This window comes from Anthonomus grandis, chromosome 4 (genome assembly GCF_022605725.1).
Source record: "Anthonomus grandis grandis chromosome 4, icAntGran1.3, whole genome shotgun sequence".
Lineage (NCBI taxonomy): Eukaryota > Metazoa > Arthropoda > Insecta > Coleoptera > Curculionidae > Anthonomus > Anthonomus grandis.
This window is the reverse complement of record NC_065549.1, coordinates 35,235,910-35,307,998: the sequence shown is the minus strand read 5'-3', so window position 1 is coordinate 35,307,998 and position 72,089 is coordinate 35,235,910. Positions and strand designations below refer to the sequence as shown.

General features: G+C 31.7%; 1 protein-coding gene across 1 annotated transcript; it reads right to left on the bottom strand.

Moving 5' to 3' along the window:
* Positions 1 to 30,893: 30,893 nt before the first annotated feature.
* LOC126735093 (L-dopachrome tautomerase yellow-f2-like) lies at positions 30,894 to 56,417 on the bottom strand. The gene is made up of 6 exons (XM_050438995.1): positions 56,193 to 56,417; positions 41,045 to 41,241; positions 37,764 to 38,036; positions 37,302 to 37,475; positions 32,334 to 32,623; positions 30,894 to 31,373 (listed from the first exon to the last, which is right to left on the bottom strand). The coding sequence occupies exons 1-6, from the start codon at positions 56,342 to 56,344 to the stop codon at positions 31,041 to 31,043; spliced, it is 1,419 nt and encodes a 472-aa protein (XP_050294952.1). The 5' UTR covers positions 56,345 to 56,417; the 3' UTR covers positions 30,894 to 31,040.
* Positions 56,418 to 72,089: the final 15,672 nt, after the last annotated feature.

Sequence of the window (72,089 nt, the reverse complement as noted above, 5' to 3'; positions counted from 1 at the left end):
TACATAAACATATAGACATTAGCTGAATTTTTATTAAAAATATTTAACTAATTAATTTATATAACTTCCGGTTTTGCCTAAAAAAACTCAGCGTAATTATTAAAAAATACCAATTCTAAACACAGCCATTAGACAGTTTAAAATATTCACATGTTGACCTCATGTTTACCACATGTCGTGCCAGAAAAAGAGGAAATGTACAAATCGCTTTTTAAAAGGGCAACAAAAAGATTAATTTATCTTTCACTTAACGACGCGTATAAATATGTTGGGTTGTGCCCTAATTTTACGGTTATTTTACCCCTTTTACCATGTTTAAGGCTTTTTGTTTCAACTTATGCGTGTTTATACGGCGTATATTTTGTTTTGTAGATTAGGTATGTTACCATTGAGTGATTCACGAACTTTTAGTGTTTTATGTTTTATTATTAATAATTTGACGTGAAAAATAGTACCTATAATTAAGGGTTTCCAAGGTCTGTTCAAGAAGCAAAAAATATTGGTAATTATGATTATAAGGAAAGAAAAAATTCTAGAGTAGATAATCGTCAAGTATGTCATTTAATTTTTAGTTTCGAAAGTTTTAGTATATAATAAGTTATTTATAAGCCAACAAGGATAACAAACATCTGCAATTCTATAATTGATTTTACTTTTATAACGTTGATACCATTAAAATGTAAATATATTTAACTTAGTCATTTCTGACCATTTTAGAATTTTTTGTGATTTTCAAAAAACTACTTCCTATAAAAACCTCCTTTAGTATGTTATAGGCCTTTAAAACTTATAGATTTTCCCGTTCTAAGGCAATAATACAATCTTCTATAATTGTAAAGATATTTGAGTTAATGAATTTAATAAATTTGACTTAACACTCTTAATAATTTAGTTTAAATAATAATTAGGGATACCACCAATAATATTTAGGATCATCAATAACAAAACTGTGTTACCAAAATGCAAGCATTGCAAGATATATATTAGCAATAAAAATATTAACAATAAGAATGTGGCTAAGTTGATAAAAGAAAATTTAAAGAAACTCGATCTGTGTCTAATATTTATCATAATCCCCATGAAGAAAAGCGACCAGCTTAAAATGAAGCCGAAGAAATAGCAGTTTTGGGAAACGTAGCACTTGGCAACATTCAAAGAACTTGCAGACAGGCTATTTCTCCAGGATTTATAGGCTTAACAGTACAGAGAATTTTGAAAAACAATAAATTTCACCTGTATAAGATAAAACTTATCTATGACCTTCATGAAGACGATTTTTTTGAAAGGTTGGACTTTTGCGAGCTAATATCTCCATGTATAATCAATAACGCAAATCTGTTATTTGATATCTGTTTCTTGGATGAGTGTACATTCTATTTACGTCATGCTGTCAATAGACATAAATTTGATTGATTTGATATAAAAATAGTCGTCCATTTTCTCAAAGAGACCTAGATTCAATAATCTAAAGAGAACTATACAAAGTCTCGGTCTCAAAAGTATTTATTAATTCTAACAGTTGGTTACACGTGTTTCGCTCATATTAAGATTATCATCAGACCTGAAAATTAATACACGTGTAACCTACTGTTAGAATTAAAAAATAATAATAATAATAAATCATTTTATTGTTCCAATTAATTATAACAATTTTGCAAATACAAAACAAATATATAAATGAAACAAATGGCCTTTATAGTCAGCTTCTCTCCAAAAGGAGAGGCTGTCAAAGCCGTATAAAAATTCTAAGCCGGACTTACATTTAGTTACCTAACCTAAGCCTAATAAAACCCAATATATTAATGAAAAGCTAGATGACTCGGTCCATTATGTTAAGCGGTACAGAGATAGTATATGGTAAAACTATTAAGCTCTGGTCAGAAAAAAAAATTGTATGTATATAATATCTTATTTTCTGTGAAGTGCATATAAACGCCCATAAAAACTAATTTACTGAGAAGCTGCTGTCTGATCCTTCTTTTGAAACAGAATAAATATGTGTTAAAATGAGTAACTTGAAATTTATTTACGATTGACGCTATGTTATAAGAGAATCCTCTTTTAAAAAGTTCTGTAGGACACCAGAGTGTAAAGTCATTACCTCAGAGTACTGTAGTATGGAAGTATCACCCAGTATAACAAATATTGTGTAAATAGGAATCTACTATATTGTAATAATACATTAATTAATTCTATATAGCAAAACATTATAATGTCTAGTAAGCATTATCATAAACCAGGTCAACGGGAAGTTCAACGATCCTTGGATGTAGCTTTTTGATATATTATTATAGATCCTACTTAACCCTAAGAAGGTTGTTTCATTTTAACCCTATGTCTTAAATCATAATTACTTAAATCATAATTTACTACATGGCGATCCTGCTTATCCTATATACCTAAAGGATAAACGATGAAAAACGATGTTGGTGGACAAAAGAAGAAAATAGTTCCAATAATCTTAAAAAATGGGAAACGCCAAGTCTAAGGAGGAAATTCTAGTAGCAACCGTGTCTCTTGTTGCTCTATACGTTTTGGTTAAACGCTGTAGAAGAGGACTGGAGCAGACTATTCGCAGAGAAATCCATAAAAATGAGTTAAGACGATCCAGAGCTGAGCTAGACGAAGAGGAACCAGTTTAAAATTTTAGATTCTCTTTTAGGTTTTATGGACATTAAAAAATAATAAAAATATAACTATGGAAAAATGGAATGGAGAATTGAATAGAAAATGGATTGGGAAAAAGAATATTATAACCACAAATTGAGCAAAGATGTATAGTAGCTGTTAAAAAGTGCTAATATTAATTTAGTTGTATACCTACATGTAAGTTTTTAAATTGTTTATAGTACCTATTATTATTTTGATTCTTAGTCTAAATACGGACCCAGTTAACAAGAATTAATATTTTAATTTTTATTACAAATAGCGAGGTATATATTCTTTAAAAAATAAAACTACTACTTAAAAAATAAAACTAAATTCTTTAAAAAATATCAGAGTCTATTTAGTAAAGTTAAATTATGATAGGAGAAAAACACCAATAGCTTTAACAAAAATAAGCGAAGCAAAAACTGTTTATTCTCGATTAAGCAAAGAGATATCAGATATTAATCAAAAAATTAAAAATTCGGAAATAGATGATTCGGATGTTGTCATTGCTAGGGAAATTATAGAAAAAATTAAAGCGGTGTACCAAAAAATTCAAAATTTTCCAGGACAAAGCGCGAATCTTGAATCGAACATGTCTTCTTTTGATCTTAAAGTTGCCACAAGCCTTTTGCCCGTAATGGATGATTCAGAGGCCATTACCAATAAATTATGTGAAACTGCGGAATTTTACAGTTCTATGCTTAATGATGAGGGAAAGACTTTGTTAATTAGTTTTATTTTGAAAACAAGAATTTCTTGTAGCGCAAAATTGTGTTTAAACACTAGTTATAGTTCTGTTGAGGCTCTAATCAGGGACATAAGAACACACCTTTTAACTAAAAAATCCGATACTGCCCTTCAGATTAAATTATTTGCCACTAAACAAGGAGATAAATCTATTTCTGACTTTGGCAAAGAGCTCCAAGATATTTTTGTAAATTTGACAATTTCTCAGGCAGAGGGTGATTCTAATATTTTTGACGTTCTGAGACCTTTAAATGAAAAAACAGCTGTAAAACAGTTTACACACGGGCTTAAAAATCAAAAGCTTAGCACAATCATATCAGCCAGAAATTTTACATTTTTAAAAGATGCCATAAGAGCGGTACAAGATGAAGAAATTTCTTTTCAAAATCAAAATCAACAAATTTTCAATTTATCTCAAAGGCATAATAGAGGTTTTGCCAGAGGCGGTAATAGATTACGACCTACAGGAAGATTTTTTAGAAGCAATAATTTTAATAGACACACACATACTAATTGTAATTCTAGAAATTTTAATAATAATGCTAATCCGAATTTTCATTATAATAATCGTGGCCGAGGTAATACGAGTCTACCTGGTCAGCGTTTTCAGAGAGGTTACCAAGGACGTTCGTTTTCTCGAGGGTTTCGTGGAAATTCGTGAAGACAAATAAATTATGTCGATGTTGATAATGAGATTGAAACAGGTCAGGGAGCATCAGATATGATGAATTATCGGGATGATTTTTTTTGTCCCTAACGATAATAATATTTTTACTTATTCAACAAATTACTCAAATTCAGTTTTCTTTCATGTAAATAGTAAGAAATTAGGATTTTTAATAGATACAGGAGCATCATTGTGTGCGCTTAATTTAAAATATTTAGACTCTAGAATTCCGTTGCACAAAGAATGTCTTGAAATTAAAGGCATAGGGGGTAATTTAGTTTTATTAGGATATGTATATTTGAATCTTATTATTGGAAATATAAGATTTAGGGAAAAATTTTATGTTTTTGAATCATTGGAATGTGAAACCAATGGAATAATTGGTAGAAATTTTTTAAAAAAGTATAAAGCTATTTTAAATTATGAGGAAAATACATTATCATTGTTTAATGATGAAAATAAAATTGCATTAGACGTGAATGCTAGTAGCAATAAAAGTATGACCTTACTTCCAAGATGTGAAAGTATTCAATACATCGAGACAGGGTTGGTTGAAGAATGTGTAATGTTGCCTAGTGAATTGTGTCAGGGAGTGTTTGTAGCAGGTGTGATTGCGCAACCGAGAGATGGGAAAATTCCAGTTAAAATTTTAAATATGCGTGAAACTGAAGTACGTTTGAGAAATTGCTTACCAAAAATTGAAAAGTTGAGCCATTATAATTGTTATCAATTTACTTCGTAGGCTGTATCAAGCAGTCGAGTAAAAGATTTGTTTAATTTGCTTAAACTTGGGTATTTAAATAAAGAGGAAAAAGATTCTATTGAACAATTATGTGCGAAATTTCCAGATATGTTTCATATGCCCGGGGATAAGTTAGGTGTTACAAATATTTATAAACAGTCTATTTAAATAAAGCCAAATACTCAACCCGTTTATATAAAACCATATAGACTACCTCAGTCACAAAAAGAGGAAATAAATAAGCAAATTTCTCAAATGTGCTCGGATGATATCATCGAGTGTGCGCAGAGCGAATGGTCATCTCCGGTGTTACTTGTTCCAAAAAAGGAAGACAAAGCAGGTGAACAACGTAGCAGACTTGTTTTAGATTACAGATTTTTAAACCGCAATTTGGTAGATATTAAATGGCCTATAGCAAACGTAGTGGACATTTTAGATTCTCTTGCAGCAGCACTTTATTTTTCACATTTAGATTTAAGTCAGGGATATTACCAAGTCGAATTAGATGAGCAAAGCAAAAAATTAACAGCTTTTACTACCGATTGCGGCCAATGGCAAATGAAGAGACTTCCAATGGGGTAAAAAATTAGTCCCAGCGCGTTTTCTAGATTAATGACAATCGCGATGGCAGGTCTAAATTATGAAAAATGTTTTGTTTATATTGATGATCTTATTGGTTTTGGAAGGAATCTTAAAGAACATAACAAAAATCTAATGGACGTTTTTAGTAGACTTCGTAAAGTAAATTTAAAATTAAATCCCTCAAAGTGTGAATTTTTAAGAAAGCAAATTCTTTATTTAGGTCACATTGTTAGCGATAAAGGCATTTCTTCTGATCGGGAAAAAATTAAAGGTTTAAATGAATATCCTATTCCAAAAAATACAGAGAAAGTTAAACGTTTTGTTGCTTTTGCCAACTATTATAGGAAATTTATACCAAAATTCGCGGAATTATCTGTACCCCTAAATAAGTTATGTAGAAAGTATGCGAGGTTTGAATGGACAGATGAGTATAATAGTGCGTTTGAAATTTTAAACAAAGCAATGGTTCAATATCCAGTGTTGGAGTATCCAGATTATACGGACACGAATGAATTTATGCTTTAAACAGATGCTTCACAATTTGCTATTGGAGCAATGCTTTCGAACAAAAATAATAAGCCAGTAGCATATTCAAGCAGGAGTTTAAATAAGGCTGAAATAAATTATCCAACTATTTACAAAGAACTTTTAGCTATTTATTGGGCTGTAAAACATTTTCGCCCATACTTATACGGACGTTGATTTAAAATAGTGACAGACCATAAACCCTTATTGTACTTATTCAGCCTTACAGACCCATCTAGTCGTTTAACAAAATTTCGCTTAGGTCTTGAAGAATACGATTTTTATGTAGAGTATGTAAAAGGGAGTGAAAATGTTACAGCGGATGCGTTATCTCGAATTATTATAACATCGAATGAGTTAAAAACTATGAACAATGACATGATTGCTGTTATGACTAGAAATTAGTGTAAACGTATAGCAGAAGAAGATGGAAAGTTGGATAAGGGTAGTCATAGTGCTTGGCCTGATCAACCAAACATTGTGGAAGTCCTTAGACAACCAAAAAATTGCACTGAGTTAGTTTGATAGACTCATCAAAAATAAAATCTTTGTCAAAACTTATAACTGAACAATCAGGAAAATTTTATTATGTACTACTACATCTTACTGTATATTTAAGTCAAAATTCTCGATCAACATTGACGCGAGACGGAATGCTGAGAGACTTGACCGATATTAGTAAGAGAGCTGACATAAAAGAATTGTATATTTTAAAAAACGAAAATTCTGCAGAATTAATTGAATGTATTGGAAAAGAAATAAAAAATAATATCAGGGGCCTCGAATAAATATTTTAAAAGGAATTATCAAAATAGTGGACAATGATGAAAAAAGAGTTATTTTAAATGATTTTCATTTACTTCCAACTAGTGGACACGCAGGTATAAATAGAATGACAAATAATATAAAAAAGTATTACTTTTGGCCAAATTTGTACAATGATGTTAAGGCATTTGTAAAAAGATGTGGTATGTGTCAAAAACAAAAATATTCAAATCATTATACAAAACAGCCAATGGTGATTACTACCACAGCCAGTTCTTCGTTTCAAAAAATTTATCTAGACATTGTAGGACCGCTACCTACAGATATCAATGATTTTTCCTATATTCTTACCCTGCAGTGTGAATTAACAAAACTCGTGGAAGCATATCCATTAAAAAATAAAGATGCTGTGTCAGTTGCAAAGGCATTTGTGGAAAATTTTATCTTAAGACATGGAATTCCGCAGGAAATTGCAACTGATAGGGGTTCTGAATTTATTTCTTCTACAATGAGTGAAGTTTGCAAAAATTTAAAAATAGAACAAGTTCATTCCACCGCCTACCATCACGAAAGCATAGGGTCATTGGAAAATTCACACAAGGCTTTAGGAGCATATTTAAGAATTCAGTCAGAAAACCATGTCACAGCTTGGAGTTCATGGATTCCGTACTGGTGTTTTGCATATAATACGGCAGTTTACACTGAAACTAAATATGCTTCTTTTGAGCTTGTTTTTGGAAAAAAATGTCAGACTAAGTAATTTAAAAAATATCGTGGAACCTATTTACAATTTTGATAGTTATCCAACTGAATTGAAATACAGGTTACAGAAAGCTCATGATGACGCAAGAAATAATATTTTACTTTCAAAAGAAAAAAGAAAAATATCTTACGATAAAAATATAAATCCCATTGAATATAAGAAAGGAGATTTAATTCTCGTTAAAAATGAATATAATGGTAATAAAATTGCCAGTCCTTGTTTCCTGGGGCCGTATGTAGTCGTTCAGGATGAATCTCATAATGTAAAAATTGTAAAAGAAAATAAAGAGATTCTAATCCATAATAATAGAACTAAATTATATCATAAGTAAGTAATTAGTGCATAAAGGGCCCTGCGCATAGTTAGGTAATAATTAATTAATTTACTAGTTTGGTGTATTATTAGTTAAGGTTTTGTAAAAAAAAAATGGAAAAGAGGGGTTATTTAGGTAAAAAGTTGAAATTTTCAAAATTACTAGATATTAATTGAATGTATGTATATAATTTTGGGAATGTGCTAAGAAGAGTTGTTACTTTTATAGTATATATATCCGGAATTTTCAATTTAAAAGAAATATGTAAATTCCTTAAATTTCCCGGGGAGATGTAGTATGGAAGTATCACCCAGTATAACAAATATTGTGTAAATAGGAATCTACTATATTGTAATAATACATTAATTAATTCTATATAGCAAAACATTATAATGTCTAGTAAGCATTATCATAAACCAGGTCAACGGGAAGTTCAATGATCCTTGGATGTAGCTTTTTGATATATTATTATAGATCCTACTTAACCCTAAGAAGGTTGTTTCATTTTAACCCTATGTCTTAAATCATAATTTACTACAGTACTTCCCATCAACTAATACCCTCTGCGTCCTGTTACATTTAACCGAAAACCAATATAAACCAAAATACTCAACAAAACATCATGATTTAACAAGTCAAAAGCTCGTGAATAGTCTAGAAGTACCAGAACGCTAGCTTTGCTGTTATCCAATTCCCCATTAATACGGTCTGTAATGTCAGCCAACGAAGTTGTACAACTATGTCCACGTCGAAATCCTGACTGCTTTTCTGGCAAAATATTATTACTTGAAATAAAGACAGAAATTAGTTGTTTTCTTAATTAAAGCTAATCAATTCACAAGTTTCTAAATTATTTTTAGCCACAAAAAACCTCTCGAAATTTAGGGTGATGTAAAACTTTTGTATCTATATGTAGTATAATAATATAATAGTATCAAGTAGTCATAAAAATATAATGGTAATAAAAATTGCTTGTACCATAAGCTTTTCCAGGCTGTTTAATGAATAATTTAAAAGCATATTAACGATTGAATCTTACTTTTTTTCTTTTCAGCTTAACCACTTTATCATTTTTTATTGAATTTATGCACTTAGTTGAAGGTTATACTATACAGAAAATATATCTTTATGACATTATTCCGAGTTAAGTAAGAAAATGTTGCTTGAACAGGAAATACGATATCGCAAATCCCCTCTTGATATTTGACACAAATCAATAAAATATGTATGTCTGGGGCCTGAAAGATGTCGTATCGCGGCGCAAAACTTACCTATATACAATTTCCACTTCATCTCTTTTGTAGTGTCCCACATTTAATGCCATTCTTTAAATACATAATCCCATTCTTAAGAAACATATTGTCATTCTTCCCGTCTCGAAAGTCCTAAAAATAGGACAATATGCCTAGAAGTTTTTAGTTCAAAGCTAATCTCATAATTCTTCTTTGGGGGCAAACAAAACAGCAGAAGGACAGACCTTTGGTTTGTACTTTCGTTTTTTTTGTAGCGATGCTTTATTTTTTTCCATTGAGATAAAGAAGGCAAGTCGGGGTTTGTGTGCACAAGTTTAATCTAGGGGAAATAATATTATGAAATGGTTTGTGCACTATGATATATTATAACGCAAGGCATTTTAAAAGGGCAGGCGTTAAATGTCGTTTTTTTTAAACGAATACGGCATCATTTTAGGTACAACAAAAATTACGCACATGGTAAAATTTATTTTCATTTTTAAATAATAACTATGCTTAATATAAGAATTATTGTGTTTTCTTTCATTTTATTCATGAACGCTAACTACAAAATATTATATAAAATAACTTATTAATAAATATATCATAACGGTGCAACAATAATAACTTTAATCTTAAATTAATAATTAAATACACCAAACTTAACAAAACAATAACAATATGAATATCAATGAATCCTGCCTTAGAAATGTATCTAACGAACCAAAGAAGTAAATTTTAGAATGTTAATTATCCAGTCTGATGAACTTATTTAAGATATAATTGGTGCGGTAAATTGGAAGGTTAAAATTAATATTCCCTCTTGTAGGTATTATTGAAACATGCAAATCAAATTTTTCAGAAGCTGACAGACACCCTTCTTTGAAGAATTTTATAAAGGCTTAAGAGATCTCTTCTTTGACAATTTGCTGTAATTCAAGCATTCAGCTTTTAGCAATTTAAGTATTTGGGAATCTTCATAATAATCGAAAATATTAAGCTTATATAATACAATCTTTAAGAACTTTAAAGATTTAACTACTAACTAAAGTTTAAAGCTGTACCTACACAAAATCCATATTTTAGGTGAGAATGCACAAGGGCACAGTAGAGAATTTTTAAGGACTCTATATCCATAGATTCCTGAGTGCTTCTTCTAATAATTCCAAGCATCTGAAAGAAAGGCTTGGATGAGGGTGGGGTAGGGTCACGCTATAGAGGTAGCATATTTTACTGTAATCAGTGATATCAAGCATTATAGAGGGGAGATAGATTGTAGTAGGTAATTCTTATGGGATATCCAGTTCTTACTCAAGGCTCCAAGTGGAAATTGTGTTGATCCATAGGTGAGTAGAGTAGCCAAGTATGGCAAAACATATCAGCAGCGTCTGTTCTACATTGGCAGGGTGCAAACAACGTCGAATCCAGAATAGGAGGCTAAATTAATCCCTAGGAACAGAACTCGCCAAAATACTAGGCAAACATGGCATTTTAATATCAAACTTCTTCCACAACGTATATGTACGCTTGACATTTAAAACAAAAATACCCGCGGTAAGCAGAGCCAAGTGTCAAGGATATCGCGGTGATACATTAGCCAGCCTCAAAGATTCGGAGGAAGATGAGTATGTGAGATGATGATTAGGAAGAAAACCTCGACACTAGTAGATAAAAAAAGAAAAATAAACGCGAACATCCCAGTTTTAAAATTCAATATTCGCAGAATGAGACTTAAAGAACACCTACTAGGTCTAGAAGTTATAATTAGTAATTTCAAGGCTAGAAGACATCGTAAAATTGCAATCAACAGCTCGAACATAGGTAATTTTGGACTGGGTATGTAAAATAAGAGAACTGAAATTTTTATTATAGAGAAGTACAGATGGCGTACGCTGTTCATTCAACAGGGATTCAGCTCAATGATAAAAGGGAAGAGTTGAACGCCTTAATCAACAAAAAACTAGAATTAACTGAAGACCTGAGAAATATGAGTCTAAATGAGTTATCAGGAGAAATTACTAGCAGGATTTAAGGAGCATTCATTGTAACATAGTTTTCTCGCTTAATGTCGAACGCAAAAACTAAGACCACAAACGCATTACTAGCAGCACGCAGAAAAATGGAGAGTATGGAGAGTGGAGAATATGATACCAAAAACTAGATACACAACCACTATCCAGCATTTCAATCAGGAACTCTACATCCAATCGATACCTAAACAAAACACTAAAGACCTGATAGTCCTACATGTGGGTTCCGAGGACATCCTGGAGATTGATCCTGCAGAACCCAGCATGGCACTAAATTAGATGAAAAACCTTAAGGTCCCAGGAGAAGACTGCCTTACCATAGAAATTGTAAAGTATGGAGAAAGCACTAATAATCCTTCTTAACAAATGTGTGGAGGTGGAAAAAAATCCCGACGCATGAAGTAATGCCGAGATAATATTTCTCTTCAAATAAGTGATCGAGCCAACATCAAAAACTATATATCAATCTGCTGTCCATTTTGTATAAGCCTCTTACCAAAATCATAACCAACCAACTTAACAAAAATTTCGATTTTTACCAGCCAGTAAAACAGGCTGTTCGCATTCAAATCGAACGTACTATTATTGAGAAATGTATCGAATATAATATTACACCTCGCATTCATCGACTACAAAATGCTTTCGATTTAGTGGAATCCTCCAGCAACTGTGCAGTGCTGAAGCAATGGATAATGCGAGGATTATCAATCTTAATAAGGACATCTACAAGTGTGCTACAATACATATCAAAGTAGACGAAAATATAACAACCGGCAAGATGTCCATATGGAAAGGAGTAAGGCAAGGCGATTTAATTTTTCCAAAATTATTTACCTTGGCATAAGAATACATGTGTAAGAATTTGACATCGATTTTTTCGATTCGCCGATGATATTGTGATGAGCACCGTTCAGAACGAACTTGGTACCATTATGTGCGAACTAAAGAAAGAGTCAAAGAAAGCAGGACTTGAACTAAACCTCCAGAAAACAAAGATGCTGAGCTCAAACAACAATACCATCAATGTCAATATCGATAACCACACAATTCAACTAGTAGAAGAAAATATATATCTGAGACACATCAGGCTAGGTAACGATAAGGAGGAGAATCAGTTTAGTATATGCAGCATTTGGAAAACTTGCCTATCAAAGAATCGAAGATACCAGTTTATTTGGAAACGGAAAATATACGATGCCTGCATCCTATCAGTTACATTGTACGGGCTCGAGACATTCACTCTGACAAAGAAAAATGCACAATAACTTCAGGTTTGTCAATGTGCAATGATAGCAATGAACTTAAAAAATTGGCAAAGCAACGTGAATATCAGGGCAAGAACCAAAGTAACCGTTATAGAAGAAAGTGCAAACAAACAAAACGCTATTTGTTTGTTTGCACTTTCTTAGGGTAGGACACCTTGCCTGAAATAATAACAAATAAACGAAAATCATTATTGCTCCTAGCACAGATAAACATGGAAGGAAATAAAATAGGCATATGTCTAAGAGTGGATTAATACAGGCTGATTAAGATAAAGATCCGAAAGACCCAAGCAATAATATTATCCCAATAAATAATAAACTGGAGGATTTTATCCTATGCAACGTCAACGTCTCTGATAATAGAGACTTTTTTCAGACTGTATTGGTTAATCTTGTAGTTAAATTATTTACAATATCTTGTGTGGAAAAAGCTCATAGTTTTACTTTTAGAGGGATTCAGTGACATACCATTTCTTAAACACCAGTCAAATAGGTTATACAGATTTTATTGTAATTTTTCACATTCCTGAAAAAGTTTAAAAACACATCTTAGCTTTAAATCATTTGCAAAAAGCAGGTAATTACAGCAAGTAAAATATCGGTTAATATGATTTATAGATTTATTAAAAAGGAGTGGTTTAAGGTGTGAGCTCTAAGAAACTCCAGATGGGACCCAAATTACCCTAGACATCAAGCCGCTAATTCGAGCAATAAGAACACGAGCCGTCTATTGGATAAGCAGCACCTGCACCAAAACAATAAAGTTTCATAAATCATAAACAGCTCAAACTTATACACATATTGTGCGGTACTCTTATCAAATGCCTTGGAGAAGTCGGTGCATATTTTATCCACCTTTTCCAAAGCATCCAACGTGAACCCCATGTGAGTAGGGAGGTTTCACTCTGTAGATCTATAAAGGTCTAAATCCAAATTATTGTTGCAACAATAATGGATTCAACAATGGGGACAGAAGTCGCAGATCAAATATTCAGAACTCTTGGGAATTAGTAAGTATGCAAATGGTAAGATAATTAGTAACATAGGCTTTATTATCTGACTTTAGGTTTAAGAGGTTAGATAGGAAAGATAGGTTTAATAAAGCTCCTCTTCCAAAAATCTGGAAACATCCCTATTTGAAAAGAGAGACTAAAGATATGATGCAATGATCTAAATAAATTAAAGCTGCAATCTTTTAGAAAAAGTTTACGTATCATACCATCTGGTCCTGGGACTGTGCTAATAAACATAGCTAATTGAATATATCTGAAATTATAATATAGTGATAATGTGTACCACTGTCGGAAATTGATATGTCATGAGTAGGAACACTAAAATTCGTATATGCATACGTAGTTGAAAAGTAATCAGCAAACATATTACTAGCGATTTTTCACCTAAAGAACTATTTTTTTTAAATAATAAAGGCTATTAGGAAAAGAACAGGTTTTTTGCTTGTTATTGACAAAAGATCAAATGTTTTTTATATTGGACCAAATGGCTATGACATTCTTGAGTAAGGCCAGTGCATAAACCTGAAAGCCCAGTAAATGGTAGTGATAGTCCTTATCTAATTAGCTTAGTTTATATTTTTTATGAGATTTTTTTTTATAATACATTTCTTTAGTAGAGAACTATATCGGAAACTTTCTGTCTGGGAATTTTATTAAAGGAATAAATATATTAATTCACTCCAAAATAATTTCATTTAAAATCAGAAAACATTTAACATATTTCTAATAGACAAACCTAACAGTAATAAGCCCAAATTAAAATAATCCAAAATCTGATTAATTTCACTATAATATACTGATCTGAAATCCCTATATACTAGTGGTAGATGGACTACTGAAGGAACCAAAAAATGGTCTGTGGGCTTAACTTCAGTAGAACAAAATTTTGTCAGAACAAAATTTATAAGACTGTTGAGTGATTTAATAGTCACGCAATACTGGCTGATACTGAAGGGCATATGAAACCCATTTCCTAGATAGTAGCAGTGAAGTTGAAATAGAAAACAATATGAAGAGCAGAATTAGGCATGTATAAGGCCAGCGTTTTACAAAAAGTTGAGTATATTTGAGCAGAGAAATTAGAGGGGCTATACACTTCTCCCAATATAAAGTTCTGGAAATAAGGAGCTGTCTAATACTATTATTAAGAAACTAAAGGTATTTAGTCAGTAATGCTTTGCGCAGATTTTAAATAAAAAATAAAAAGTAGAAATAGATATTTCTTATTCTAAGCGCAAAAATAACATATTCAAATTAGAAAATATTGGTGACGTTTGATTTTTTTTAATCGGTCGATTCGTTTTCCAGAAAATTAGAAAAATCTTTGGCCAAACAATAATATAGGCGATGTTCAAATTCCTGACGAACATTTTCAAAAACATGTTGTGGGATATCATGGCAGATGTCGATAATGCGTTGACGAAGTTTATCCAAACTTTCAGGTTGGGGAGTAAACATAATAGATTTCAAATAACCCCATAGAAAAAAGTCTACCGGCGTAATATAAGGAGATCTAGCAGGCTATTCTATAGGCCCCCTTCGCCCTATCCATTTATCTGGAAACTCGTCTGAAATATATTTCCAGCAAGACGGCGCTCCTTCTCACTATGTTCTTCCCGTTCGGCAATGGCTAGTTTAGAAAAACGACGAGTTTCCAGATAGATGGACAGGGCGAAGGGGGCCTATAGAATGGCCTGCTAGATCTCCTGAAATAACGCCGTTATTAACATATTTTCATGTTTTTGTTTTCTATCTGAACAAATTAAGATAAACAAAGATTTTTTTAATTTTCTCGAAAACAAATTGACTGATTTAAAAAAATCAAACGTAAAAATAAAAAACATCGAAAGACCTTTTAAACAAGCTATTACTCGATACCCCTTGCCATTTAAAATTTTTAAGGGGATGACTCTGGGGGACAGAGAGTGAAAGGGGGTGAAGTAATTTTAGGTTAGGAAGTTGTCCCCCTTGACAAACCTTTTGATGTATTCCGGCGTTTTTTTTTTTAAACAGTGGTTTTTGATAAATCCGTGGTGGGAAGTTTTCAAATGAACACCCTGTATACTCTAAACAAAGAAATTCTCAAACTAAATACATAGCAATTGTCAATATTTTTTATTTTAAATATATCAAAATGCATTTTATTTTAAATTTTACTTTTAAATAAAGCAATAACGGAAGCAATTACAACCTAGTTTAAGATTCATGTTATAAACTGCATATACTTGAATCAGTTATTTTCTTTTTGTGAAGATATTCGTTGACGGTTTGTTGTGTTGTATAATTTTGTTAAATTATACAGAGCTTACCAACAAGCTCAGCTGATCAAGACCTAGAGCTCAGAATGAATTAAGGATAGGAAATAAAGATAAAACCACAACGTGTTAATTGAGCGAAGGATAAAGTGGTCAAAAGGAAAACCATTAGACCGTCAATTATTTCTTAGTTATTGACAGTTAAAAATGAGTCTAATGACACGTGTGTTTTTAGCAGATAGGATTTACTCATCGCCTGATTAATTACGGAAGTCGTTTTCAACGTCTCTTAACTTTAAGGGTTCTTTTTCTCTAATTATCCGTTTTTTTTCTAGATTCTTTTGACAATAATTAGTTAGGATTTGATTAGCGTTCTTGGTCAGCGACAATTTTCTTGTTCTTGAAGGCTGAGTCTGGTAATTACGAATAGGTTTAATTTCAATAGTTAAATCCTAACAGCCTTCTTAACCTGAATATAGGCATTTTAATTTTCTAGACAGGGTGTTCGAAAGTGAAATTAGTGCATTGCTGTCAGTATCGCCAATTGATCACCTTAATCTATTATTACTATCTCTTGAAAAACAAACCCTTAAATCGTTAATTTTTTTTGCGTAGTTCAATTCGCAGAATAATATCTTGAAATAGATAGTGATGATTTTGTTAGTAGCCTGGCATATAGCGCCATCTTGCTGCCCTCTAGCAGTTTTGAAGAAATGGAAATGGTGGGCTCAGAGCAGGAATAAAAAGTCACATTTTAACCTTTGCTATAATAGATGCAGCTTTGCTATAATAGATGCTATTATAGATGCAGTATAAAGAATTGCCAGGTGTAACAACAGATCAAAAAAGAAACGCGCTAAAGAAATAGAGTTCCGGATGAAGATGGTATGGTTATAGGAGCCGCTAAGATTCGAGGGAACAGACATTTAGAAAGAATAAGGGCTCATTCAACTTATGTGTTCATAAAAGCGAATTGCCTACAAGATAGCACAATGCGCTAATCATTTAATTACACAAGAAGGGTGCTCCAACAGATCTTGAAAAGTACCAACCTATCAGTCTGTCAAACCACCTCAACAGACTAAGAATGTTAACAAATCGATTAGAAAGGTTTTTATCAGCCTAGGGAACAGGGAAGTTTTAGAACAAATTTTGGCAATAACGATCACCTCCAGTATTTAAAAGGCGTAATAGAAATATCTATCGAATAAAATTAACCGCTGGTCCTGGCCGTCGTCGACTTCCACAAAGCATTCGATACGATCAAAACAAACAGTGAAATGAAAGCGCTGGAGGAAAGTTATATAAAAATATCGGTACTCTAAGCTGATTAAAGATAAATACAGCAATGTTATCGTAACTATAAGATTGTATAAAGATACAAAATGTATAAAAGTCGAAAGAGGAATTAGACAAAGGAACAGGTTATCTCCCAAACTTTTTACGGCAGTTCTGAAGCATGCTTCCAAGCAGTTATACAGAGGCTCAAAGAAATCTGTATTGACAGCGAAATGTTCTCTCACTTGCGATTTGCCGACGACCAACTTCTAATAACAAACAACTTGGAAGAGATTAGAACTATAATTATTAAGTTAGATGCTATTTGCACAGAAGTGGGCTAAACCATGAACTTTGGAAACACGCAATTGATAACAAATTTGATACCAACTAAAAAATTAAAGCTCGATGGTGACGAAATACTATTAAACCACAGCTATAAATAGTTATGTTATAAAATCCAAATTCCAAAAAAAACTAATATACTAAATTGCAAAGAAGAAGTACCTTGGCATGGGTTGCATACGGAGCTCTATAAGACATCCTCAATCCTCAAATCACCTAAAAAAGACGACCTACGATCAATGCGTACTTCCAGTCATGATTTAATGTGCCGAAAGACTCGCCTTAATTTAAGCCACAGCAAGTAAACTCAGAGTAGTCCAACGAAATGTCAATACTGGGGCTAACTCTCAGAGATGGAGTCAGAAATAAGGAAATAGAAAGAAGGAAATACGTCGGAAAAAGTATTTTATTATATAAATAAATAAATAAAAATGACTTTTATTAACATTTAAGATACCTAAGTACAATGAAAACCACAAAAAAATTTGTGTAAAATTAAAGGTCGAAGTCTAGCAGTCTGCTATTCTCACTTAACCCATTTAGAGTTTACCTAAGGTAAATTATTTAAGTACGCGCTATTTTTGATATAATATATTCTATAACTATTTTTCAACAAAATAAAAAAAAAACTTTAAACCCATGTTAGAAAATCGACCCTTCTCAGTCGCAGCAGAAGCATCGAAGGCACCCCGTGCCTACTGCAGGTTATCACCCAGAATTTTCTTGTATGTCCATTAAAAATTGTCATGATTTAAACTTAAATGTATTTATATTAAAAATTTTAAAATTTTTGGGTATGAGATCGTCTATGCTAATGGCGTTAAAAATAAAGATCTCCGAAATATGGCTGTTTTATGTTGTGGTATAGTAAAAGCCTGGCGTGATCTAGTATTGTGGATTTCTGTGCATGGTAAAAAATTTAATTTAAGAAGGTGGAATGCTTCTGATTCAGTAAGCAATTTATAAGATGAACTGTTCTTCGGTCTTCCATATTCAGCCAGTTGCATTTAGAGATCAGGTAAGAGACATAGTCATATTTACGTCTTCTGCATAAAGCACTACAGTATGCATTTTGTACTTTTTGTATTCTATATTTATACTCCATAGTTAGACAAGGCCCGTACAGAAAGTCACAATAATTAAAATTTAATAAAACAAGACCATCAAATAACATCTTTTTTAATGGAAAGTTGAACAGTTGTCGATTGTTATAAATTAATTTAAGAGCATAGAATTTTTTTTTAATAATCTTTTGTACATGTTCATGAAATCTTAGATCCTTATCCACTCTTAAGCCCAAACTTTTGGATTGATAAATTTGTGGCGCCAATGTAAAGAATTAACGACTTTTTACCGGGTCTTTTTTGGTTTTACTACCAAAACCTAATCACTTTGTCTTGTTTGAGTTTAAATTAAGATTATGTTTGTAAGCTAATTAATTAACTATGTTAAGATCCGAAATTATTTTTCCGGCAGGTTTTTACAATAGCGTCTATTGTGTAAATAATAAATAAGAGCAAGGATAGGATAGCACTCTGAGGCATACAAGATTTAATCGAAATATTACTTGATACCGAGTTATTTAATTTGATCTTTTGCGTCTCGAAGTAATTGAACCAACCAGGTTAAGGGCATCGGTTTCAAAACTATAGTACTTAAGTTTAGCTAATAGGAGCCTATAGTCTAAAGTACTAAAGGCTTCAGAAAAGTCTTACAAAACTACAACACTAACAAAACTTATGTTTTGCAGCTTCAACATTTCTCACAATTCTGAAATGATTTAGTCTCAGATTATCCAGTAATAAAAATTCAGTTTAAAATTTCTCGACAAGATGTAAATTATTTATTACTGCGGTATTAACTATTCAATATTTCTTGAAATAAATTTTATAGCGATAAATATTCCTGTTTAAAGGCTGGTTTAATTTTTTAAGTTCAATTTTTAAATATTAAATTTCCTATATTAAATAAAAGTAAAAGTACCATTAAAAATATAAATTAATTTTTTTAAAAAATAATGTAAAAAATCATTGGACTTCAACTGTAATATTTCAACCTTAATTGCTTTATCTTTTTTCATTCTTTTAAGGTTTAAATGTCTGTATAACAGTAATTTACCAAACATGCTACGATTTTACCTCGTATCTGACCAGTTCAGTAAGGCATTGGGGTTATAAAATTATGTAGAAAAACATATGGTACCAAAAGGGTTAATTAAAAATAAAGCGGTCGAAAGGCTTAAAACTCGTGAATTCTTTTAACATCCTTTAATTACAGGTATAATTAGACCCAACGTTTAAGCAGGCTTTCGTTTGCCATATGGTAAAATTTAAAAGGCATTTACTGAAAAATATATATGGACACCTTCATCTAACGACAATATAAATATACATTTGTTATCATCTAAATTATTATATTATGTATGAAGTTTTATCTATGAGCTCTTAATTTAAGGGTACTAAATCACTTTGTTAACTTTTCATTTAATACTACTTGATAATACTTTTTTAATATGACGTAATTACAGTACCTTCGAAACTACTTTACTAACCAAATTGTATCTCACAAAATTTTTCACTTATTTATATATAGCATCCAAGAGACTTTATTTGAGATAATAATACTTTTTTTTCATTACTTTAACTATTTTTATATTCTTGAGCTTTATTCTAATTTATTTTATTTACAAGTTAATTTTTAATTGCTTATCTTTATTCGATTTTAAAAAACGCAGACTACAGATCGTTTCCACTAAGAAAGTGCAAATAATCAATAGAAAAACAAACGTTTTTTACATTCTTATCAGAGCAAGGCTATATCGGTATATTATCTGTAAGTTAAATACTGCATTTATTATGTAGCGTGTTATACTATGTCATTATCGTGCAATTGCGGTAGTAAAGAATCTGGCCTCGCCACGCCAAATGGATTGCTAAACACTCTAGTATAATAGTATAAAGAACTATTTAAATTGTAAACAAATATACATAGAGTAGCCAATTTCAAAATAAAAATATATCATCCATTTTCTATAAGAGACTAAACAAATATTAAAAAAAAAAAAAATCACGAAGTCAGTCTCGCTCTAATTTCAATTTTTTTTTTTAAGTATTTAGGTGACTTTAAAGCATCAATAAGTTTAAAAATACATATAAAGCTATACTACATATAAATAAAAATAAAACGAAATTACCTTAACAAACCATACATTTTCAATGTTTAAAACACTAAACAAAAAACACAGGCTAGAATAATATTAGCTATCAAACAAAACTAAAAATTCAAAAAGTAAAAAATGGCCTCGTTGAGGATTGAACCAACGAACTTAGTTCACACTCTCTAAGATGTGGTGACTGCAATCAGGCAATCAGGGCGAAAAATCTCAACGATTAAAGATTTTTTTTTGATACGTACAAAAACAGAGATATCAAAGAAACTAAGTCAGCTTTTGCAAATCATTTGCTGTCTCCCCCTCACAATTTTTCTCCAAAAGACCTAAATTTTGCATGTTTACGCTAATGCAGGCCATATACGCTACGGTCTACCGGAGAGGTTTACCTGTACAGCTATACCTGTCCGGAAAACCGTAGCGTGTGTTGGAGTCGGTCGTTTTGATTTTTGAACCTGTACAGGCGACCAACGCAAGATCGAAAATCAATTTATTTCCGGCCAGCCCATGAGTAAACCTGTGCGTCTGTGCGACTTTTTCCGGGAACCTGCACAGTTGGCGGTTATTGAGTTGGATTTCTGCTAGGATTTCAGTCTTTTTCGCATTTTTCATGCGCGTAGTCGTCGGTTGATGTGTGATATTAAAACCACGTGCATTAAAAAATTGCGCCAACAGCAAAAACTAAAGCTGTCTTAACAGATTTTATTGAAATTTATAAAGATAGTCCGTGTCATTGGAAAGTCAAAGCTAATGAATACCACAATCGAGATAAAAAAGATGCAGCCTATAAATTGCTTGCGAAAAAGCTGAAGGAAATTGATCCAGATGCCGACAAAGCAGCAGTTATCAAAAAAATAAATAATTTGAGAAGCAACGTAAGAAAAGAAAAAAAGAAATATGAACGATCTTTAAAATCTGGGGCATCTACTGCCCCAGATTTTGTATACAATTGTATACAGGATGATGTTTATACAATTAAATTGTGGTATTACGAATTGATGGATTTTCTAAACGACCAAAATCAACCCAGAGAGTCATCAAGTAACTTAGATAGTGATGATGATGATGATGAGGTAAGTAAAATACACTGCTCAGGAATTAAATAATTTATATAGCAAAACAAAACATATAAAAGAAATACACATATATAATTTTCAGTTTTAAGTTATATATTCATCTTGCCATGGTATTTTTCCTTCACCACAAGACTTTTTTGAGTTCGCCATTAAAAAATTGTGCAGTGCACAGGAAGCTTCAACTGCCTTTTCGATATTTTCAACTTCTAAATTAATATCGGTATAAAATATTCGAAATCGCGATGCCAGTATCCCGAAGGCATTTTCTACAGTGCGCCTGGCACGGGACAATCTATAATTGTAAATTTTTTTTTCACGTGATGTTAAATCTGCCTGTCGAAAGGGTTTCTGTTAAAAAATCACTGCTTGGAATTTGTAATGCACTATTTTCTAATTTCTGGAAAAATGTTGTGTGTTGTAATACACGTCCATCTGATATTCTTTCATTCATACCAACATCTATATACATGAATTGGTACTTTGCATCAACAATTGTCATAAGAACTATACTATAGTGTTTCCACTATTAGCTAGTGGCACGATTGCGATGTGTTTACCATCTATTGCACCAAGGCAATGAGGAAAATTCCATCTATCTTCATACATCTTGGATACTTGTTTCCATTCTTCTTCGGATTTAGGAAACTGAAAAAATAAAAAACTGAATGTATACTACATATTATATTGTAAAATACTATAATAGGTACAATATTGTACATGTATTTAAAACGTCCATCTGCAAAATCGTCAGAAAAAAACAAAAAAAACCGACACTCTAGCAAATGATGTGCTAGAATCTGTAAGGAATCATTTTAAACGCCCCCGGCTAATTCCTGCATCAGAAGATTGGTGTACAGCTTTTGCCAATAATGTGGCAATAAAATTAAAGGCCTTAAATAGGAAACAAATATTGGTAGCCGAAAAACTAATTAACGATTTGCTCTTTGAAGAAGAATTGGAAAATGTTACTGCCGAGCACGCACATATTAACATACACGATGTATTGATGAGATACCATCAACCAAACTATGTTTCTGCTCATCATTATCGACAAGTTTCTTATTCTCGTCCAATGTCTCCAGTTTCTAATAGGTCATATAACTCATATTATCCTTCACCAAGCCCCAGCCCACTTTATCCCAGCCCGCCCCTTTGTTCTACCTTCAGACAACGGTATTATCCACAGTCACAGTCAAGTCAACATTCACAGCACTTTCAACAAACAAATCAACATTCACAGAATTTTCCACAATCACAGTCCCTTCTTAACATCTGTTGACACAGTTCTCAGGGTAACCTCCAAAGTTCTAATTCCTGCTTCTTTCAAACTGAAACTCTTCCTGAACCCCAGACCAGTAAAACCAATAAATTGACGAGTTTAGAAGGTTCTGCTGGGCAATTCGTTACAAACTTTAATGTTAATGATTTTGAGTAATAGGTAAGTTATTTTTTGTTGTATTATACAAATAAGAGCAGATTCCAATGTTTGTAATAAATAATAATATTCATAATAAGTGTGTTTTTACTTACCCTTAAATATTCTTTCTTTAGGACTTTATACAAGGCTTCACAAGTTTCAGGAATGCTGACCCCGGTAGCACCGTGGGCAAAGCGTTCACGATGCAATCGTGTGGTCTCGGGTTCGAATCCCGGCAAGGGCATGGTTGTTTGTGTTTGTCTTATAAAAAGCAAAACATTGTGGTTCGGAACCCACATTAAACTGTAGGTCCATAAACAACAATATTGGGCGGCCGTCGAAATACGACGCGAGTCCATTGTATTTGAGGAAGAAGAAGTTTCAGGAATGATTTTTCCAATAGCTTGAGGAGAAATAACTGCTGAAAATTTCAGATCCTCGTAGCTTCTGCCGGTCGCAAGAAATCTTAAAGTAACCAATAATCTTTCGTTTGGAGAAATACTACTCCTCATAACAGTGTCTTGTTTTATTATTAATGGTGTAACCATGGTAAGTAGTTTCAAGTAGGTTTTCTCATCCATTCGGAGATTTAGTTTTTAAAATCTTTAGGTTCAAATCTTAACTGTTTTAACAAGTTCATATGACTAAAGGATTTCTTTTTTAATAGCCATTCTTTACACCATTGCGATCTCTTCTTTCTTACTTTTTTGGCACTGTTTACTTTTAAAACTATCGCAAGTCCTACTAATGCTAAAAGATCGTCGTTGTCGTCACGGGAAGCGATAGTGAAACACTGCTAAATTTCTGTCCGGTAAAGTAAACCGGAATGTCTGACACACACCCTACGACCAAAAATCGACCTGTGCAGGTAGACCTGTTCAGGTAAACCTCTCCGGTAAACCGTAGCGTGTATGGCCTGCATTAAGGATATAGCGCTCAACGTTTTGGGGAAAATATAAATAGCAAGACTTAAGAAGACTGGTTCTCGCTTGTGGGAAAAATGTATTTACTTTCGAAAATTATCTTATATTTAACGTTATTTCTGATTAGTGGAAATTTTTTTTTTCTCGCCTCCGACATTATTTATCTTTTCTCATAATTTTGGTTTACATGACGTTTTTTTCAGTTTATATAGCAAAGATACGTTTATTTTATTCTTCAAAGGTTCGCTGGTCTAGTAAACTAAATGTCTAGTTATGAGTTGGTTTCAACCAATATTGTTGATTCAATTCCCAACACTTTGACATTGTGTTTTTGTATATTTTCTTATTTAATTTGTCCAGAAAATTTGCTAGACATTCTTTAAATATCCTCTATAATATTAACAGAAAACCGTGTTTTTATAGTCAATGCAACACAATTTGTTTTAGTAACCTGTCAAAAAACTAACTTGAACATTTTGACAGGATTCCAAAATAAATTAAGTTTAACGGGAATTAAAAATCCCCATAGTCTTGTTGAGCAAAATGAGGCAAAGCGCTGTTCTGCTTAAACCAAATAAGATACAGCTCTTTCCGGTATATTAAACTCATTTTAATTGAGTTGTGCTAATAAAGAAATTGATTTAATTTAATGGAATAAAGGACAACTAATATACCAATTATACATAGAAAATGGGGCAGAATTCGCAATTCAATAAAAAACTTTAGATAAAAAAATAGATTTGGAGGGTTAGATTTAGTTTTATAGACAAAATTCCTATGTTAACGCAACCTGTAGGAATTTATTGCAGCACCTCTGAACTGGGTTCTGGTTTTTGGCATCCTAAACTTTTAAAGCTAAGCCTGCATATAGTACCAGTGAAGTATGTGTAGTAATACTTCACTGGTACTCTACATATTCATAAGTCTCTTTCTTTTAAAGATATCGAAGGCTTGTTTAGTTTCCAATGGCTTGTAAGTAGACCAGCTTACTTTATATTATCCTCAGTACTTTTATTGTCTCATGACCCGTGCTAAAAGTACTACTCAAGCAATTTATACTTCCTAGACAATGGAAATCAAAATCAATTTAAAATTTGGTGACGACTCACGTATTATATTTTCTTACTTTAAATTACATCATAAGTAGGGTTCAATTAGGCTTCCAGAAAAACTCAAAAGTAATGCCACTTACTACTAACTTACTGAGAATTATTTCTAGATGAATGGAGGTGGAGCTTTCGCAGCTGTTTTGTGTGACCTCTTAAACACTTTTGACTACGTTAGCCATGATCTTGCTTCGAAAGCTTTAACAGTGTGGCACAAGAGGAGTGGTGTTATCATGGTTCTGCTCTTATCTTAAGGATCATCGACAATATGTCTCTGTGAGCTCTAACTGCTCAGATTATAGAGATATTTTGTGGGGTGTTCCTTAGGGCTCCGTCCTTGGCCCTATACTATTATAGGGCCAAGTACTATTTCGCCTTTACATCAATGGCCTGGCAAATCTGATTAACCTGGCTTGCCGTTACGGGAAAAATTTGGCATCTTCCTGATAGTAAGTTCCTTTTTACAAGTCTAACTAATACTTTTGCAAATTAAACAATAGTTCGACTTAAACCTTCTTTCACTCAATGCTCAGAAGACTAAAATTTTGTGCTTTGAGGAAACACTAAAAGATGTTACACTTGCAGATTCACAAATTGTATCAATGTTCTAGGAAAGTTGCTTGGAATCATCATTGATGGCAACCTAAACTTTGATCTCGATGTTATGCAGTTAGACTGATATGTAAAGAACTTGAACCTGAGGCAAGGAAGTTACGACTTTGTAATGCCATGTTTTTTATACAGGTTTGTTATATGTTTTTTTTTGGGGTAATGCGAGTAGTTACTTGCTACAATTACTTTTAGTCATACAGAAACGCGCCTTAAGATGTCTTTGTAAGGCTGAAGCCGCGTGATTCTTGTCGGCTTTGCTTTGATTAACAAAAGATTTTCACGATGACTTGTCTATATATAACTTAGAAACATCTTGTCTTATTTATGAAAATCGTACTAAGTTTACTGTTTAATTTCCAACATGTAAAATATGACTTCAGATCAATTTGCACTTATATCTACCTGTTACAGGATTAATTACGCTTTAGACGGGATCTGGAGAATCCTAACTTTTATTCATTTAGTTAAAATATTTAAAAATAACTTTGTTCTAAATTTTTCTTTCAAAACTTTAAAAGTACGAGACTGCTGACTGAGAGACCCACCATAATTACAAATGCCTTCGACTCTTAATGGAATTCGCCAATATTTTTCATTGAACCACTATCAATATTATCACCATTTTAATTCTTTGTTATTGTTTACAATATGCTGTGCATGTAGAAGATTTCACGGCAATTGAATTGTTCAACCGGTTTACTAAAGCGGACGCCAGTGGCGCCGCGTGTCGAATTATTAGGATTTGGCCCGTATTTGTACTTTCTACTAGGCACTCTATGGTTTGCTTATTAGTGATCTATGTACGGGTTTTGGTTGGGCCCATAGCGGCTAAACCCATAAAGTAACGAACAAAGTTCCTCAATCTCCGATCTTGCGCCCAGGACGGCTATTTTGTAAACGCGTGAAACAACATTCACACGAGAAGTGGGCGGAGTTCACTCGAAAATTACTAAAAGTTTATTCTGTAAACAGGGGAGCGCTCACATCGTGCGAAAAATGCGTGATCACACTTCTACTGCTAAATTGTGAGGGAGAAGGGTATCCTAACCTAACTTCCGAGACGGGTGATGAAAATCCAAAAAAAGAATAGCGTTGTTTTGTTTGGTTTGTTGGTTCTGATTATAAAAAAATCCCTCCGATTATTATTATTGTGTATAATAATAACCATAATATGGCTTTTGCTTTTATTTATGGATTTTTTGCCTTTATGTTTTTCTTTAAATCTTGCCAAGACTAAAAATGAAAGGTGTATTCAAAACTGTTTTTATTTACCCTAATGTTTCACCTACTTTTTGCCATTGCTTCCAAGTTTTACAGGATGCCCCAGGCAATGCATTTAACGTTACAGTGATATTTTTCCACAAGTTTTGGGCGTCTTTCTTTGTAAAACTATTTGAAAATAGTCCACTTTGTAGCTGGGGGTGTTTTTTCATCCACTCACTTAGAATTTTTTTTGTCCATTGGTCATGGGGGTCGATCGATTACACTCTGCCATTTTAATACCACATACTACTTCTATCTAATTTCTAATTTATTAAAGTGGTAACACTAACACAGACAATTATTAATGTCTGTTAATCCGTTGTACAAAAAATAAATAATAAATACCCGGCATCCGGTACGTCAAATGTCAAAATCCTTGTCAGGTCAGCGGTGCGTCGAACGTATGAGCGCGCGTATTCTATTGGTCGAGAATCTGGCAACGCTGTAAGAATTACATGATCGTGATGATCGTTCACCACACGGTCACTGCTTTTACAGAATACTAATTTTTATACCTAGGGAGAGGAACGTGATGTGAGATCCCTTCTCTCAGGAGGAAGTGTCACTTCCTCCAAAATTACAGAATAGCCGCCCAGACGTCTTTTGGTCTCCTACTTAAGCAGTTCCGCGACGCATCTAGGGGGTCTTTCCAGCTCCTGCGTCTGTCAAAGGTGAACCGTGCTGTCCGCTGTGACGAAGAGAGATTAATCGTGTCGTGAAATAAATCTAGTCATTATCTCTCCGCCAGCACATTTTTATCTAAATTAATACTAAAAACTAAAATTCATTAGTGTTTCTTAATTTTCAACCAAATATTTTTTTGAAGCAGGATGGTTTTTAGTGGTTTGATGCCTCTCGAAACTTCGTAAGTAGTTTTCACCGTTGGTGACATTTTATTTGGTATTCCGTGTTTCCATTGAGAAATCTCTCTTAGGGCTCCTTAAATATGAAGTTGTAAACCGCCAGCCAGGACCCAGCAGTGGTGAGGATTTCGCCTTGAAGCCTAAAAGCAGATAATTTTGCCGCCCTTAGCCCCGTCAACCCACATGATGCCTTAAGCCCTATGTGGTGAAAAATAGCCAATCGCGGGCTCGCGCCCCCGAAAGAAGAACGCCATGGGACTTGACCCGTAAGCTTACTAGTTTTTTTTTCTTTTCCTCTTTAATTGATGTTAACCATATTCTTTTGATTTATTGGTATGATTTAACATGAATTTATTATCTTATCACCTTCTCATTTTAATCTTTAAAACTTCAGTACCTATATTTATCTTATAATTATGTAAATTAAAACACTTCAACGTTACGCCTTATAATGTAATGCTTCCGAAGTGATCACTGACGAATTCAGGTACCTTTGGGTTTTAAACATACATATATATATATGTCTTTTATTTATTTTTGTTTACATTTTTAATGCCATCATGTATATTTACTTGTATTACCATGTAGATTTTGTTTGCCTTACAACTTTAATTGACTCATTGTCTCTGACCAAGTAAGATGTTGACATTAATAAACACCCTATTTAAATTTAATAAAGGTATTTTACTACTGAGTGAGTGAGTGTGACTGACGCAACTGGTTTGTATGGTCACAGAGAACCCACGAAGCCGGCCTGATAGGTTCTCTTTTTTTATCATTTTAATTTAACAGGGTTTCTGGAACCTATCAGATCTAGGGAGTTGTTCTTGTTGTTTAGAACTTTTAAATCAAGACTGTCGAACAAACTCAACTCCCTAGAAATAGTCCCTGTAAACCAGTTAGTCTTGCCAGACTATTATTTTTAGCATAACATCTTCTCACATCCAGTTTCCATTCTTCTTACATCCAGTTTCATTTAAAAGATAATAATATTTAATGGGCTTAAGATCTGTAACCATCTTAGATCTATTGTTGTATTCTGCGCAAGACTTTATTCAACTTTGCTTTATGAAAAACATTTTATATGTTGGAAAAAATAAAGCGATATTTGACTTTGACCCAGTTTTTGACCTCAGCGCCTTAAAGAGCTCTGTCGCAATTCTACCGAATGGTTGTCGAAGTCTATTAATTTGTCATTTCAGCTTTTCCTGGTTTATCTGAATCTTTATTTCCCTGATAGTCTTCATGACCACTTAGAGTTACTTTATTAAACAAATATGACTGATAATTTTTTTTCCACCCTCTCAGTAATTTTTAGAGTTAAGTGTCTGTTGTATTGAGAATTCATATTATCTGATGGAACTAGAAATCGTATCCACCCATTACCACGCCTAAACAACTTATTAGGTGTAATTTAAATAATTGAAAAAAACAGTAAATCAAAATAAACTATAACTGATAAATGATTTATAGAGAAGATCATTAATGAGTATTATAAAATTATTTAAGAGATACTTCGCCTAAGAAGGAAATGTGATTTTGAGTGCTCGGATCCTCTAATGAATTCAATTTGTAGGATATGCGTAAGGTTTTAGTAAAAAAGCTGTAATTCAGAAAATTTTAGAGATTAATAAATGAATAAAACAAGATGCTTGCAAAAGAAGCCCCTTTTATATAGGGTATAAGTGCTTTATATACTATTACTCAATTAACAAACAGAGTAAAGTCAAAAATTAAGAAAAATTCATTGTTCGGGTTAATCCACCACCATCTTTGAACAAATTTTCACTTCTTTAATTTTTCTAAAGAAAAATGTATTACTTACTAACAAATAAAAAAAATAAATAAAATCGGCCCACTATTTTTCTTAAAGCAGGTAGGTCAAATATCAATATATCAATTGGAACTGAATTTACTTATCTCTGTTTAACTATATTATAAATATTGTCTTTTTCTCGACAGGTATAATAAAGGCTAAATAGAATTTATAGTAAACATAGTTTCGACTTTAATACTTTAGGACTTGCGATCTTCATAAATAATTCTTAAATCACAAGGTAAACACTTAAAATCGCATTTACTGATCCAGGGTGAAGCCTAATTTTTTTGTTTTTATTTCAGGATATTTGAGTGTTATCGTAGTAATATTAATGATAATAAGCATTTAGAAATTGAGATTAATACAAGGAACATAGCTAAGGACCAAGTATTGACCTTTAAGAAACGTCTGTACAAACTTTTAGATAAGTTGATGTTGGTTTACCATGACACTGCCTGGATTGTCCTTCAACATGCAACTAATTAAATTGCCAGTTATCTAAGAATCCTACAAAACTTAACGTAATGTTATCCTGATAATTCAAAGTATCATAGACTTTACTATATGGAAAAAGAACTACAGAGACGTTCAGTTAGTTTAGTATGATCAGTACTAGTAATTTTATCATCAATGATTCTTATTAAGGCATTGGTACAATCATACTTTGTTCTGAAAGAACGTTAATTATATTGTTTGTGTATTGGATATAAAACAGTTTTTTTTTTAATTTCTATGCTTGCTATTTTTAATTCTTAATTTGAATTTATACATAGTAATGAAATAAAATAAAACTAATTTTATCTTATTTAGGTGCAAGCTTTTTATTAATTGTAAATGACTAGAGAGTTTACTTTTTTATTTAACATAGCTTAGGACTTTTCAAAAATAAGTACGACTATTTTTACCTACAAAATATACATGGTGCTAATTTATGTAATACAGATATTTCAAGGAGAGATAGTACTTATCAAAATAAGTAAAAAATTCAATTATATGTATGCTCTGAAGGCCATCTCTTTTCTTATACTGGATGGCAAATTCTTTTTTTCTCGTACTTTTATTATCATATAACATCTAATATTTATTTTAAATTTTGCACATTTTATATTTTTTTTAGAATGTCTGTAATAAAATATCAACATTATCTTTTGCAGTATACAGGATTAGAACATTTTCTTGACTCGGCTTTAATTTTATCTTTCACAACATGTGGCATGAAATTACGATACAAGAGATCAGAAAGCTAAACATATAATAAAAGAGTTCAAATTTCATACCCGAATTCATACAGGATTCTTGCAGATAAAATTGTAATTGATTCAGTAGAATCTAATATCATGTATGCTGTGACCAAATATTGTAGAGATTCTAAAATATATTTAAAATACTATAAATATAAGTATTAATAAAATTTTAAAATAAGGAGTCAGGCGCCAAATAGCTTATTATCCATAAGATGCAAACACCAGCGTATTTAAAAAAATAAGTTTATTATACCTTAAAATTCTAACTTACATGAAACTAAAGTTTAACTACTGCATCTATTTCAAAGAAAAACTTGTTGCATTTTAAAAAAAATTCTGTCTGTCATATTCAACATAAGTATCTTATTTCATTATTAGCGACCGCCTTGACACTTGGTGTCCTGAACAGCTTTTCTCACATCATTAGCCCAAACTCTAAAATTTGTGACATCATAATTAAGTCGCCCATATAAAAATTCAGGCATCGTATTAGTTAGGACGTAAACTTTGTCTCCGGAAACTTTTACATCAGATGGATAGATCATCTTTTGATCGTCTTTTTGTACTATGTCGATGGTCTTAAGGCTTTTTTTAATGTTCCAGCATCCAAGAGCGTTTTGGTTTACCAAACCCAAAAACATTATTCCGGTAGGCTTGTGAATATCTGCCGTGGATGTTTGAGATTGTGGTCCTCGATCTCCTAAAATCTAGAAAAAAGACAAAGTTAAATGCTTTAAAATGAAGAGAATCAAAATATACGAGTATTTCAATAGTCAGTTCTCGGATGACCTTTAGAATGTAATACTTTTACACAAGGATAATACTGTTCTTGTCGAGTTGTCTTTGACAACTATTTCTAAAATGTCTCCTTTAATTTTAACATTTCAGATTGATCTCATTGTTCTAAGAATTGTATGTCAAGAAATCTAATAATTTCTTCAAATAAACGACATGTTGCTTTTGGTTTTTATTAGCTTTTACTATGAACTATTAATAATTTATTTTTTTTCTTACAAAGTAATTAGACAAATTTTAGTTATATGCACTTATATGCGATTTTTGGTATATCAACTTTTGAAGAATTCTACAACCTCTTAAGATAAATAACTTAATTTTTAAAATATTTTGTATAAAATAATAAATTAAGTTCGATATTCCAATACAGCATTTTAGGAATGTTTCCAAATAGAATATTTTTACAGTGCTGTTTGATGGTCAGTAAATAGCCTTCTGAACCTTGTATCCAGCATAGTTATGCTCTTTGGTTTAGTTTAAACATATGTTTTATTTGTGGTAAAAAAGATTAAAGATAAATGTTATATATGCATGTTTATAAATTTAGATTTAAGTATTGTCACACTTACAAGTTGATTCATACATTGATGCTTGACCGCAGTGTTAAAGAGCAGAATCTGCTATATGCATTAATCTGTCGGTCTGTTATTTACTGGTGGAATATTTTTTGTCAAATGAAATTTTATATGTATTTTTGAGTTGAGTAAGTAAAAAATACTTATTATTATTATTATTATTATTATTATTATTATTATTATTATTATTATTAATATTGTAAAAAAAACAAAAGGAAACTGACCAACTTAAAAAAAAGTATACGACTATTTCGATTGTATTAATGAAGTGCAAGATGTAAATAAAAAAAAACTTACCACAAAATCATCATCATGAAAACTTCTAGTAGCCAAGCTTTCGTTCCTCAAAACTCTTGTAGAAACTTTGTACATATGTGTCCCTGACATGGCATGGAAAAACATATCTCTATAACCATCAGACTTCATATCGCTTAACTCAACGCTAAACACTCCGTCATTCCATTGGAAGTTATGACCCGCAATATTAAAGTCACCGGCCATCGGCTCTAAGAAAAAGTAATTATGTGATACTCTCCAGGCTTTGCGGTCTCTGAGGCTAAAGACTATCAGACCATAACCAGCTAAATCTAAAAACAAATATTTATATTTATATATATTGAACTCGTAACAACCTACTTATTAAAATATTACAAATTAAAATTACAAATGTTACAAAAATAATGTATACAATTAATAATTAATTTAATTAATAATTAACATTTTTTTACTAAAATAGTAAGGCGAGTTTATCACTTTTTTATAAAAAAACAAACTTTGCAAGACGCTTGAAAAAGCACTTACAGACCAAAAAAGAAATAGCAAGAATCATTTTTAGAGAAAATATATCATGTATCATCCACAAAAAATAATTATATAATTTAGTTGAGACGGGACATACTGAAAGTAATAAGTTTTGTCGCTCTTCTCTTCACTTTTCCTATTTTTTTTTTATTTAATATTTTTTTTGTCACTTACTGGGGTAGCTATGTTTATTTATTGTCTGTTTATATATATTTTTTGCTTTAGTAGCTGCCTCTACTTATAGGCAATCCAATGTAGTTTTTCGTTTCAAATAGTTTACAGTTTAATGATGTATTATTTAATTTACGAACACTGATTAGCTAGTTTTGGAATAAATAAAAGGATATTGTTGTTTTTTGATGACAGTTTTTATAATTTTAACCAGTGTTTATAATACACTTTGCAGTATATAGGCTGTACTTAGCACTACTTTTTTCTTCATGCTCACGAGATTGTGTTTTCCAGGGGCTTCCTTTATTACGTTGGCTGTGACTTTTGAGATGAACCCTATTCCTCCGATGACTATTGAGATGACTTAAGTATGCACGTTCTACATTCTTTGCATTTCCATATGGATATCTTTTTTGTATTTATTCTTTTTTTCTCTGCTTCTTTTTGTGTGGTTTTGTAGTCTGATAACACATCAACGTCTGTTATAAGACATTGTTTTGCTTCTTTATACTTTAGTACCAGGTCGGCTTTAATGGATTTCATTTCTTTGCCTGTATATATTTTCTTATCCCATATAAGAATTAAGTATGGGCTGTCAACTATTGGATCTGGGTTGTGTTCGTACAATATATTAGGTGAACTGTATTACTTTGATGTTGTAGTGCCTACATGTATTCCAATGTCGTTATTTTACCACATTGTTAAGTTGGTCAAGGTATTCTTTTTTAGCCTAGCCAGATATAAAATGATATGTTAGGTGCACTTCTTATCATAAATGACAGAACTTACTTTCAATATTTATGCTAAAAGAAAAGTGTATGCCCTCTAGTTATAAGAATAGTTTGGCATGGACGTGAAGATCGTTCGGGCTCCTTTGTCCTCTCCTAGGAACTTTCTCACTAGGTGGCAGGTTTGCAGCAGTATAGTGCGCTGTCCTACATTGATGATGGTTGCTAAAAATCCTAATAATTGCAGATTGACATTATTGCTTCCGCGGAAGTCGCCAAGGGATGGATTCACACTTGTTTTCATTTCCACGTATTTTTTATTGAGAACACTAAATCTGCTATATCGAAGATGATACCTATTTTTTCTTCTTTGTTTATCATGTGAATTTCAGGCCTGTTAAGTTTAATTCTTCTATCGGTAGTTATAAGCCTATGCTAATATAATACGTAAGCCTCCAACTTCAGTACTGGTTGTGACTCATATTTATAGAATGGTGAAAAGTCCTCTTTTGGCAGATCGTTCTTAATGGCAAGTTATTAGTGCACTATTCTGGCAAACTGATTATGTCTTCCGAGTCCATTACATGCTCTATTTCCTCTCCAACGTTACTACATACGGGCATCTATCCGGCACATCTTCTTTTAAACAACGTTTCTCGTAGTTGTTAGTTGTGATTACCCTGTCATGAATTTCCATTATGAATCCTTCTGTTGCTGAGTATATGTGGTTTTCCTTTAGCCAAATTAGTAAGTTATCTACATGTATTTCTTCACTGTACAAAACTGTTAAATTTCTTCACTGTTTTTCTTTTTGTATATAGTCATTGTTTTCCTTAGCAACCTCCCTCATTACTTAATTATCAGATACCAGAAACTCTTTAACAAGTGCTCTTCCATCTTCTTTGCGTGAATCATACAATCTTTCTACTAATGAATTGATTTGGGGTACACCTTTCTACGTTTTGTGAAGATTCTCCGAGCTAATCTATCCAGCTTTTCCATATATGTAACAAACTATTTAACAATTTTAAGCGAATACATGGTGGTCCATGAATTAACCGCAGCAATAAGGTTTCCGCCTAAAAGATCGGTGCTCATCAAATCTTCAGAACTGCAAGGTTTAGGCAATCATTTTGTGGTATTCCCAAGTAACAATAAGTTCCTTCTGGGGATAGCTGGGTTATATCAAGATGTTCCGAAGGTGATGCCTTCACAACTCCCTTCTGGATGGTTTTCCTTTCATACTTGTCAATCCCGAAGTCTATTCCGAAGTATTGCCTGTAGTCCTGGACAATGTTTATTAGTTCAAAAATATTGTTTGTCTCGCCAGTGTATGGTGGTAACCAGGTTAACATTATCGATATAAAGTAAATGAAACAATCTCTTTGGTTGTTTGATATTCAACTCAAAGCCGTAATCTGTCCGGTTGAGGAGAGTCGACATTGGATTCAATGCTAGGCAAAAAATCAAATCACTATTTTAAATATTTATTATCAAAAAAAGTCCAAATAAAGGTCAAATTTCTAAAAAAAGTCTTAATACCTGATATTGATTTGGAGGCAGGTTGCAAATAGTAAACCACTGTAAACATGAATTATTTCAAAGGAAAGTAAATAACACATAGATCAAAAAATTCTCGTCGTAAAATGGTATTTTAAAGTAATTTAAAAGCTAACGTATCTTTTAAGTTTGTATTTAACTTTCATGTTATCCTTTTATCATCTTGAATCATACACTACGTTCTTACTCGCGTTAATTAAGTTTTATTTATTTTGCAATGTCGTTAAGAGATTATTCTCTGGCCAATATAAACAGTACGCTAGGGATCCTCGAAATAAAGAGTGAATATCGGATTCTCTTAGGAAAAAAGTCGACATGGTAGAAGGGCACAATAAGTCTACTCTTTCAGAAGAGGCGCTGTTTTGACCTGGAGAGGAATTGCTTCAGAACAGTGTACGTACGTTTATATATACCACAACAATATGTTATGTGCCCTTTATGCTTCTTTTCATTCTTCCAATATTATTATTGGCATCGTTCGTCGAAATTGGAGAAATTATCTAATAATAAATATAATTTTAATTATGATGTATCTTTGTGTGGTATTTTAGAAGTCCGAACTTCTCTGCGATGCTCAGGTGTTACTTTTCTTAGAATACCTGCACTTTTTTCACACCTAAAGCTAATCAAGCATATGTATTCTTTAATGACACAATATTTAACCAAGAGGAATTCTACCTTAATGATGAGACTTGCCACAAGATTACCTCGAAAAATTAATTCTGAGCATGCCAAGAACTTAATGAAGGCAATACACATTGTGTTTATTATTGTGGAAAATATTGAATGTATGTTAGGTAATTTCTTTTCCATAACAATTTTGCATAGGTTGGGCTGCTGATAGTATTTAAATTTCATGACATCACCTAACTTTTTCCACCAGTATTTTCTGAAAAGTTTAAAAGTAGTTGCAAGGATGTACGAATATTTGTTCGGTGTAATTTATCAATATAAATATAACTTATATGACGCTTGCCATCAAACTAAAATTTTTTAAACGCGATGAAAGAAAATTTGGAAAAAATATGCCTAATAATAATTATTCTTAGAAAATTAAAAGCCTTGCATTAGTAAACAACTTTTTTTTTTGAGTTCAACATATGCACAGGGGCAAGGAGGTTGTTTTGTTTATAAACATATTTATCGATTCTCTGTTGTCAAGTTTACACGCATTCTTAAAAAAGGAAATTTTCTACTATATATCAACACATATAATAATGTTAATTTAACTTATTAATGTTAGATTTTGGATTAAGAATAAAAAGTTAAAAATAGATATATGTTATTCTAAGCGCAAAGCTAACATCTTCAAAGCAAAAAAAATATTAACATTCTTATTCCCAAAACCACTTCTAAAAAATTTGGAATGGCAACACCGCAGGCCAAAGTGCTATAAAAATGCTTTTTATTAGATAGTACCTTTACTCTAATGAAGTCCGTTAAAAAACGCATAAATATTTCACAAACGGTAATATTATTTATAATTTAAAGCATAATCTATTGTTAATAAATATTTATTATGTCAATATTTTTTGACGACGTCACTGGTAAAGATTACTACTTGTGTCGGTGGAATCAACAATGCGATCGAGCGGCGTTGCGATATTCTTGCTTTTTTATCTAATATAGGGACGTTATCTACATTCATTTAACTTTGAATATTGACTTCTTTATAGAGTATCTTATCATATTTTATGAAAAAAAAATCTGAATATTTTATTAAAGAGGAATAGTATTATTTTGCACCTGTCAAACAAGTGACAAATTTTTATAATATTATAAAGTGTATTTTTTTGCCATTTCTACATAAGTATTTGGCATCAATGCATCAGAGATATTGCAAGCAAACAAATGGTTCATTGTTTTATGGTAAAGCTAATTCTAGCTTTTTAATGTTCTAAGTAATTATTAATGTTACCTAGATATATGCTGGATATCGCGACTCTTTATCAAATGCCAAAATATATACACTATTATTTAGAAAATATATAAAAAATTTACCTACCTGGAAAATAAACAAAAGCATCACCACAAGATCCCTTAGGAGTATCAACCGTTAAACTGGCCAAAACTGTAGCCGATGTTATTACATTTTCGGGCAAATTAAACCTCAGTATGACTTGGTCCGTTTGAAGATTAATAGCGATAAGTTGATGAGGCTTAACTTGTGTTCTGTTGCCTTAAAAAAAAGTACTCATTCTAAAATTTCATTTCATACATTTTTATGTCAAGTTTTTATTTGAAAGCAAAAAATATCTTTTGTACAGGGTTTAAAGTACAAAAAAATATTTTTTTAAATTTTTATTTTGTTGCATTGGCAACGCTCAGTTCTGTCAATATTATGCGGTCGTGAAACGAGCTGCGCTAGAATCTACTAAAAGTTTTGCAACGTTGCCAATGTACCTAAAACTCCTCAGAATGAAATAACATAAGTACATTATTAAGTTATGTTAACTTAATTATTTACCTAATGTTTCAACAATTCCAGTATCCACAAACCACATTCTATCACATACATCAATGGCTATTCTATAAACGGACACAAAGTTTTCCAGTTGTCCGCTAGTATCGGGATATAAATTCATATTCCAGCTAGGATATGGTATTAAAGGAACATTGTTTCGCTCAGCATTATTCAGTGGTACATAATTAAGTGTTGAAGGGACTCCCAATCTTCTCCTAGGAATGGTTATAAATAGCTTGTCCTTCCAGACATTGGCACCCATGGGAATGTTGTTAACTTAAAAAAATATATATATTTAAATCGCAATTCATGTTCGGTCATAATATTCAGCGTCTTCAGGGTGTTTCAGAACTATGGGATCAAACTTCTAGGGGTTATTCAGTGCAACAGTAGAAAACATTTGAGTATAGGGGCCCATGTCCGGAAAAGTGTCATTACGGCACTACAGCCCTAAGACGCATTAAAATTTAGAAAGACGATGAATTACTCAAATAGGATTTAACGCATTTAATTTTTGCCTTGACTTTAAAAACGATAACAGAGATTGTTTTTTGTAGCTGCATTCTATATCGACCAACAACCATTTCCAAAAAGTTGAAGAATTGACTGCAGCCGATTATCCTCAAAGCAAATCACAAGCAAATATCTTATGCTATATTCTATGGACTAATAAAGCCCCTTTCACAAGAGATGGCACTTTTAATAGTAGACATAGCTGTTTGGAACGAATAAAATCCACATGCAATTTTTCATAGAAAACATCAGCAACGTTGATGTTTCAACGTATGGGCAGGCATTGTTGATAATTATTTAATTGTTCCATACTTTCTACCAAAACTGTTAACAGGACCTAATTACCGGCTGGACGAAAAATGTTCCAATAAACGTTCGACAGCAAATGTGGTCGCTTTGCTGTACAAGTACGTGAGGATTTAGCTCAGCGGTTTGGGTATTATTGGATTGCCAGAAGTGAAGCAGTTTCTTGCTCCTAGGTCACCCGATCTAACTGCACTAGATTTTTTTTCAATTTTTTTCTATGTGAATATGTAAAGATTAATTGGGCGAATTCATCATTCATTGAATCATTGAATCATTCAAAACAAGTATCAAAATTTTAGTCAAGTCCGACGAAATCGTGTGCATCGTTTAAATCAGTGTATTCAGGTTGGAGGAAGACATTTTGAACAATTATTGTGATAATATCATATACAAAAGGCAAAAATTAAATGAATTAAATCCTATTTAGGCAATTTATCGTTCTTTTACATTTTAACGCGTCTTTGGGTCATAGTGCCATAGTGACACTTTTCCAGACATAGGTTCCTATACTCAAATGTTTTCTACTATTGCATTGAATAACCCCTACAAGTTTGATCCCATAGTTCTCAAACACCCTGTATAAACCATTTAACACGCATTAACATGCAACATAAATTCGTAGACAAAGCGTTAGGTTAAAGTTTAGCCTGGGTTGGATGGTAATAAATAGGTAAGTAGGAGACGCAAGTAATGTGTTAATTATTATTAAGATTAAGATAAGATTAGTAATCTCTTTAACATATAATACATGTGTAAATTATTATTACAAGTTAATACATTTATGCCCACATCCAAGACCTTCGTTTGTCACCCATGTATTATAGTATATACTGATGGAATCAAAGTGTCTTTATTATAATTTAGAAAGTTAATTATAATTAATAAACTTGAAGCCTGCTTGCTATCTTATTAATATTTATATTTAAAAAACTTAGCAGCAAAGTGCATGATCTCTAGGTCTCCATTCGGTTATTTTTTTTGTCAATTTGCCATTGTTTATTCTAGAAATGTGGCCTGCCCAGTTCCATTTGAGATTCGATATTCTTACGATAGCATCCACTTCTTCTTTTCATATTCGGAACCCTATCTCTCAAAGAGCGAGGCAACAAATATCTTTACATGCTTCTCTGTATCAGTCTTGCCCAGGTAATCAGTCATGCCCAGGTAAGACTTATTTTTATGCCGATTTCACAAAAACAATTTTGATTGGCTTTTCTCAATCGAATATAGTGCCCCAGGTCAGTGTTTCAGTTCTTATTTCAGTTGTTCTAATAATGTTCCAGTTCTCTTAGCGTCTCTTCTGCTCCATTGAATTTGTCTGCATTTATTATCAGATCATTGGCGAAGAATAGATGGCTCAGTTTCTCGCCATTGCTGTTAGCACAAAATTTTCGGTCTTATTATGCTTAAACATGTGCTCCAAAGGTTAGTGAATAATTTGGGAGAGATAACATCATCTTGCTGCATACCTTGTTTCTTTTTGAAGTCAGAAGTATCTTTATGGAGCCTAAGGACAGCATTCCTTTCTTGTAACTAGCCTCGATAAGTTTGGTGTAACGATGGTAGAATCTACAATGCGCGAGGGCTTAAAACATACTACGTTGGTCCAATGTATCAAAAGCTTTTTCGTAGTCCTCGTAAACGGGCACCAAAGGCTTATTGTACTTTAGGCATTTTTCAATAAAAATAAACCTGTGTGAATATGATCGGTGTGACATAGCTCTCATATTCTTTTAATCGACAGATCTCAAATTTCGTTGTTAGTCTTTTGTATAGTGTATAGTTTTCACAGTACTTTTAGTAGCGCTTTAAGCTGTTGTTAATTTAGTCTAGTGTGACATCTGATTATTATTTGACTCATGGTTTTATATTTTGGGTTATATAATTAGGGTATTATGGGTTATAATGGTTGTGGTATCCTCCGATACTGTCGTTTTCTTGTAGAGATCCACATGGCATTATTCTACAATTTCTGAATATCCAGTTTATTAGTCGTGGTTAGTCTAGTCTTACTATCTGTAATTTTATGCTATGAACAGCTTATTTATAAAGGTTTCCCAGAGGAAATAAACATGGCCTAGCCCTAACGGAGTAACGAAAAATAAAATCGACCTTATAATTTCAAGACCTTTTTCACAAAAATCATAGTACAGACCGTCACGGTTCTTAACTATTTTTAGTGAACATCTTAATAAACGTTAGAAAGAAAAAGTCGAAGCTAGTTAGAAAAATAGCACATAAGATGATGATAACATAGATATCGAGGAGATAAACAGTAACAAACACTAACAAGTTTAGCACAATAATAACAAACAAGTAACAGTAACAATAAAAGAAGCGGAAAATAAATTAAGATATTTTATAGTTTTAGTGTTCATAAAATCGTGTTCTTTATGATAATTGGCTAGCCATTAGTAATGATTGAAGATTTATAGTAATTACTATAATAAAATGAAACTACTTACTATATTGATAATCGACAGATGATGGTATAACTTCATTATTTGATCCAGAATTTTGATCAATTTCGGAAGTAGTATCGTTCTTTGGAGTAACATTTGCATTGGTATTTCCTTCAAATACAATTGGGGACTCAGCCGCTGCTCCATCACCTTTAGAAATAGGTTTAGTGGGTCTGTACCGAGCTCCTCTAGGTGCAGCTCTATTTATTAAAAGAAAAATACTTTGTAAAAGTTTAAAAAGATATACAGTGCTTTCATTTCAAAACAAACGACCCTTAATAATTTCTTGAAAAAAAAACGTTAATTTAGATATGCAGGGAGAAGTTTAATTTAATATTTCACAAGTTCTGTCAATCAACTCCTCACCTCCAGCTAACCTCACTTTGGTATATCAAATGGGAACTCCCATCATGTGACACCTATAAGCAGCATTAAAATGTCTATGGATATTTTATCGACCTCAAGCTTTTGTATTTCTAATGGCTACACTAAGTATAATACATTATTTTAAAGGGCATACCCTCCTATCTGACCAAACCGAAAAAAACAAAATCGGTTGCCGTATAAGCGAATAGTAAGCAAAAATGTGTGGTAATAAATAATAAATTATCAACTTAAACTTTGGTAAGCCAAATGGTTGATTCACAGTGTCATACATTATTTAAAATGATAAACAATTTTCCATGTTACATTACCAAATAAATTGATGCATTGATTCTATAGGAGTTTCGTGGACCAATGACTTTACATGTCCCCACAGGAAAAAATCTAGCGATGTGAAATCGATTAACCTAGGAGGCCAAAAAACTGATCTACCTCTGGCAATCTAACGGTGCTCAAACTACTGACCCAAATCCTCGCGTACTTGTACAGCAAAGTGAGCCGCTGCTCCATCATGTTGAAATCACATTTGCTGTCGAACCTTTATTGGAATATTTATATTTATATTTATATTGGAAGTTCTAAAACTGCTTCCTCCAAAAAATTTCCAATTAAATAATCATCAACAATGCCTGCCCATACATTGAAAGACCAACATTGCTGATGTTTTCTACGAAAAATTGTATGGGGATTTTCTTCGTCCTAAACATGGCTATATCTACTATTAAAAATACCGTCTCTTGTGAAAGAGGCTTCATCGATCCATAAAATATAGTGTGAAAAATTTGGTTGAGCCGCAATTTGATGAAGAAACCATTTACAAAATTGAACTCTACAATGATAATCGACTGCAGTCAACTCTTGCACTTTCTGGAAGCTGTAAGGATAAAATTGTTGCTCGTGTAGCACTAGACAAAGCGTTACTCATATTCAAATACTTAGTAATGTGACGTGTGCTACTTGATGGTTTATCGGCAACTTGCTGAATGACCTCTTCTTCAAATTAGACTATTCTTACGGTTTGAGTAACACCAGTATCATGCATGTTGGTTTGAAACATGCCTGTCTCGGAGCACCGCCGATGAATCACAATAAACTTTTTGTATCCCGAATGCTGTTGTTTGGGATAATGCTCTTGAACGACCGGGCTGCTACTCTTAGGTATTTTTATCTATTTAGCTATTTAGGCAATTACGATCGTCTTTCTAAATTTTAACGCGTCTTAGGGCCGTAGGGCCGTAGTGACCATTTTCCAGACATGAGTCCCTATACTCAAATGTTTTCTACTGTTGCACTGAATAATCCCTAGAAGTTTGATTCGATGGCTGTAAAACATCCTGTATATAGGCTATGCAAAAATATTTATCCCTCACTTAATAATACCTGTAGAGCGACCTAGAAGTTATGCTTGAAAACATGAAATAAAGTTACTGGATCTGAAAAGGTAAATCATTTTATCAAATAGTGTATTAACGAGTACATGCTTTAAAATATGAATTAAAGTATCTGGTAACCTTATACAGTTTTAATGATCTGACTAAGTAGTCTTTTTATTTCATTTCTAAGACTCTACTCCTTAATAATTAGTCCTGCAAGTGTGAACTATCTGGGCTATGGTTGTACAATAAAGTAGTGCAAGTACCTATAAAAATGTAATATGGACTTTCGGCTTATCCAACAAACAGAGATACTGTATCAAAGCATGAAAAATGTGGCGTCGAGCCTTTCAAGGTTGTTGTATTTCACTATCTGCGATCAGAAGCTAAAGATAAAATCATTTCTTTCCATTATACATGGTGGAAGGTAAAGTGCAATATGCAGATCCCTTATATTTCCGTCAACCTATATTAATTTGTTTACGTTCACTGTTTCATTTTACTTGATGTAGTTTTACTTTCAAAATTCAGAAATGTTAGAATATAAAAGTTCACTATATTTTAAAATTTAATCTTAATTGACAAGCAGCTTAAAAATCAATTATGCATACGTTTTTCTAAATTGTCGTGCTAGTAGAATGCATGACCTTTTAGATTCATATTATATTAATTATATTCTCCGAGATTTTCTAAGTGCATTGCCCTTGGTAAATAATAACACGTTTTGTAGATATTGAACCACAAAATTTAACTATTTGATTTAAGTCCGATAAAAAGTTAGTAAATATAGTAAAAAAGAGTTTGAAAACGTTAAAGTTGCAGAACTCAATGAATAGAATAAGGAAGTCGTAATATTCGCCTCCATGCGAATTGATAGATTAAAAAGAAACATTGTCACTCCTAATTAAAAAAAATTACCTGGATCAAAAAGGTAGATTTATCGGGATAGTTCTTAAGTATACGTTAGAGTAATGACTCAGTTTTGACTTACGGAATATCTCCACAAACCTACCTTTATTGCTCATTGGTGGTTTGAAGAACAATGTTAGCAATAACACTTATAATATCGATATAAGCTATGTTAATCAATTGTTGTTATAATCGGTAAGATGTTTGAGGTTTTATACCATTATTATACTCTTTTAATTTCCAAGTTAAAGAATTATAGTTTCTCATCATCTTCATATAAACTTATTCTTGATATCTGTTTAAAACTACTTCTATCTATGGTATAAAAATAGATCAAGTCAAAATATTATTCGGCGTATCAAAAGATTATGTATGATTCAATGATTATGAAATGATCCTGTTTTCTAATGTTTCCTATTTTTACTTTATACGTCTGATAGATTTGAATCCCTTAAATTTTATAAATAACATGATTGGCTGGTGACTCATCTGAATTCTTATTTTCATTTTGAAAGTCTTAAAGAGGTCAAATTATTAATTAAATTAGATTTAGCCAAAATACACCATTTGCTTCAAAACTCATCTAAAATCAATTTTATGATCTTTGGAAACGTAAAAAACGGTCAGACAAAAAAAGGTCAGACGACACCATCAAAGACAATATTATAGGATACAAATTATATGAACACAAGCTGAGATTTGGTATTCCCGTACAGAATTGGGGCATACTACTTGACAATGATTAATAATTCAAAACACACGTAAATACATTGATTAAAATAATGTTTATCTTTATGAATACTAAATTTTGGAGAAGGGACATAGAAATATATTATAGAATACTGCTATAGGAATGAATTTTTTAAGGTGGGTTACATAAAATAAAAATTTTGAGGCTCAGCTTACAAGAGATCGAATGAATAATTTAAGAAATATGAATATTTTAATAGCCAAAAATCCAAGAGTTATACAAGGAGCATTTATTTTCTATTAATAAATGGTATGGACTCCATTGGACATATAGACCAAATGGCAAAATTTATTTTAATTTCATTCACAATATTTTACCAATTCTGATGCAAGTATAAACATTGCAGAAATATATTTTCAACATAGTGGTGCTTCTCTATATTTTAAAAGAAATTTAACTGACTTCTCAAATGACAAATTTCCAAATCTATAAATAGGCAGAGGCAATCAATTGCTTTTTCGGTTGCCTGATTTTAATCTTGTTGACTATTAAATTTAACTTTTATAAATTCAAAAAAGTAGTGCATTTTTCTCAAAGAGACCTCTTAATAATAAAAATTCAGAGATTGGAGGGACACAAAGTAAATTTTTTTGTATTTTTTAAACTCTCGACATCCTAACAAAACTTTTAAATTAGAAAAAAAAAAAGGCGGTCAGCTTCCTTTTTTAGACCTTTTGCTGACTAGAGATAACAAAATTTTTTGATATTTATAAAAAACCTTCCTCGATGGACAACATTATCTAGTTTGACTCTAATTCCCCGTATTCTTATAAATTTGCTGCATTTCATTCCTTTTTCTACCGGTTATTCAAAATACCATTATCAACAAGCGCCTTTCAAAAACAGTTAGCTACAATTAAACAGATTGCAGTAAATAATGGGTTTCCATTAAGTATAATTAATAAAATTTATTTCAAATTTTATAATAAATACAAGCTCTCCTATAATTTAATCTATAACACCAGCATTAAAAATTCTAGATTTCATTGCCTCACTTACTTTGGTAGTATCTCCTCCCGATTGGATAAATTTTTTAAGAACTATAATTTGCAGACATCATTCAAAACTTCCAACACATTATTTAAAAAGCTCGTAAACATTAAAGATAAAAGAGAACCCTTAACCCAATCGGGAGTTTACTCACTTAACTGCGGGGACTGTAACGCCGTTTACATTGGTCAGTCTGGAAGGAAAATAAAAACGAGAGTGCAGGAACACTTAAGAGAATATAATAAACACAAAGATACCGAAATCACCGAGACTAAATCGGTTTTTGCAAGTCATTTATTTAAAATCTGTATTGTTGTGACGAATTCATAATGAGTTACTTATTATATTGGATATTACGTCACTTATAGCAAAAATCAATTTAGAAATTTTTATCTCACACGCTCAACAATTGAAAAGAAGAAGAAAATAGACTTATTCACGTATTTAAAAGAAATATGAACTTAAATCTGTAACGATACCGTTCGATATACTTAATTTAATTTAAGTTCAATAAGTTTTAAATACAATAATTTACTTGAGGTATAATAGATTTTTTATATACCTAGGAGCTGAGGTTCAATCTATTAATCTCTGAGCTCGTTTCTTCTTTTCAATATCCTACCTAACTTTGTTATGAATATTACAATTAAAAAACGATAAAAAACAACAAGAAGACCTACTTTTTTTAAAAATACCTAATTTGAACCAACGTTTCGGTAGTTATATCTACTACCGTTATCAAGGTAATTAAAGTAAAATTAAATTAAATTAAAAATAAAATATAAAAAAATTTGAAAGATAAGTATATTTTTTATTTTTTATTTAATTTAATTTAATTTTACTTTAAATACCTTGATAACGGTACTAGATATAACTACCGAAACGTTGGTTCAAATTAGGTATTTTTAAAAAAAGTAGGTCTTCTTGTTATTTTTTTTTTATCGTTTTTTAATTGTAATATTCATAACAAAGTTAGGTAGGATATTGAAAAGAAGAAACGAGCTCAGAGATTAATAGATTGAACCTCAGCTCCTAGGTATATAAAAAATCTATTATACCTCAAGTAAATTATTGTATTTAAAACTTATTGAACTTAAATTAAATTAAGTATATCGAACGGTATCGTTACAGATTTAAGTTCATATTTCTTTTAAATACGTGAATAAGTCTATTTTCTTCTTCTTTTCAATTGTTGAGCGTGTGAGATAAAAATTTCTAAATTGATTTTTGCTATAAGTGACGTAATACCCAATATAATAAGTAACTCATTAAGTCATTTATTGTCCTCAAAACACTTTCCTTCCATCCCAGAAAATGTAAAAATCCTTCATGAGTGCCCCAAGGGAAAAAAGCTTGACTTATTAGAGAAAAAGGAGATTGCAAGGGCAAAAAGGAGTCCTGTATTGTCTAGTGTGAATGATGTGTTTACCTTTAAACCGCATTTAATTTTTAACAATATTTATCACGACCTGGATAGCACGTAAGTTTAGCGCTTGCCTACGAACCCGATGGTCGCTGGTTCATTTCTCGACTAAGTCATATTTCCATTTTTATTTTTTATTTTATTTTTTGCTTTATTTCCGTTCTCCAGTTCAACTTAACCTCATTCTGCTTGTTTTTATTTACTTTTATTTTATTTAGTTTTGACACCGGATTTAATGTGAACGTCAGCATTATTTTTCATTTTTTATGTTTTTATTTTTGTTTTAACTTAAATGTTTGTGGTGTTAATTTAATAGCTTTACCAGTAAGTCATATCTCAACATTGTAATTTGTGTCTATGCATTGTTGTTTTTATACTAGAGTTGCTTTCTATTCTCTTTTAGATCTGACAATGCCTTAGGGTGAAACACGTGTAATCGTTTTTTAAAATAAACATAATTTGAGACCATTGACTTTGTGTCCTTCCAATCTCTGAATTTTTAACTTCTATAAAGTTTATAACGCAGATATTACGCGTCAGAAGTAGCTTTTTTATCGTATAAAGAACCCAGAGGTTTTCAGTCAGTAAATAAAATTGTTTTTAAAGCCAGAAAGTGCTCGGGGAATAATGGACAGTTTGAACAGTTGTATTCTACATTTTTGTGAAGTATTAAATTAAAAAAATGTTGTATGACTATCGAATCTATGGCTACAAAAAATTAGGACAATTTTTGTCGTTGATGTGGCCAGGAGCTCAATTCCCAAGTACTACCTTAGTTGAGATTACTCTTATTTTCATTAGTAGTAACGTTTTCAGTGCAAAATTTAGTTGGTTTTGCAACGTCGTTTATTTTCGACCAAACTTCGACGTACTGCACCTGTATCGCAACTATTGTAAAACTCTGCTGCGTTTACAACATATTTCTTACTATAGATGATAATTTACACTTAAAACAACGACGTGCAGTCGTGTACAATTTTTCGAATCAAAAACCCAGTAAGAACAACGTTACCTCATCGTTAGCGAATGGGTGTTACATTGTCTGATCGTCTGTGTTGAGCATTTTTCGCTGTAGAGGGAGCTTTTTGATATGTTAAGAGTTTTAGGAAGAAGATGAAAAACAAAGATAGAGAGAATAAGAGGAAGAAAAAATATTTAATTCAACATAACCTACTTAATCTATATTTTTATTTTTATAATTAATTTTTTGCTTAGAAAGATTGGGATCTATTATTTTTGTCTTTCTTTAATAAATGAAGAGATATAAAGGCTTTAAATAATCTGCAACTTACTACAGACGCAAAAAAACTCGCAATGGAAGCAAAAATGCCTACAACTAGCTTACCTGAAGTTGATATGGATTATGTAGAATCAATAAAAGTGGCGGAAGGTAGCAGTAAAAAGGTTTGTGTTAAATTTTACATATTTGAAGTTTGAAATACTGGGTTTACTTTTTGTAAATGGTTTTATTCATGGTTCCTATATCCTACTTTAGAGCCTTTCTTTACACAAGAGACTAACCAGTTTGAAAATAATGGTAAATTTTATAATAAGTTTTATTTTTTAGGATTTGTATAGCAGCAGCAGCAATGAGAACTAAGAATGTAATGTTAACATTACTTATGATTTTTTTTGTAAAAGTTAAAGTTTTTGTTTATTAAAGTTTGTAAAAAAACGTGCTGCATACGCGCAACAAACTGCAAACAATAATTGAAATATTAAAAATTTAGGTTAGGTCCATCTGTTCTTCCTCTTGCTTCAGGCCAACCAGGAACAACAACAGCGGGTTTCTTATGTAACTATTAAAAAAAATTACTTATTATTTTTTTTTCGAAATCCGCTATAAGTTCAGGGCGCGCGTGTTATTTAGGGCTAAAATAACATCTTTTCACAGTAAACTATGTTCCGTTTATAAATTAAGTGCTTGTAAATCTGTCAAAACGGATATTTTACCCGTATAATTCACGATATTAAACTACATACAAAACAAATATTAATAAAGACTGTTTAAAAGATGGATTAAAAAGGTTGTATTTTTGGAGTAACTTTAAAGACGTTGCAAAAGCGTTTAGAAAGTTAAACGGGTAGTCACTGCGTAGCGTTGAGCGAACCAAAAAAATCTCTTTCATGTTGGTGTAAAACGGGATTGTCTCTACGGTTAAGACAACGTAACAATGCAACGTTGCGTTGCAATTTGCAACGTTGTCGCGTCGAAAAATTGCTAATTGGGTTTCAAAAGAGAAATTAAGGTAGGCGTTATTTTAATGTCGTAATCACTTTAAAGGTTTTTTTGTATTTAATAATTATATTTTCTTGCTACTGGATATAATTTGAAGTTAACATTTTGCCAAAGATCTTTTCCGTATCGGTTAAACTGGCAATATCACGCGAAAAAAATTGGATTAAATCACATTAATTAATTGGTTCCTATGCTGGTTGCTATGAAGAAGTTTAACTTGCGATTGAACACAGATCTTACTACACATGGTGTTTGATTGTTTCTAAAAGAATTGACTAATTGAAATTAATTTAAAATATTCAGTAGCATAGAAAATAATTGCACATACCTTTGGACATTTTATCTATGAAGATGAGACAATAGTTAATACGAGTTTAAACCTAATCATTAGTTTTCTGTTTTATCTTCTCTATTTCTTAAATAGATACTTTCTTTGTTTTAAATAATAAATGATTAGAAAAAATAATTTCCAATAATTTCTTTTTACATTATATTTTAAAGTATGATCCTAATGGAAGCTATAATTTTTTGACAAATAGACATCTACGTAAATTTGAAGTCGGTAATTTTATCTTAGCAAAAAAAAGGAAATGCAAATCTTGAAAACTTGAAACTTATATACCACTCCAAAAAGCCTATAAATTATGGTTTTTTTTAAAGGTTCCGTATAACTTCTATGTGTGTTTAAAATATGTCTCTTTTCAATGAAACATTCTGTATGACAATAAATAAAATTCAAATTCAAAATATAATAACATAAACACAACATAAACATAACCTGTTTCTATTTTCGAAAATGAAATCGACATATTAATATAACATATAATATAACACATAATTTAAAAAAAATACAGTAGTAGGTTCAACATACTAGTATAAACAATAATAACACAAAATTTAATGAAAAAACTTTAAAATTTAAAATTTTAAAGTTCGAAATAAAACGAGTTAAAATTTTATTAGAGTAACATCACAAATTTTAACCTTTACATCTTTACTAAAAACTAATTATATCCTATTGGCCTATTCCCAATTATCTTTAAAAAACACTGTTAGGCTAGAAAAATACTTGCTTTTAAGAAGTTCCGTGAAAGACTTTTTAAAGCGAAAAGGACTTTAAGAGGTTTTTAAGCAATTTGGAAGATGCTTAAACATTTTTATATCTAAGCTCAAGTATATAAGGGAATCCCATGTTAGTTTACTTTTCAAAATGGGCAATGGAATATTATAGTTTTGTCTAGTATTATAATGTTTTAAAGAGCCATTATTTTCAAGGCACGATTTATATTTTTTATATACTTATTAGGCAAGCAAACTTAACAATAAACAAGCAACACAAGGTAAGATATATATATCTAATGGCTCTTTTTTGCAAAACAAATACAGAGTTAAAAAACCCTTGATTATAACGACCCCAAAATGTTATCCGGTACCGTAGGTGACGTTCAATCATACAAAAATAGACCAATTTTGTAGATTTCAATCCCAACTCATTTTAAAACAAATCTAACATCATAACATCCTCTAGCCAGTTTTCACCTCAATGCTGATGTAAGGTCAGGAAACTTCAGTTTATAATAATAATAAGCTTTATTTCCAACAGGGTACATACACCCAGTTACAGGAAAATCAATTAAATATCTAAATGTACAAGTACGAATGCATGAACTATATTAGATTTATGCAACTAAACTATAAAAGAATTGCTATGTAATAAAAAAAAATAATTAGTGAGTTTGAGAAAATAAATAATAAAAAATCAACACTAAATTAGAATAAAAATCAGGAATTAATTTAAATCAAAAGAGCAGAAAAAAAAAGAGTGAACAAATGTATTCAAACTAAAAACTAAATAACTAAAAACTAAATAACCTAACCTCCCCCACCGACCATACGCAGATGACTCAAAATAAGTGCCAAATTGTCATGGTGAATGTCACAAAAATCAGCAATAGTGTTAAAGTTTTGACACATAAAGTGAATAGGACTCTGGTACAGAATGTTGGACCTGGCTGTGTCCAAGTTAAAAGCTGGATACTGTCTAGAACCTGGGCATGGTATATGAAAGCAAATCCTTTGCAAAAGGGATGGGCAGTCAATTTTATGGTTAAGTAAATTAAACAAGAATTTCACCTAATGCATTTCTCTCCTCTTTGCAAGTGACCGTTCAGTATATCTAGAGAGCAGCAGGTTATGGTCAAAACCCCTTGGAGGATAGACTCCATCATCTTTAAATGCCAAACATTTAAGGAATCATCGTTGGACTGATTCTAATAGGTGAATGTGCTGGTTGTAAATGGGAGACCAAATGAGGGAGATGTAGTCCAGCCTGGATCTAACAAATGCATAGTAGAGAGTTTTGGCAGTAGCAGTGTTTTAAAAGTTTGCAATTTCTAATAATAAAGCCCAGCATGCGAGTAGCTTTAGAAACAGTATCTTCGATGTGAGGGATAAAAGACAATTTTTAGTCAAAGGTGACTCCAAGATCCTTAAAACAGGTAGACCTTGCCAGAGACTCTCCATTAACTGAGTAATTAAAGACAACTGGACTTTTGATTCGAAAGTAGCTGGCCACATTACACTTGGAAACATTAAGGTTAAGCCGGTTCAAAGTGCACCAATGGTGTACAGTATTGATGTTCTCTTGCAGTTGACCACAATCTGCTATAGAATCAATCCTATGGAAAAGCTTTAGGTCATCAGCATATGCTAACCGAGAGCAATTGAGGGTGGAGATCAAGTCATTAGCGAAAACGTTAAAGAGAAGGGGGTCCAAGTTAGAGCCCTGAGGAACTCCAGAGGTGAGTAAAAAACAAGCAGATCTAAAGCCTTCAACCACTACAAACTGAGAGCGGTCAACTAAATAGGAGTTAAGGAGAATCGAGACTGGCGTTCAAGCTTATTTAATAGGATGAAGTGGTCAATCTGGTCAAAAGCCTTTTGAAAGTCTGTGTAGATAACATCGATTTGACCTCTATCATTAAGTACTTCGCACACAAACTGAGAGAAAAATGCTAGGTTTGTAGTACATGAGCGGCCAGAAACAAAACATGGATATAGGGCGATAATTCTCAATTGTTCCAGCATCGCCCATTTTAAAGATAGGGCAAACTTTGGCTTGCTTCCATATATTGGGAAAAATACCTGTGTTAAGGATCAGATTAAAAATATGGAGCAAAGGGTCTGTAAGTGCAACAGAGCAGTCCTTAGCTAAAAAACTAGGAATTAGATCTGGGCCAGAGGTCATTTTGCTTTTCAGACACTTGCTCGCAATTATAATGTCGGTAGCCGCGAGCGCGACGACGTCTATGCAAGTTAAGGGAGGTTCAGAGACGACAGGATGAACGCTGGGAAGTGAGTTCGTGTATACACTCCTGAAATAATCTCCAAACGCGGACGCAATGCTGTCAGGCGTATTGTATGATTGGTTAGAAAGCTTCATTGAGCCGGGGATTTGAGACTGATTACGTTTGCTTCGAATAAAAGACCAAAATTCACTCGGATCGGAGGTTATTTTGTTCTCAATACTATGGATGTACATTTTGTAGGCTTGTGCAGTTAGAGCTTTAATTGTCTTGCGCAGAGATCTAAATATCTCTAGATGATGATTAGACTTGGAAATCTTAAAATTACGAAATGCTCTTTCCTTTTTATATATATTACGAATTATGTCCCCCGAAAACCAGGGAGGGAAACGTCTTTTACGTTTTACCTTGAAGGATACCGCTCTAGCGAAAGTATTGTTCAGTATATCATAAAAAACATCACATGCAGAGTTGACGTCCTGCTGCACCATGACAGGCGACCAATCAGTATCTAGCAGCAGCTGATACAAAAGCCGAAAATTAGCCTTTCTAAAATTAATTCCTTTATTTCAGCTTTATTAAGGGGTAGGTTATTGAGAGAGATAAGGCCTGCATGGAATTCAAATGACAGAGAAGGATGGTAGTAATTATAATCAGTAACTATTCCAATAAATCTGTTAAAATTATTCACATCCAATTCTTTGTTGTGAATCATTAATTGGTCTGAACATACAAACTTAAAACTTAACAATTTAGTCTTACCTATATTTAAAGACAACAGATTAGCATCACATCACTATTTAACCACTAATAAATCTTCAGAAATTGTTCTTGTTATTGTGCTTTTATTATTGTGTGCCCATAAGATGGTGGTGTCATCTGCAAAGATAGTGAAGATTCCTCTTATCTGGAGTGATGCCAGGTCACTTATATTCTATAGAACTAAAATGGGACTGAGAACCGAACCCTGAGGAACTCCATGGCTTACTATACGAAGTTTAGACAAACTGCCATTTCGCCAAACAGACTGTTTTCTATCTGACAAAAAAGATTTAAGCCATTCTAGAGCAACTTCCCTAAATCCATATCTAGAAAGCTTACCGAGCTGTACTCCATGGTTGACACACTCAAAGGCTTTAGAGAAGTCATAAAATACCGCTACAGCAAACTGTCCATCATTCAAACTCAAATATAATCTCTCCAGGAATGAAAACATTGCATCACTCGTGCTAGTGCGCTCTCGAAAACCAAATTAACATTCACTTAATATGTTATTTTTAGTTAAGAAAGCTACCATTCTTACTTTGACCAGTATCTCAATAACCTTAGACAGGCAGGGCAAAAGTGAAATTGGTCTGTAATTTATGGGGTCATTTGGTTCTCCACCTTTAAAGAGAGGTGTCACAACATACAGTATGTACCATTGAGCCCAGAGCTTCATCAGGTAAACTCTGCAAAACTCTAATGGACAGTCCATCAATCCCAGATGTTTCTTTATTTTTTATTTCGTTCAACAGTTTCTTGATTAAATATGGATCAGTATGAGTTAAGTAAAATGATTGTTGTATAGAGATATTGAGTACCTATACGATATAAGATCTATTTGAGGATTTATTTGATTTTTGAGTCTTGCAACTGCTGAGCAGTAGAACTAATTAAGATTATCTGCAATAATTGGAAATTCGCCTGACTTTGAGGGAATTGCCCCTAAGTTCATCATTAATATCTAGTTTTCTTTTGCTTTATTGCGTGCTTTATAGACTCTATTTTCATAATAAAAATGCTTAGCATTTCGTATATTTTTCTATAGATCCTTCTATATGTATTAAAATAAGTGTGAAACCAGGGATAAGTGGTTTATTTTTTTTTAAGTGTGTAATTAGTTAATGAGGTTTTAAAACCATGTGTAATCCATCCATCTTAGACTTTATTTTTATCTTCTTCATGTGAAAACTTTTATTGAAAATACCCAAAACAAAGACACTCAAGTGGTTAGGAGAAACATAAGAACGATACACATGAGTATTATTGCATACAATTCCAAAACGTCTTTTCATCAATTTTAGATTTTTAAACAAAGTGTAGATAGTCAATGTAAAGTTAGGATCCAAGGAGATTACAAAATTCCCGTTTTGCGTTTTGTATTTAGTATAAAGAAATATGATTATATATCATTATTCTATGTATAAGTAAAATTACTTACAATAAAGTAGCGTAGAATACTTAATTTATGTACGCTTAATATAAAATTATTAAATAATCGTCAGCTTTTTTGCTAGAGACTTATTTTTCATAATATTATCTATAATAAAATTAACGTTAGGTTAAATAGTAAGCTAGTTATCATCACAGAGTACCTACATCATTTTAACAAAGTTTTTTATATAACTTTGTTCTTTTTTTAAATTTTTGCGAAGCTTTTAAACTTTGAATCAACAAAATTTTAAATTTGGTCAATACTTTATAGTATGGAGAATTATTTTTGTTGGGATTGATATCAGTAAAATTAATCTATAATTGATTATTGCAAGGAATGAATAAAGTAACTTTAATATATCATTGCACCCGGTATCTTTGCGCGTTAGTAAAAAAAGATGGCCTATGCGACATGCGCTATGCGCGAAGAATTTTGGATTGCAATAAGCAGCAGTATTTTTCTCGTTTTGTTCGTTGAAAGTACCACCATTTTTTCGGGTACCGCAAAAACCTTAATTCTACAAACTCAAAATTAGTGTAAACAGAGGCGCCTCAAATTCTTGAGAACTATAAAGTGCACGAAGATCCAGCAACTAGATCCTCACGGGTAAGTTGTTAAGGCCCCTTTGTTTCGCCGCTCAATGGTGAATAATACCAATTTTTTTTTTTTATACAGTCCACAGTTTTATCTCATTTATTAGTCGATTATTCACCAAAATTGAATATAAATATGTAGTATTTTTTAAATAAATAATGCTTAAACTTATATTTTTATTTATATCCAAGAAATATTAATTGTCCGTATGTACAGCGCTTTTTCAGCCATATCCATATTTTAGTAATTGAGTAAAAAGTGGGCACTAAATATTCACTTGCACCACCCACTGGAGATACTAAACATTATTTAAAGTCAAAACAAACAAACTTTTTTTTTTTGCCAAATATGCAGAGATTAACGCATATTAGATGGTAAAAAACTATTGTTTCAACGCATTGTGATTTTAAAAGGAAAGAGATTTTTTTTGAACATCACATTCTCATCAATCACGCCCAAGAGTTACACCGAAGCTGAAAATAAGGATCACTGTTAGGTATGATATTAGTCTAACGATTAAAAAACTCTATTAAAAAAAACCTAAAAGCAACGCTTATGTCAAGGTAAATAAAGCACAGAAATATTTTCTTTAATTCTTCACATAAAATAATTAGTTTAAATAAAATTATCGATTTATATTTCATATAATTTTTTCTCACATATCTGGAATTATGAGATAATATATATAATATCCTCTACAAATTACTTGGCCAAACAGTTTAATAATAATGGTGCCTTATGCGATAAGTTTAATAAATTTAAACACCAAAAAAAAAACAATTTGAAAACATTATATTTTGAGCAAATAAAGTCGTTGCTGTGAAGAGAAGTGAAGTAACAGATTTATATATTTTTTTGTTGTGAATCCGAATAGAATCACTTATAAGAGCCATTATATATTTGCTTCGTCTTAAGATAATGTATATAATGACAGTAAACATTACTGTTTAATTATTTAGTTACAAAATAATAAATTAGGTACATACGCATCTGCCCCTAAGAACCTCGCCCTTAACTGACTGTCCTCAGGCCACTGGTACGTTATTCGACTCCAACTAAATTCCTCAACTAGACCAACACTTAAACATGCTTTTACACATATTAAACATAATAATAAGGCAATAAAAAAAAATCTCATCTTTTAACGAAAACAAACACAAGTTGTGTTCTAGTACGATTCTAATATTATAATGGCACGCTTAGCCGCTGCATGATTTCAAGGAGCTTATCTCTTTGACTGCTGACATTGAACTTTCCTAGCAGCTTGTCCTGCGTTCAAGTGGTGTTTATAAATAAATAATAGTTGTTTGTTGACATTGCTTCTTGGATTTCCTTTTTGCATGTAGGTAAACCTTATAGACGCAGGATTTGTGATTGAACAGCCTTCAATTGTTGTAGTATATTATAGTTAGGTGGTTGCATATATAGGTAACAGTTGAAAAAATTTAAGTTTATATTAGTTTGGTATTAAGTTTTATAATAGGAAAAGGGCAATAAATAAAACAACTGTTTTGATACAAGCAACGAGTATACTTTTAATTATCGAATATCTCGATACGACAGTGTTTAAAAGACTGAGAACCTCAAAAACTGTTTATTAGCTCTTTTGCTGAAGAAAGATTATAATACCCTAATCAGCAGTTTCTTAAAAGGCAAAGGACGAAATGAAATTCAATACTCTTATATGTTCCTTTTTGTAGAATACTCCCACTCAAAAAGGAAAAGAAAAATTTGTATATAAATTTAAATAATAAAATAGCACTTATTTATTTAAACTATAAGTACCTAACTTAAATTGCTTGTATCATGTTTTGGGCAAGAATTCGATAAGATCAAATATTTGTTGCAAGGATTGGGAAAACCCCTAAAAACCCAATCAGATCAAAAATAGAAAAATATATATAAATATACAAAATAATCTTAAAAGTTTTATAGATATACTTATTTTCTAAACACTTTTCTTTGTCTTTGCCTCTTCTACTACATCCATCAACCCCATTTTAAAACATAGTCCTCAAACATAATTATTGGCTCTGTTATATTAATATCAATATCCTTTAGAAGAGATTTAAGCCATAAGGCTTCTCGTACGCCTTCAAAAATTGCCATATATTCCGCTTCAGTAGATGAAACAGCCACAGAATTTTATCTTTTAGTATTTCATGAAATTGTACTATTTTCGAATAGTATAAAAATATATCCTATTGTACTTTTTCGATCGGTTTCATTATTGGCCCAATCAGAGTCTACATACCCGACCAAAATATGATTAAAATTTTCTTGTTTGTAAACTAATTTTACTTCTAGTGTACCTTTTATGTATCTTAAGATACGTTTAAGGCATTGCCATAATAATTCCTTATTATTTTAATTTTGATACCTACTAAGTAAATTAATAGCTGTACACAAATCTGGTCGGGTACATAATATTACGTACATTAAACATCCTATTAAATTTCGACAAGGTGCATCAATGTTTTTATCAGAATTTAATTCAGCATAATTTAATTTATTTGACAATGGCGTATTTACATATTAAAATTGTCTAAAATCCTTTTTAAATAAGAACTTTGATCTAAAGAAATTTGATTTTTATAGCGGTCCACTTTAATACCAAAAAAGCATTTTATTTCATCCATATCTTCCATATTAAACTGACTCTTTAAATAATTTTTAAGATTTATTTCGTTTAAGTCGTGTTTTTTAATACATCATCAAAACGTGAAAATCAGCATCTTGCAGATTATTTTAAGCTATAAAGATTTGTTTAGTTTACAAACTTGGTTCTGCTTTGCCTTAAAATGCCATTAAGATAAGCTGTTTTCACGTCCATTTGATGTAATAATAAATTGTATTGATTGGCAATTATTATTTAAAGTCGAAAAGTTGAAATTCGAGCAACGGGTGCAAAAGTTTCATCGTAGTCTAATAAATATTGTTGACTAAAACCACGAGCTACTATTCTTGCCTTATATCTCTGTGGATTACCAAAAGTATTATTTTTTATGTTAAATATCCACTTACAGTCGACAATGTTTTTATCAAGAGGTTTATCGACCAACGACCACGTGTTATTAGTTAGTAAAAAAATTATTTCCTCTTTTATTGCTTGCTCCCACTGAATTTTATCGGCCCTATTTTTTTTTTCATTATTGGTTTGTGGAAGTTTACAAATAAGTGATTGTGCACTCATAATATAATTTTTTATAGAGGGTTCTTCGTTATATGAAATAGGAGGAAGGTTTTTAATTCTATCACTCCGCCTAAAATCGATATTGTGATTTTGAATCGGTGAAGACGTACTAATCTGTTCGTTATCTGTTTTTGTGACAGATTTATTTATTTTAGTAATAGATTTACCTACTTTAATTTGTACAGGTTTAGTAGAGGTTTCATGTAGTTTTAATGTTACTTTAGGCATTTTATTTAGAATGGAGTTTTCGTGCTGAAAGCCGTCATTAAGTTTAGGTCTTAATATTTCAACTCCTTCATCAAGTTTTGATCTTGATGTTTTAAAATTAATTTCGTCAAAAAATAACGTCACGTGCTATAATAAATTTATTGATTTCAGTATCCAATATTTTATAGCCGTTTGGCTGATAACCAACCATTATGCCTTTATTTGATTTTTTATCAAATTTACTTTTTCTGATTTTGTTATGAGTATATGTAGTTGAACCGAAAATTTTTAAATGATCTATTCTGGGCTTTTTATTATGCCATAGTTCGAAAGGTGTTTTATTTTGTTTTAAAGATTAAGTGGGTGTTAAATTTATTAAATATGTTGCAGTTAGGACTGCTTCACCCCAAAAGTTGTTCTCTAATTTAGCACCATGAATCATTGATCGGCCTTTTTCGGTAATAGTTCTATTCATACGTTCCGCTATTGAATTTTGTTGCGGTGTATGTGGAACAGTTAAATAATAACTAATACCCCTATGAACACAATAGTTCTTTAATTCATTTGAGAGATATTCACGTCCATTACCACAATATAGATTTGCTAATTTTAAATTAAAATGTGCTTCACTTTTAGATACAAAATCTTGAAACATTTCAAAGACATTAGATTTGTTTGTTAATAAGTATGTTACTGTATAGTGAGTATACTCGTCAATAAAAGTGACAAAATAATTCTTTTCGTCGATAGTAGGTGGAGTTATGGGGCCACACACATCTGAATGGACAATAAATAATGGTCTTTTAATATGGCTTCGGTCTTTGCTTTTTGCAAATGGTAAACGTGCTTGTTTTCCATAAATACAAGCTTCACATATATCATGTGTAGACTGGATATTGTTTAAATATTTATTGGTATTTAAAAAATAAATATTTTTCATTTGCAAAAATTTTGTAGTACTGATGTGACCAAGACGTGCATGTCAAATTTTATAATTATTTAATGTCCTTTCAGAAGTAATATTAGCTTGAAATTGTAACGGTTTATTAACATTTACAGTAACTGTTATTAAATTGTCTTGTAACTTACCCTCAATTACCGTCTTGTTATTCTTCATCATACTCACAGAACCATTTTTATTGAAAATAATAGTCATACCAGCTTCTTGAATGCGACGAACGGATAGAAGGTTGTATGGGATGTCGGCAGCATACAGAACATCCTCTAAAACTCCAGTAACTCTTTTATCGGTTGTAACTTCGATGCTCCCTTTTAATGTGGCAATAATTGATACACCAACTTTGGCCACTGATATCTTGGCTGATATCTTGATATCTTGGCTCTTAATTGGTTTTTCCAACTGTTGATACGTGGTAAACAAATTAGGCTGGTTCACCATATGATCCATAGCACCAGAGTCTAGTATAAATGTTAAGATATTGGTAGATTTACTTGTTTGCACAGCTGTATTTCCCACCATGAAAGCAAAACCCTTTTCACTATCTGGTTTAGTACAAACTATTTGAAGAGTACGTTTACGAGGTTCTATTTTACGGCCACAGTGTTTACATTTTACATTGGAATGGTATTTACTTGCAAACTTGTTATATCCTGGCTCTGAGTAATGTCTTCTTGTTAATTTTAATTGACTGGAAAATCTGGACTTTTGGCTGTGTTGTTTATTTCTGCTTGGAGGAACAAATTTTCTAGGTGGTTGCTTTCCTGTATATAAAATTTTGCCACTGGTGTCACTAGACTCATTTCGAATTTTTGTTTCGTAGTCCAGCAATTTTGTCTTAACAAATGCAAGACTTAAACTATCGTCTGTTACCGTCTGGATTGCAGTTACTATTCCATCATAGGACTGCGGCAAGGTGAGTAGAAGGTGAGCAATCTTGGACATCTCGCTTAAACTTTCTCCAGCCGGCAAAAGCTCAATAATTAATTCATCAAAAGCCTGGAAGTGTTTTGTAAACGCCATATCTCCTTTAAATTGTAAGCTCAATCATTTCTTTTGAGCAGATAGTTGTGTGGCTAGGCTTTTTCATTTGTAAATGGAATCAAGTTTCTGAATAAGTTGACAAGCTCGTGTCTCTTCTGTTACTATGCCAGTAAAAGTATCACTAAGGTATTGTATAATAATACTTTTGGCTAAATGTTCCAATTTCTCCCACTTTTTGTCAGGTTCTGCTGGAGCCTCCTCATCCAATCACTTTTAATGCATCTTCTTCTGCAAGAATAGCTCTTAATCGGAATTTCCAGATACTGTAACGTTCACTATTAAAATGTTTAATATTTCGTTGGCTTTTATTGGAATTCATAACCACTATTAAGTTTAGTTTATTTACACAACGGTCACAACAAAAATTCAAATATAAAACCGGCACGCAACACCGTATTTATTTGGGCCCATAACCTATTAAGTTTTATAATAGGAAAAGGGCATTAAATAAAACTACTGTTTTGATACAAGCAACAAGTAAACTTTTAATTATCGAATATCTCGATACGACAGTGTTTAAAAGACTGAGATCATCAAAAACTGTTTATTAACGCTTTTGCTGAAGAAAGATTATAATATCCTAATCAGCAGTTTCTTAAAAGGGAAATGACGAAATGAAATTCAATACTCTTTTATTACAGTCTAACAATCTATATACGAAGTTGAAATCTATATACTTTGCTTATATGTTCCTTTTTGTACAATAATATACAGGGTATATCCAATATTTGGTATTAAATCTAAATACAAAGTTTTAATATCTTGCCTTATGCATAAAAAAATGTTTTGGAGAAAATCTATTTATTACCATACAATTAATTTGCTCCTATATATTTCTTACATATAAAAATACTGGCTCTTATTTGTGACTTGAACCTCGTTTTAACAGCTTTTCAATGATAAGATAAATATATTAGCTAAAGCATAAAATATCATATAATTCTAAACCACTCCTTCAATTTTAGCTTTCAACTTAAAAAAATTATTTACCAAAAAAAAACAAAATGTTACTCATTAAATTACTTTTTTCTCTAAATTTTTATTTTTCAGCAAATAGATATGTATCTCGATTTTAACAGAACCGATACATGAATCCACTTTAAATAGAAAACGACTTATGCGATGCATCATTAAAAAACATCTTTTAATTTAAATACGTCAATATTTTTTTAAATTCAATAAAAAACGCAATGTAAATGCAAAATTTAAGAACAAAAGTGGAAGGCACAGAAAGAGGCAAAAAACTAATGAGTTACATGGAAAAAAACTATATATTATTATGTCATGATATACAATTCAATTTTATTTCACTACAACCATCGACAAAACAGAAATATTAACAATGCGTTCAATACAAATTATACTTCGATTATTAATAATTTGAAAATAAAATTTTTGTATACTATTAAGAATATATACAGTGCGGTTCCTAATTTCCGCCTCCCCTCCTTATATCTTTTGAATGCGTTTCTATAAAAATTTGAAATTTGCCACACATCATTTAGCACTACTACTTTTTGGTCTCTAGCTCATTTTGCAAAACTTCAAAATGGCGACAGAACGTCGTTAGGACAGGGTAGTGTTGCCCGTAAAAAGAATCCAGGGCGTCCTAGCTATCCAGAAGAAAAACAGGTGGATATTATAGCAGCTATGGTAAGAGATACACAACAATCTACTTCCACAGTTGGTGACACGTATTTTGCTACATTGAAAAGGGTACTTAAAAAACATAAATTTCATCCGTATAAAATTCAAATGGTGCAGCAATTGACAGAAGATGATCTTGATCGACATATGGAATTCTGAGAAGTAATAACTGAGAGAGTGGGACGCCAGCCTACTTAAGTGAAGAACATTTATTTCAGTGATGAATGAATTTTGTTTTAACAGTAGTATTCATAGTCAAAATGTTTGTTATTGGAACGACGTAAATCCCCACACACACACAACACCTAGAAAAAATAAATGTGTGAAGGTTAAGAAAACAAGTTGTGCGACCTCTATGTAAGATTCCATCAGAAAAAGTCATACAGGAATTTTGCAGCTTTTTAATATAATTGGAGACTGCACCAGTAATTGTATTAGTATAAGCTATATCGCAATAGTCAAGCCTGAGAGACTATACTAATGTAGTACATAAAAAGTATATGGTTTTGGCTGGAATACAATGTTTTAGATTATGCAGACTACTTAAACGCATATAAGAAACGCTTTTTAGTCATATGAAATATAAAAGCTTAAGTTGCAATCAACCATATAATACAAACGTTCAATTAAAAATTTAATGAAGATCATTATTAAATTGTATTTGGAAAGAAGGTCAGAAATCAGGACTAAATGCCGTATACAACTGTAAATCATCAGCTTACTACTGAAGTTTCGTATAAATCAATTTTGTTTCTATATCAGCCACATATAAAAAAACTTATAAAAAGCCTAAAATAGACGCCTGCAAATACTCCAGTATTAGAAGGTGTAAAGTTGAAATTTTTTTTCAACTATACACCATGTTTTCAAGATTTTGAAACTATGTGTTGACTTTTAATAACAATACAATGGAATCCACCAAAAAGATATATAAGACAAATTTAGTAAATTATGTGCAAAGCCAAATAGTACAATTTTGCAAGTAACATTGATACAATATATATTAATTAAATTTTACAAAATATAAATCATTCAATAGAAAATAGACAGCAATACAATAGTCTATATTTGTGCAATATCCCATTAACAAAATTACCTTAATATTATTGTAGCGTCTATCACGGAATGGAACATTTCACTAGACCGTTAGCTTGGCCTGTATCGAAATTTCCCATCCCTCGACCTGTGTGGCAGTTTTCTGCTATTAAGTATAAATAATTAAAATGAAACCATATCATAACATTAAAATAATCTATATAATACATGCTAATATGCCCTAAACAGTTAATTCCATCTATATACAAAGGAAATAATTCCTATAAAGAGAAGCGCAAGAGAGGAGACAAGGAGACAAAACAACTCGGAATGAAGCAGTAGAAACAAGAAAAGCATTGGAAGAAGAGTCTTTCTGTTCTTCTAATATTATTTTTATAGTGTAATACACATTTATTTACTACGTTTCGTTCTTTTTTTTTACATTAATCTTTTAAAGTGTTCGTAATGGTAAATGGCGAAGTTTTTTATCTCAAAATTTAAACCTTTTCTATGCTTATTTACTTCGACTTTAGACCTTAGACCTGTGGGCAGAAGCTTAAGAAATTTGGGAAGTAGAAACAGCATATTTCTTTGCAAGTGTGATTTGCTGAAAAAGTGCGATTGCAAATCCTTGTTTGTTTTAGAACGAGTATAATACTAATGGTCTAGTTTCCTAAAAATATAACCTTTCTGTAGTAACAAAGACATGCACTCACAAACAATCCTCTTAAATTTAGTACATTTAGTTCCGAATAAAGGTTGATTGTAGTATATTGATTGCTTTTGCTTAGGATAATCTTAAGTATTTTATTTTGGCATACTTTTAACATTTGCATGGCATTATCATTCAGACCACCCCAAATTACTAAGCAATATCTTAAAATTGATTCTACTAGTGAAGTATATACTATTTTTAGTGTTTTCTTATCTAAAATATTACGAAGCTGATAAAATTTAAAATACAGTTTTCTAAGTTTTTTGGACGTTTCAAAAGCATGTTCATTCCAGCGTAGATACTGGTCAATGTATAAACCTAGGTATTTAATTTTACTAATTTTTTGTATGCAAGGACAAGAACAGTTGTTATTTAATAAATTACAAGTTGGGTTATGAATTTCAATATTACTTTTTTTAGGTTGATCACTAGTTGTCAAAGAGAAAGCTATAAATTTGGTCTTTGTTATATTTAGGGTGATTTTGTTTTCATTTATCCAGTTTTGAATTACATAAAGGCCTTGCTCTGCCCTCGAGTATACACCATCCCAGCTGTTGTCTGTGAATGTGACTGCAGTATCATCGGCGTAACAAATAACCGAACTATCTTGTAGTAATTTTCCCAAATCATTAATATAGATCAAGAATAAAATTGGACCCAGGACTGTCCCTTGAGGAACTCCAGTATTTACAACCATATCACTACTTAGGATATCATTACATCGCACTCTTTGCACTCGATTTTCCAAGTAGAATCTAAAAAGCTCCAGAGTTTGACCCCTTACTCCAACATTTTCTAATTTATTTAACAGCAAGGTGTGGGAGACTGTATCGAAAGCCTTTGCAAAGTCCATATATACTGTAAGACATTTCTTATTTTCTTGCATATCTGACATAAATTTTTTAAACCAAAAAAATATTGCATCATCGGTGCTTTTATTAGATCTAAAACCAAATTGTGCATTAAAAATTATATTTTGTGATTAAAAAAATGAAATTAGGCGAGTCTTGACACATTTTTCCCATATTTTTGAAAAGTTACTTAGTAGAGATATGGGCCTGTAGTTTGTCATTTGATATGGATCGCCGTTTTTAAAAATTGGAATTACTATAGCATTTTTCCGCTCTATAGGGATCTTAGATGTCTTAAAGGTTAAGTTAATTATATCTGCTAAAGGATCTAAAATATATACATGAATTGTTTTAATTAATCTAACAGTTATACCATCCTCGCCAGGAGATGAATCTGTTTTTAAGGAGTTAATGTGCATTATAAGTTCTTTTTTATTTACTGGTCCTAAAAAGAGAGTTTTGTCTATATTATTTTTATTGTCGTTATTGCGTTGATCTTTTGAAATAATGTTATTTGCCTTTGGTTCTCCAATTTTTGAAAAGAAGTTGTTAAAAAGATTAGAGGTTTGTTCTTTATTTTTTACAATATTGCCGGTTTCATCTTTAATTGTTATCACCCCTTTTTCATTCTTTTTATTTGTTGTTTCGCTAACAATTTTCCACACCTTTTTGTAATTTTTGCCTGCATCCTGTATTTGAGTTTTATAATACTGAAATTTAGTTTTTTGAATTAATTTATGTAAAAAGTTTCTGTATTTTTTATACTGTTCCTCTCTCTCGATGGTAAATTTTTTTTAAATTGTTGTTTTAAAGCATCTCGATGTTTGATAGAGTTAATTAATCCTGAGGAAATCTAAGGTTTAAGCCTTTTAAATTTTTCTTTGACAGTGAAATTGGTTGTGCATTTTTTTATATGGTTTTCCAGAGTAAACATAAATTTTTCATAGGCCTGCTGAGCATTGTCCAAGGTGATACAGTCTGCCCACTTCTCTTGAGACAGTTGCAATTTTAGTTTTTCATAGTTAATTTTTTTAATATTTTGTTGTGCTGGTTTATTTACTCCTATCAGTAATATCAGTTTGAAATATAAATGGAGTTAATAAGTCATGCAAATATCAATACTATCTATTTTCATGCCTACCTGTATACATCTTGTTTCAGAAAAAGATATTATGTTTGTTAAATATTTTATATTATTTTTAATGTATACAACTAGGCCATCATTCTTATTAAATTGGGAATTATTATAGATTAAATTAAAATTGGGTAGATTAAAAAGACTTACTTCATCCTCCTCCAAACAAAAGGTCTCCGATAAAACTAAAATGTCGATATTTTCAGGCTTAATTGACTCAATTAATAACGCCAGTTCATCAAAATTCTTTCTCAAGCTTCTCACATTTAAGTGAATTATTTTTAACTTGTCCTCACCCTTAATGAACTCTTTTACCTCTCCAGCCGTCCCCAAATATAGTGTCTCATACCCCTCGCTCTCCTCTATCGCTCCCAAAAAATTTAACATAAAAAATTACCTAGAAATAAGATAATAATAATAATGAAGACAGTAGAAACAAAATATATAATTTTCCCCAGGAAAAAGAACTTGTAACAACAACCAGAAATTGAAAAAAAATAAATACTATTAAAAATGTTTGCATTCGCTTGCGTAATAAAAAGGTATTAATATATTTAAAAGAAAAATTCCCTAATTATAGGCATCTAAGTCTTCCAGATCTTTAATTCGGTGATTTTTTCCATCTTCCATTCTAATGAATACGCTTCCATCCCTTGTGAAAACCCTTTTCCAGTAAACCTTCTCCTGAGCAGTTTTATACAAAAAAAGTCTTGACTTCGTTAATTCTTCCATCAAACCAATTTTAGTGCCTTTGAGGTTCCTCTTGTTTTTTAAAATATTGATTTTTTTGTGATAATCGACAAATTTCACTATTACCGGACATGGTTCATCTCTGTTTTCTCCTACTCGATAGCATTTAATCATGTCTTTCTTTTTTCTAGTCATCTTTGCCTTTTGGCTAAAAAGCTTTATCATTTTGTCTTTAATTGTTTCGCCGTCCTCCTCTGGTACACCATAAACGCAAACGTTATTTATTTTTTCTTGTTGGCGAAAACTCTCTACGGTGGTCTCGAGCTGCTTTATTGTTTTGCGTTGACTATCGAGAGTACTTTGCATCGCATCCATTCTTTCACACGTTTTTTTAAGAATGCCGTTAATGAAATTCTCGTCCGATAGCAATTCTTTAATTGTTTCTTTTATTAAGGTTTTTTGGTCAGCGGTCTTCGGTGGAGCCACTCTAACTATGTAATTTTGAAGACAATAAGAGTATCTATATAATGATATAAAGTTTTTATCAGAACTTGCGTTTTTAACCGTTAAAATTTACGTTTAATCGCAGAGCTAAATACACGCGTCTTTACAGCATGACCGCCACACTCACACATCAATAATGTATAATAACAATAAATGTATAAAATGCTTTAATTAGATCTTAAAAGACACAAGCAATTCATAGGTTTCTTATTTTCATGATGTCTTATATCATTAATCATCTCTAGAAGGTAAGTAGTTGTATCGAACTTTTTATGAAAATCGGACAGCTTGGAATGATTTTATGAGACTTACAAAATTCTATAACCCGATTATAATTATGTCTTTTCAATATTTTGCAGACAACTAGTTAAATACTAATACGTTTTGAATCTTTAGGCTCCTTAGGGTCGAAAACTTTAGCCAGTGGCTTAATAATAGCTTTTTTCAAAAGTCAGGAAATGTATTTTCTAAAATCCATTAGTATTGATATCTTAAACCATTTTTTGCAAAAAGGTGAAAATTATATTGAATTTCTAAGATACAAAGATCATCTTCCCCTAAAGTATTTATTAAACCTTAGCTTATTATTAATGACGTTAGAATTAATATTTTGATAAAAATAAATGAGGTAAATTATTACAATAAGCAAAATAGTCATTAAGTATGTTAGCATTATTTAATTTAAAAAGAATTTCAAAATTAGTGTTATAGAATGTTTAATTTTTTTTATATTATTCCAAAATCGTTTACCCTTTGTTTCTGAAAAACTTTTACAGTAAGCATTCAGTCAAGCATGCAGCAGTTTAGTCAATTTTTCTAATTATCATAGTAATTTATACAAGTTTAATATCTTTGATGAGCTTTAGCCCTTAAATTAATAAGTAATTTAATGTTAGTGGTGATCCATGAAGTATATGCCCTATCCAGCAATTTTTTAAATTGGTGCATATTAATTAGATATTTGATATCAGTAAATATTTTAACAATAGCAACACTTAACTTGATAATGATGCCAGAAATCAAGAGACCTGACGAACATCGTAGATATCCTAAGCTAAAGTGTACAACATACAACAGAAATACTTTATTTTAGCTTTTTGAAGAAATGGGATTAGTAAGTCCATTAAGCTTAGGGTAACCTTTTCCAAGGAAAAATCATAATTACTTGTTTAAAAATTCTTCAGAATATTTAAGAGATTCACACCTTCCCGAATGCTTAAACAGCCGAATGTTAGTGAATCCATTTATTCATTAATTGAGGTCATACACTTAAATGACTTACCCTTCATAATCAAGTATGCCACTGCATATCATTTGCCTATGACAATACTGTTCTTTAGTATAGTAGGGATGTAACTATTCTCAGGAAAAATAGCGACCATGGTGTCCGGTAATGTCAAGAGATGAAGCAAGAGTACTTTATTATCATCTAAATTATAGCAGATAATGTTTTTAATTTTAATTGTGTTTTAATAATTGGCACAAACATTTTGTTTCTATTTTTAAGTGTTTGCAAAATTTAACAAATCCTTAGGCATAGTAGTTGTTTGATAAGCATGTTAAATAGAAAGTTATCAGGGTTTGAAATCCGAAAATTTGGAAGCACCCAAAATACATTAGTGGCTAAAATTGTAATTTTATAATAATTTATTTTCACTACATGAGATATGAGCTTTCTTTTTGGAGAAATTTATCAGCGTATTTACCTAATACAGTATTTGTACTACAAAAGCTTGCAAAAAGATATGTATGCCTACTTAATTATAGAGAATCTTGTAAGCCTTACCCCATCGATATTTATACTCGGGATTGATTGGTTAATATACAGGGTGTTCATTTGAAAACTTCTCACCACGGATTTATCGAAAACCACTGTTAAAAAAAGCGCCGAAATTTGTCAAAAGGTTTGTCAAGGGGGACAACTTTCTAACCTAAAAATACTTCACCCCCTTTCACCCATTGCCCTCCAGGGTCATCCCCTTAAAAATTTTAAATGGCAAGGGGTCTCAAGTAATAGCTTGTTTAAAAGGTCTTTCGAAGTCTTTTATTTTGACGTTTGATTACCCTAAATCGGTCGATTCGTTTTCGAGAAAATTAGAAAAATCATTGTTTATCTTAATTTGTTCAGATAGAATTTTATTTCAATAAGTGTTCAAAATATTGCCCGTTTTTGGCCAAACAATGCTTTAGGCAATGTTCAAATTCCTGACGGACATTTTCAAAAACATGTTGTGGGATATCGTGGCAGCTGTCGATGATGCTTTGACGAAGTTCATCCAAACTTTCAGGTTGGGGAGTAAACACAATAGATTTCAAATGACCCTATAGAAAAAAGTCTAACGGCGTTATATCAGGAGATCTAGCAGGCCATTCTATAAGCCCCCTTTGCCCTATCCATTTATCTGGAAACTCGTCGTCTAGCCATTGCCGAACGGGAAGAACAGGAGGAGGAGCGCCGTCTTGCTGGAAATATATTTCAGCCTCATCAAGTATAGGGTTTCCATCATCATCGATTTCAAACATATCTAAATAAATGTCTCCATTTAAATTTCCGTTAATAAATAATGGCCCAATCACTTTATTTCCTAAAATGCCTGCCCATACTTTAATTCTTTGAGGGTACTAAGTATGCTGTTCTACAAATGCATGAGGATTTTTATTGCTCCAATATCTACAGTTATACTTATTAACAAATCCATTTAGATAAAATATGCATTCATCGCTGAAGTAGATATTCTTTACATGAATAGTATTATCAATAATCGCTTCAGTCATATTTTCACAAAACTCAACTTACCTATCGAAATCGTCTTAGGTTGACTCTTGCAATATTTTCATTTTTAATGGATGAAATTTATGAAGTTTGGTAACTGTGTGAATAGAGCCTAATGAAATACTAGTGGCAGCAACAATTTTGCGTAATGAAGTATTAGGATTTATTCCAAAATGACACAAAACTTGAGCGGCTTCATCCAAAATTCGCCGATGATCACATGTTTTATTTGCAACAGATCCAGTTTCAGTAAACTTAGTAACAAGGTCCAAAACATACCTATGCGAAAACGAATCGACCGATTTAAGGAAATCAAACGTCAAAATAAAAGACTTCGAAAGACCTTTTAAACAAGCTATTACTCGATACCCCTTGTCATTTAAAATTTTTAAGGGGATGACCCTGGGGGGCAATGGGTGAAAGGCGTCAAGTAATTTTAGGATAGAAAGTTGTCCCCCTTGACAAACCTTTTGACGTATTTCGGCGTTTTTTTTTTTAAACAGTGGTTTTCGATAAATCCGTGGTGGGAAGTTTTGGAAAGAACACCTTGTATAGGTATTTTTTACTGATATACTTAGCAAGTATAAATAACAACTGTACATCTTTCAGTATAAACATACCCATATCCACTTTAACTCAAAATTCCATCTTGTCTATAAGTGAAAAGATATTATAGCAATTTTACCGTTCGATGCACAAAAATAGTTATTTCATTTATTTACACACTTACACAACTAAACACGATTACCTACGACTACTCGAAATATTTACTTACATCCTATTTACTTACTACTATTAATGTCTGATTTAAATATCGCGCAAATATTCTAAACTTAACTATCTCTCAGCAGCGACGTGGCTCCTTATATACTCGGCTGACCATGATTTTAGAAGATTCGCTGACCTTCCACGCGTCTCTAGAGATTTTAGTTCTGTATTAGTACTGTTTAGATCTAAATACATACATAGGTAGATATATTTTTTGTATTTTAATTTTGGGCTTAAAAGTAGATATTAATTTAAATGAATTTATAAGTCTTACTTTTTTTACTTACATAACTACAGCTTAACACGATTTTGACCAATTTTTAAAATTTGTTCCTTTTTAAGTTTGATCTCTTAAAGTTTAAGCCAATGCGAGTCGAACCTTTTGCAATTTCTTTATTCACACAACATAGTCGGGATTGCAACCAAATAAAGTCCAATACAATTCTTTTGAATTTCGTTACACAGGCGCTTATCTCACATCAAACCAAACCCTATCGCAACTCTTTTAATTTTTTTTTCTTAAGAATCTATACAGAAGGGCTTATGAGACCTCGAATAAAACCCGAAACTTCTGATTTTTTTTAGTTACATTCTTGGGGCTCATGAGGCATTGAAGCAAGTCACAACTCAACCCTTTTTAAATTTTATTATACGAAGGCATATCGAACATAAAGCTCAACGCAAGTTCAGCCCTTTTTAATTTTATTCTACGGGAACTGAATAGCTCGTAGACCTCATTAATCCACTCTTTTTTAATATTACCTTGTAACTAACTTATGCATATGTTATGCTGTGTGACTGCGTGAGTCGTGGTAGTCATTACAAATATATGGACTACTCTTCTTCTATATTTTTGTAATGAGATTAAGTTGTTAAATAAGACTAAGATTATAACGTTTCTATTGTGGAATTAATAAATAATTTTTCGTCTTGCAGATTACCTGTAAGGCCATATAAAAATCAATATTTTCTTCTTATAGAAATGTTAAGTTTGCTCAAAAGTTTAGGTCACCCTGTATGACAAAAGAACAGTTTAATGTAATTTATTATATACCCTCAGATTTTGGCTAGGAGAAGAATTGGTGCATTTGCTAAATGTTAACGGTTTTTTTAAAAATAAAGCTACAAAAGTTCCTTCAACAGAAAAAATTGTAATAAAAGAACAAGAATTTACACAAATGTAACAACTAATGCAGGCCTAAAAAGTGTCCGATTTAACCTGGAGAGAGCTCTAGCAAGTCAATGTTTGTGTTTGTACAGTACGATACCTCACTAGATTGTATATAAATATTCAAGAATATTTATATTACAATTGCTCTATTAGTATACACTTAAAAGTCATTGGAGCCAGATGCCTAGATTT

What these genes read in the sequence shown, in the direction of transcription:
- LOC126735093 (XM_050438995.1), bottom strand. Translation starts at nt 56,344, where the DNA reads ATGAGATTTTTTTTTATTGCCTTATTATTATGTTTAATATGTGTAAAA. An exon ending in TGCTTTTGTTTATTTTCCAG is followed by an intron (nt 32,624 to 37,301) that starts GTAGGTAAATTT and finishes ATTTGTTTTTAG; the next exon opens with ATTTAGCTGGTTATGGTCTG. An exon ending in TTCATGATGATGATTTTGTG is followed by an intron (nt 31,374 to 32,333) that starts GTAAGTTTTTTT and finishes TCTTTTTTCTAG; the next exon opens with ATTTTAGGAGATCGAGGACC.